This window comes from Coregonus lavaretus (genome assembly GCF_964263955.1).
Source record: "Coregonus lavaretus genome assembly, chromosome: 18".
Lineage (NCBI taxonomy): Eukaryota > Metazoa > Chordata > Actinopteri > Salmoniformes > Salmonidae > Coregonus > Coregonus lavaretus.
In genome coordinates, this window is record NC_140005.1 from 23,923,148 (window position 1) to 23,995,236 (window position 72,089).

At 45.8% G+C, this 72,089-nt stretch overlaps 1 protein-coding gene and 1 pseudogene across 2 annotated transcripts; one reads left to right on the forward strand and one right to left on the reverse strand.

Moving 5' to 3' along the window:
* Positions 1 to 18,409: 18,409 nt before the first annotated feature.
* Positions 18,410 to 21,025, reverse strand: LOC311145601 (AP-5 complex subunit mu-1-like; annotated as a pseudogene). The gene is made up of 5 exons: positions 20,648 to 21,025; positions 20,356 to 20,530; positions 20,111 to 20,246; positions 19,032 to 19,121; positions 18,410 to 18,500 (listed from the first exon to the last, which is right to left on the reverse strand). The product of its transcript is annotated as an AP-5 complex subunit mu-1-like (transcript).
* Positions 21,026 to 21,624: 599 nt separating this feature from the next.
* Positions 21,625 to 36,486, forward strand: LOC311145709 (exocyst complex component 5). The gene is made up of 18 exons (XM_084181977.1): positions 21,625 to 21,789; positions 22,773 to 22,867; positions 23,518 to 23,665; positions 23,911 to 24,105; positions 27,017 to 27,081; positions 28,930 to 28,958; positions 29,062 to 29,171; positions 29,380 to 29,424; positions 30,242 to 30,382; positions 30,496 to 30,578; positions 30,673 to 30,882; positions 31,127 to 31,274; positions 31,409 to 31,517; positions 31,672 to 31,792; positions 32,005 to 32,091; positions 32,636 to 32,744; positions 33,045 to 33,260; positions 33,950 to 36,486. Exons 1-18 carry the CDS (start codon positions 21,763 to 21,765, stop codon positions 34,136 to 34,138), a joined length of 2,127 nt encoding a protein of 708 aa, XP_084038103.1. The 5' UTR covers positions 21,625 to 21,762; the 3' UTR covers positions 34,139 to 36,486.
* Positions 36,487 to 72,089: the final 35,603 nt, after the last annotated feature.

Here is a 72,089-nt window from a genome sequence, read left to right on the forward strand (position 1 = left end):
GGCTGCTACTTAATATTAGCTTCATATTAACTTCTCCCGGTTTGATGCAGTCAAGACAGGTACTACGTAATCATATTAGATGATAAATAACCTAGCTATTGCAGCTATTAGTCTACTATAGCGCGAGTCGGCTTGATTGGTTGCTGTCTCTCGTCTCTCTCTCGCTCCTCCCTGTTCCTGTGTCGCTCGCTCACACTCACAGTAGCCTACACACACAGCACGGCGTTCGGAATGGGTCTCTATATTTTAAAAAAATATTTATTCATATCGGGTCCGGATGGGAAAGCCCCAAGTCCATTTCAGAATGGGTCCAACGTTTTGGACACATGAAGGCCTCTACTCTGAATGGCACACATACACCATCCATGTGTCTTCTTTAACCTATCTCCTCCCCTTAATCTACACTGCTTGAAGTGTATTTAACAGGTGACATCAATAAGGATCATAGCTTTCACCTGGATTCATCTGGTCAGCCTATGTCATGGAAAGAGCAGGTGTTCTTAATGTTTTGTACACTCAGTGCAGCCCATCTAGCTAAAATGTGGCCTAATGGTCTTCCAGGGTAGGTATATGAGTATGTCAAACAAACATACCTCCTCACAGTCCTCATCCATCATAGCATAGATAGCCTTTTTTACTAGATCTGTACCTGAAATGACAGGAGTGATGACATGTTAGAGGTAAACATGAAACAGTACAATAAATCCACAGTCATGGGGAGATCCTCCTACCTCCGGTACCTGGAGTCCACAGCCAGCATGGCAATGTAGCCAAGGTGAATCTTCTTGTGCATGTCCAGCTTGCACACAATGGTACCAACACAATCCTTTTCTACCATCGCCTGTGGCACTGAGAGGTAAAACATCTCATTATCTACAGGCTGGAAGGTGTGTAGGCTTTTGCTCCAGCCCTGCTCTAACACACAATTTTCAGCTCTGCGCATAGCCTGGTAGTGGCAAGCTACTGTACATGATCAGTTCATTAAATGCATAGCTCTCTATGTACCAGGAAGCAGAGTTGAGGCAAGTTATGAATGAAATACCTACTGTAAATGTATAAATCGAATAAGGCTTTGGTAGTTAGCCTTATGATGTCTGACATTTGCAGTTCAGATTCGTTTGGTATGTATTCAACATCAGTTTTAAAGTGAATTTCCTGCAGTTCTACACACTTTGTAATGACTTATGCCATGTTAATAAGATATCTGAGTGAGAATGACTAACAAAATCAATGAGGGGCCCCTGGAGTTCAAAACCGGGGCACGTGCCCTGCGTGCCCGGTCAGTATTTGGCCATGATTACTTCAAGTTTAGATAGCTGGCTAGACTAACTACCAATCTAAAAATTGATAGCTGACATGGCTAATTGAGTGGCTGTCAGTGACTGGAATAACAAGTGAAAAACTGCAGAATAATTGCACCTGGTGTATTCTACTATTCTTACTCTCAATAATAAGTTGAGACCCAACTGAGTTCCTAATTTCTTTCTGTGCGAAAAACGTATTCTTGTACTTCTTCTTCTTCTTCTTCTTCTTCTATGGTATTATGGCGGTTCGCAAACAAACGTTAGAGTGTGTAGTCAATCACCCCCCATCCTCATCCAACCTCAATAACTCTATACATCAATCTTTCCCGCTCTTTCACATACCGGTACTTACAACAACACATCAACACATGCTTCACTGTTTCATCAACCATACACTCCGTACACAAACCATTAAAATGTTTGCCAACCAGATGTAATGATGAGTTCAATGTACAATGTCCTAGGTGCAACCGCGCAAACACCATCTCTTCCTTCCTAATCTGACCTTTGAATCTTGGTCCACTGTCCTTTCTTTGGAGGGCATATAAATGCCGGCCCTTGGGCTCGCTGTCTCATGAAAAACAACTTTACGACACTCATAGAAGTCCATTTTCTGAGGAGTCACATACAAATCTTTGGAACAGTTTAATGTCAAGAAGTCTACACATTTTATGAAATAATTGAATGCAGAAATAAGACGACATATCTATAAATCCAAATCCAAAAGTTTTTGGTTTAGTGTGACAAACAGAGCTCAACAACATGGTCTCTATCCCTACCACTGGATGTCGTAGAAGGCTTGACAGTGTGAGGGAAAGGAGATTAAAGGTAGACTCAGCGATATGACGTAGATTAAGAAAGTAAACAGCATAGTGCGTAGAAGCTCAAGGCTCAACTTCTCCACTGTTTTCGTCCCGTTGCTCCCATGCTGTAAGAGCGTGAAGTGAAACCGTGCACATGCACAGATACTGTGTGTGACTGTGTGAGAGCGAAGTCTTGCATCTCACCATAGTTGCGGGAAGTACGGGTGCTGGAGGTGTTGCAGCACACCCTAGTGGTGAGATGAACAAGATGGTGCCGACAGACATGGTCGCCCTGTTCTTAGCTCCTAGCCAACTTAGCAGTATTTTTGTGTGTGTTATTTCTTACATTATTTGCTCAGAAAGTTTATTGCATTATTACCTACAGCCGAAAATAACTTTTGGATATTAGATCGGCGGTCACTCACCAGCATGTCGACCAGAAATTAGACTTTCCTGAATTGGATCCTTTGTTCGTACCACCCCAAGACATTTCCACTCATCCCATGGGCTGCTCTAAGATGCCACCGACGGAGAAGAGGAATACAAAGTGGGCTTTTAGTCTGACTCAGGAGGTGTGCCTACCATCCACCGCTTCCGAGTATATTACTCACTAATGTTCGGTCCCTAGACAATAACTTAGACAAGTTCAGGGTGAGGATCTCCTTCTAGAGAGACATCAGGGACTCTGTTTCACGGAATCAAGGCTTTCTCCGGATTTACTGTCCCCGTCCATACAGCCAGCAGGGTTGTCCGTACATCGCGCGGACAGGAATAAAAGAAGTCTCCAGGAAAAAGAAAGGTGGAGGTGTATGTTTCATGATTAACTTCTCATGGTGTGATTGTGGTAACGTACAGGAACTCAAGTCCTTTTGTTTTCCAGATCTGGGATACCTCACTATCAAATGCCGACCACATTACCTCCCGAGGGAATTCTCTTTGTTAATCGTCACAGCCGTGTATATTTACCCTCAAGCCGACACCGCGATGGCTCTCAAGGAACTACACTGGACTTCGTGCAAACTGGAAACCGCCTATCCTGAGGCTGCATTTATTGTAGCTGGGGACTTTAATAAAGTAAATCTGAGGAAAACGCTTCCGAAGTTTTATCAACACATCACCTGCGCTACTCGCTCATCAAGAATTCTTGACCATTGCTACTCCCCCTTCCGGGATGGCTACAAGGCCCTTCCTCGCCCTCCCTTCAGCAAATCAGATGACTCCTCTATTCCGCTCATCCCTTCCTATAGGTAGAAACTTCAACAGGAAGTACCTGTGGTAAGGATTGTTCAATGTTGGTCTGACCAATCGGAATCTATGCTTTAAGATTGCTTTGATAACGCGGACTGGGATATGTTCCGGGTTGCCCCTGAGAATAATATTGACTTAGACACTGACTCGGTGACTGAGTTCATCAGGAAGTGCATAGAGGATGTTGTTCCCACTGTGACAATTAGAACATTCGCGCAAAACTGAAAGCACGAAACACCACATTTAACCACGGCAAGTTGACTGGGAACATGGACGAGTACAAACAGTCCAGCTATACCCTCAGTAAGGCAATCAAACTGGCAAAATGTCAGTACAGAAACAAAGTGGAGTCGCAATTTAATGGCTCAAACAAGAGGCGTATGTGGCAGGGACTCCAGACAATTTCGGGTTATAAAGGGAAAACGAGCGAAGTCGCGGACACCGACCCCTTGCTCCGGACAAGCTAAATACCTTCTTCACCCGCTTCAAGGAAAACCCAGTGCTGCCGGCGCAGGCCACTGCCGCTCACGAGGACTGTGAGCTCTCGATCTCCGTGGCCGACATGAGTAAGACATTTAAGCATGTTAACCCTTGCAAGGCTGCCGGCCAGATGGTATCCCTAGCCACGTCCTCAGAGCATGTGCAGACCAGCTGGCAGGAGTGTTTACAGACATATTCAATCCCTCCCATCCCAGTATGTTGTCCCCACTTGCTTCAAGATGTCCACCATTGTTCCTGTACCGGAGAAAGCGAAGGTAACTGAACTAAATGACTTTCGCCACGTAGCACTCACTTCTGTCATCATGAAGTGCTTTGAGAGGCTATTTAAGGATCATATCACCTCCACCTTACCCGACACCCTAGACCCACTACAATTTGCATGCCGCCCCAACAGACCACGAATGATGCAATCGCCATCGCATCTGGACAAGAGGAATACCTAAGTAAGAATCCTGTTCATCGACTACAGATCAGCCTTCAATACCATAGTGCCCTCCAAGCTCATCACTAAGCTCGGGCCCTGGGTCTGAATCCCGCCCTGTGCAACTGGGTCCTGGACTTCCTTACGGGCCGACCCCAGGTGGTGAAGGTAGGCAACAACAGGAAAATAACCTCTCCCTCAACGTCAACAAAATGAAGGAGCTGATCGTGGATGTCAGGAGACTGCAGAAGGACCACGCCCCCATCCACATTGACGGGGCCGCAGTGGAGAGGGTGAAAAGTTTCAGATTTTTCGGCATGCACATCACTGAAAACCTGAAATTGTCCATCCACACAGACAGTGTGGTGAAGAAGGCGCAACAGCGCCTCTTTAACCTAAGGAGGCTGAAGAAATTTGGCTTGGCCCCTAAGATCCTCATGAACTTCTACAGATGCACCACTGAGAGTCATCCTGTCGGGCTTTGTCACCGCCTGGTACGGCAACTACACCATCCGCAACCGCACGGCTCTTTAGAAGGTGGTGCAGTCAGCCCAATGCATCACCGGGGCACATTGCCTGCTCTCCAGGACATCTACAGCACCCGTTGTCACAGGAAGGCCAATAAGATCATCAAGGACCTCAGTACCCAAGCCACAGTCTGTTCACCCCGCTATCAACTAGAAGGCGGAGACAGTACAGGTGCATCAAAGCTGACCCCAAGACTGAAAAACAGCCTCCACCTCCAGGCCGTCAGACTGTTAAACAGTCACCACTAGCCGGCCTCCTTCCAGTACCCTGCCCTGAAATGGAACAATATAAAATAAGGAACATGGCATTCTCTCAACCTTGGCTTGCAGGCCTGCTCCTGCCCATGTCAAACACGTAGGTGTCCTAGACCACTAGTTTAGCAAGCAACACAGTGCTGGGCATGGCCCAGCGAGTGGTGCTTTCCTCCTGCAGGTGCTGGATCAAGGTGAGCGTTTTTCTCAGTGATGGATGGATCACATAGCTGTCCATTTGTGCTCAATTTTACAACCCGCCTCTCATTATCTCTCTTTCTCACATACCCATTGTAATTATGCAATAGGCCTACAAAGAAATGTGCACCTAGGCAGTGCATGAGTTTCAAGGTTGTGAGTTTCAAGTTTGGGGAAGTTTACAATTTATCCTACCATTTCTACCGATCTGGGTGCCAGTTATGATTTTCATATGTGCATTTTCATGGAACAGTTTCATTTAAATAATAACGTTTTTGTTTCTCTAAATCATTGTCACGTGGTTAATAACACAAATCGGAATTAAAATAATAAAAATCTAAACGTTTAAGTTCCACTAATGCCAGAGCACCAGCCCCTGTGATTATGGACACATTGATTCACTGTGAGCCATTGGCGGCTAAAGAAATGAGCGCATGGAACTAAGAGATAGCCTAGGCCAATGTAGCAATAACTTCCTTTGTCAACTAAGTAAAAATACATAAAGCCGACAAATAAAAACAGAACATATCCTGATGAAAATGCAGGTTCATTCAATTGCATGCATCTCTCTACTCAGCCTGTCTGCCTCCCTTTCTATCTGTCTTGACTTGAGCTATTGCTAGTGAAGTGCAACATTGTATCAAATCAATTAACTGGGTGGGTCCGGCCCAATGATTGTATAGGCTATATGAAGTTGAAGCTGTAGCTATCGAACTTGCTGTAGCTATCGAACATTGTATCAACTAGCCTATTCTGGGCCCACAGAGACAAACATAGCTGTTTTTGTGCGAAGGGAAATGTGTTAATTAACATAAACAAGTTTAGCATCTCCAGGCCTCCAAGCATACAAACCACATACAAGCCGCTGATGCTCGCCTTTGGAACATCTACATTTTAAAAAGTCTAATAAATCAATTGAATATACACCATCACAATAAATATTTTATTTTATTTTAGGCAGGTCTAAAGAAACATTATCATATGAAGAAAATGTATTTCAGAAGAACAGAACATGAGTTGGCCTACTATATGTTATCTGGCTATGCGCCATGCCATAGGCTGTAGGTTTGTTCATTTAGCAGACAAGATATGCTTATAAGTCCCGTGCCATTATTTTATATTATATGATTTCATAGTAAGAAGAATATAATTGAACTTAGCTGAATAAAATATAAAGGATATTTTTCCCACTCGTGAACGAGAGTGCGCATATGAAGTGGCTATGTTGAGCCTAAAAGTGATCATTTGAAACAGGTCCTATAAACTACATTTAGAGTTATTTGGCAACTTTAGTTGTGAATGATACAAACCATAGAATGTCTTAGAAATCAACAAATAGGCCTATATGGGCTGCATGATGCGACTATAGGCTATTGACAATTTAAGAAAGTCACAAAAAAACCTTGAACTCTGTTCCTTGCTTCAGGCTCCAAATGCTGTTCTCTCATCAAGTGATCACATTTTCACCCATCAGACTATTCTCAATTTAATATTGTCTTTACTAATATGTAAAATTAGTTTCGATTTAGAATTGCCCATTATAAAATGGGCAGAAACAGAGGAAAAAGACATGTCATCTGTATGCACTCCAATAGCGAATGGAGGCCACTTTCCCTCTGGTTCATTTCACTCATGTCAGGTAGGCTACACCGGTTATTTCCCCACGCGACAGGTGACATTCCGCCCCAACTCTGTATGCCATTGGCTCTCCAACCCTCTTCCTGCAGCTACCCAGTGCTTAATTAGGGAAACCAAGTGAAATCTGTTTGGGAACATTGATAATAACATGTTTTCACAATGAAACATATTTCATTAAACTGATGACAGACACTCTCTCTGTGCACTGGAGAGAATGATGAAGGGGAGAGGGGAGGAGATGAACACGCATGGCGGTGAGATATTCTGTAGCTAAAGGTAATGTGTCAGCCTATTAATTATGAAAATATAACTAATGCCATATTACTAGGCTATCAAATACAAATTCACTATAATTGTAGGCTAACTCTGAATTTGTTTAATTTAGGCTAGACCAATTATGTACCAAAGATACAGTACCAGTCAAAAGTTTGGACACACCTACTCATTCAAGGGGTTTTCTTTATTTTTACTATTGTTTAAATTGTAGACATCAAAACTATGAAATAACACATATGGAATCATGTAGTAAACAAAAAAGTGTTAAACAAACCTAAATATATTTTATATTTGAGATTCTTCAAATAGACACCCTTTGCCTTGATGACAGCTTTGCACACTCTTGGCATTCACTCAACCAGCTTCATGAAGTAGTTGCCTGGAATGCATTTCAATTAACAGGTGTGCCTTGTTAAAAGTTAATTTGTGGAATAAGAAGAAGAGACCTGCTTGGGCCAAGAAACACGAGCAATGGACATTCGACCGGTGGAAATGTGGAGATTTTTAGTACCACCCGCTGTATCTTTGTGAGATGCGGTGTGGGTGAACAGATGATCTCTGCATGTGTATTTCCCACCGTAAAGCATGGAGGAGGAGGTGTTATGGTGTGGAGGTGCTTTGCTGGTGACACTGTCTGTGATTTATTTAGTATTCAAGGCACACTTAACCAGCATGGCTACCACAGCATTCTGCAGTGATACGCCATCCCATCTGGTTTGGACTTTGTTTTTCAACAGCACAATGACCCAACACACCTCCAGGCTGTGTAAGGGCTATTTTACCAAGAAGGAGAGTGATGGAGTGCTGCATCAGATGACCTGGCCTCCACAATCCCCCGACCTCAACCCAATTGAGATGGTTTGGGATGAGTCGGACAGCAGTGAAGGAAAAGCAGCCAACAAGTGCTCAGCATATGTGTCAACTCCTTCAAGACTGTTGGAAAAGCATTCCAGGTGAAGCTGGTTGAGAGAATGGCAAGAGTGTGCAAAGCTGTCATTAAGGCAAAGGGTGGCTATTTGAAGAATCTCAAATATATATATTTTGATTTGTTTATAAAATAAATAAAAACCCTTGAATGAGTAGGTGTGTCCAAACTTTTGACTGGTACTGTATCTTAAATCAGTATTTTTGTTGTGTTTTTCTGCAGTAGGCTATGTATTGTATAACTGAACAATCATTATTTTAATTCAGGGGTTTTTCGGGCTTGGGCTCATATATAGGCATATGCTATGCATAAGCTCTAATATGCATATGAGTGTTTTTAATTCATCATCACCTTAGAAAGCACTGTCCATTTCGTTGTGTTAGATTTTGAAACAACATCCACAATTACCATGTTTTCCACTCAGTTTCAACCTGTTGTTGAACTTCTTTCTTCAAATATATCAATCACAGTGAGGTGAGTTTTAAAAGCATGATACTGTTTTGATTGTAAGTGTTTCATGTGATTTTCAATTGCATTTGCATTGATGTCAGAGTGGTTAGAGGGACAATAGAGCCCTGAGTACCAGGCTATTAGCGACCGGATGATCGTTAGCGAGTTGGGTACTACTAACACATGTCCAGAGTGCATAAAAGGAGATTACCATGACTCAATGGCCACGTAGAATTTTACTGCAGTCATGACTCATGACTCGTCACGCAACAGCCCTAGCGGTGGTGAGTTAAGACAATCAGAAATCAGACATCCCCAAATGGGCACTTTCCTACATTTGTCCGCAGCAGGCCAGTAGTATTTCTCTGCATGCTCAGGCGCCCACGCTCCATCAACATTAAGAGGACAGCGAAACCAGACACATGCTCATTACTCACATGGAGCGCTCCAAACAAAATACAATGAACAAATTGACAAAACTCGTAAATGATGGTATGATAACCAAAACTTGTTTCTCACAAGTGGAGCAGGTTGTGAACTCTGCAAACAACGTTTCCACTGCGAGAATAAGAACGGTAAATGACTGTAGGCCTAATTAATCCATGCATTAATAAAAATGTATGTAACCAAATGAAGGGATTAACTGTAAATGTACTACTGGTGAATTTATAAAAATACACAATAAAAGGGCAAACAATTAACACGATAAAACAATGAATGCACAAGAATTAACGGGAGACTGCTCACCATATTCTGGAGAGCTGAGCACATTCTGGAGAGAGATGTGCCACATTTCTTTGCCACACACTCCTCCCCTTCTTCTTGTCTCAAAATTTCAAATTATCCTCAAGACACATTATTTTCACCCATATTTGAGATGCATTGCTTTTCATTGACAGCCGCATCTCAATAATCAGCTAGGCCTATTGCCACTCGCACTGTCCAAATTGTGGGTTCCCCAAATAGGCAGATAGGCCTATATGCTTGTGATTTGAAACAATCCACAGCTTTAAAAGAAGCTAATGGTCCTCTGTGGCTAAGTCATTCTCTCTGGTGAAGTATTTTGAATACTTTTATTTATTTATTTCTGTACAGACATGAATAGTTACAGTGGCTTGCGAAAGTATTCACCCCCCTTGGCATTTTTCCTGTTTTGTTGCCTTACAACCTGGAATTAAAATTGATTTTTTGGGGGTTTGTATCATTTGATTTACACAACATGCCTACCACTTTGAAGATGCAAAAAAAATGTTTATTGTGAAACAAACAAGAAATAAGACAAAAAAACTGGAAACTTGAGCATGCATAACTATTCACCCCCCCACCTGGGCTTTGACTAGGCCATTCCAAGACATTTAAATGTTTCCCCTTAAACCACATGAGTGTTGCTTTAGCAGTATGCTTAGGGTCATTGTCCTGCTGGAAGGTGAACCTCCGTCCCAGTCTCAAATCTCTGGAAGACTGAAACAGGTTTCCCTCAAGTATTTCCCTGTATTTATCGCCATCCATCATTCCTTCAATTCTGACCAGTTTCCCAGTCCCTGCAGATGAAAAACATCCCCACAGCATGATGCTGCCACCACCATGCTTCACTGTGGGGATGGTGTTCTCGGGGTGATGAGAGGTGTTGGGTTTGCGCCAAACCTAGCGTTTTAGTCTCATCTGACGAGAGTACCTTCTTCCATATGTTTGGGGAGTCTCCCACATGCCTTTTGGCGAACACCAAACGTGTTTGCTAATTCTTTTCTTTAAGCAATGGCTTTTTTCTGGCCACTCTTCCGTAAAACCCAGCTCTGTGGAGTGTACAGCTTAAAGTGGTCCTATGGACAGATACTCCAATCTCCACTGTGGAGCTTTGCAGCTCCTTCAGGGTTATCTTTGGTCTCTTTGTTGCCTCTCTGATTAATGCCCTCCTTGCCTGGTCCGTGAGTTTTGGTGGGCGGCCCTCTCTTGGCAGGTTTGTTGTGGTGCCATATTCTTTCAATTGTTTAATAATGGTTTTAGTGGTGCTCCGTGGGATGTTCAAAGTTTCAGATATTTTTTTATCACCCAACCCTGATCTGTACTTCTCCACAACGTTGTCCCTGACCTGTTTGGAGAGCTCCTTGGTCTTCATGGTGCCGCTTGCTTGGTGGTGCCCCTTGCTTAGTGGTGTTGCAGACTCTGGGGCCTTTCAGAACAGGTGTATATATACTGAGATCATGTGACAGATCATGTGACACTTAGATTGCACACAGGTGGACTTTATTTAACTAATTATGTGACTTTTGAAGGTAATTGGTTGCACCAGATCTTATTTAGGGGCTTCATAGCAAAGGGGGTGAATTCATATGCACGTACCACTTTTCGGTTATTTATTTTTTAGAATTTTTTGAAACAAGTTATTTTTTTCATTTCACTTCACCAATTTGGACAATTTTGTGTATGTCCATTACATGAAATCCAAATAAAAATCCATTTAAATTACAGGTTGTAAAGCAAAAAAAAAGGAAAAACGTCAAGGGGGATGAATACTTTTGCAAGGCACTGTATATCATTTTGGCAAATTTATTTCAATTAAATTTAGGCTGAAGTGACTACTGTTACCGAATGTTGTCCTATGCTTAGGCTACTCATCACATTAGGAGTTGTGTTTTACTGTTAGCCTGCAAATACTTTATTATAAAGGTGATAATTGTTTTGCTGCTCGTGGCAATGTCATTTTGCTGAGTCTACCTTTACATTCTGTAGATCAGTCTAGGTGCCTGGCCAATGATTATGCTGTCACGGATTCAGCCGAGGCTGCCCCTCCTCCTTGCTCGGGCAGGCTTCGGCATTCGTCGTCACCGGAGTACTAGCTGCTACCGACCTATGTTTCTGTGTTCGACTTGTTCTGTCTTGATTGTGTACACCGGTTTACCATTATGTTGTATTGTCTTCCCTATTTAACCCTCTGTCTTACACTGTGTGTTGTGTGTGATTGTTATCGTTATCGGCAGTCGTTAGTGTGCAGGTTATTTCCTCCCTGTGTGGAGATTGTGTATTCTCAGTTTACTTTCTAGTAAAGTACGTTTTCTGATCAGCTCTGTGTCCTGCGTTTGACTTCGCCCACCGCATTTCACTGACGCCTTTGACAGAATCACACACCTACGACATGGAGTCAGCAGGAGCAGCGGTGCCAGCCGGATCGATGGAAGAACGCGTACAACAAGCGGCCATGATCCAGGCTCTCGGCGCTGCCATGGAACGTGTGGTGAACACAATGGAGCGATGGGAGAGGAGGTCTTCCTATACCTCCTCCGATTACACCACCACCATCATCAATACCCATCGCTTCACCTCCGGGGTCCAGTGGGATTCGGCTCTCGCTCCCGAGGGCTTATGACGGCACAGATGCCGGGTGTCAGGGTTTTCTGCTCCAGGTAGAACTCTACCTGGCAACCATCCACCCGGCCCCCTCGGGATACGAGAGCGTGTCCGCCCTCATCTCCTGTCTGTCCGGTAAAGTGCTGGAGTGGGCCAACGCCGAGTGGGGGGGGGAATAGACGCCGCAACTGTCAGCTATGCGGAGTTCACCCGCCGCTTTAGGGCGGTATTCGATCATCCACCAGAGGGAAAAGCGGCGGGTGAGCGTCTATTCCACCTCAGACAGGGGAAGAGGAGCGCGCAGGAATTCGCACTGGACTTTCGGACTCTGGCTGCCAACGTGGGATGGAATGAGAGGGCCCTCATCGACCACTACCGATGTAGCTTGAGGGAGGACGTGCGTCGGGAATTGGCCTGCAGGGACACCAACCTCAGCCTGGACCAACTGGTGGACATGTCGATTCGACTGGATACCCTGTTGGCTACCCGTGGACGTCCGGATCCGGGGCCGTCCATTCCATCCGCAGTACCTCCGAGCCTACCCCTATGGAGCTCGGAGATGCTGCTATGAGGGAGACCAGTAGAGGGGCCGTCCCCTGCATCAACTGTGGCCGCAGAGGACACACTGCTGGTCGGTGCTGGGGAGGGCCTCCTAGGAGTCGAGGCAGTAGGCAGCGCACTGATGAGCCATTCCAGGTGAGTAGGCACCCAACTCACCCAGAGCTCCCTGTTGCGCATATGTGTATAAATGTTGTGTTTCCCGAGTTTTCTCCTCAGTCCCAGCATAAGGCGCTAGTAGATTCATGCGCAGCTGGGAACTTTATTGATCGTCAGTTTACCCATAAGTTAGGAATTCCTATTGTGCCAGTCGATGTGCCCTTCCCTATCCATGCCCTAGATAGCCGCCCTTTAGGGTCAGGGTTGATTAGGGAGGTCACAGCGCCTCTCAGGATGAAAACACAGGAGGGGCATGAGGAAATAATTAGTTTGTATCTGATTGATTCCCGTGGTGTTGGGGCTTCCCTGGTTAGCTTCTCATGACCCCACTATTTCATGGCAACAGAGGGCTCTCAAGGGATGGTCTGATCAGTGCTTGGGGAGGTGTGTAGGTGTTTCCGTAGGGGCAACCACGGTGGAAAGTCCGAACCAGGTTCCCACCATGCACATTCCGCCTGAATATGCCGATTTGGCTCTCGCCTTCTGTAAAAAGAAGGCGACTCAATTACCACCCCATCGACAGGGGGATTGTGCGATAAACCTCCAGGTAGGCGCTGCGCTTCCCCGGAGTCACGTGTATCCTCTGTCACAGGAGAAGACGGCGGCTATGGAGACATATGTCACCGAATCTCTGAGACAGGGATACATACGGCCGTCCACTTCCCCTGCGTCATCGAGTTTCTTTTTTGTGAAGAAGAAGGATGGTGGTTTACGCCCGTGCATTGACTACCGTGGTCTAAATCAGATCACAATAAAATACAGCTATCCACTACCTCTGATTGAGTCTTTGCACGGGGCGCGCTTCTTCACTAAATTGGATCTCAGGAGCGCGTACAACCTGGTGCGTATTCGGGAGGGAGATGAGTGGAAGACAGCATTTAGTACCACCTCGGGGCACTATGAGTACCTCGTCATGCCATACGGTCTGATGAATGCTCCTTCAGTCTTCCAATCGTTTGTGGATGAGATTTTCCGGGACCTGCATGGACAAGGTGTAGTGGTGTATATCGATGACATTCTAATATACTCCGCTACACGAGCCGAGCATGTGTCCCTGGTTCGTCGGGTGCTTGGTAGACTGTTGGAGCATGACCTGTATGTGAAGGCGGAGAAATGTCTGTTCTTCCAAGAGTCCATCTCCTTCCTGGGACACCGCTTGTCCGCGTCAGGTGTGGAGATGGAGATTGACCGCGTTTCGGCCGTGCGTAATTGGCAGACTCCAACCACGGTGAAGGAGGTGCAGCGGTTCTTGGGTTTAGCCAATTACTACCAGAGGTTTATCCGGGGCTTTGGGCAGGTAGCGGCTCCCATTACCTCCTTGCTAAAGGGAGGGCCGGTGCTTCTGCAGTGGTCGGCTGAGGCGGACAGGGCTTTTAGGCATCTGAAGGACCTGGTTACTTCGGCTCCAGTGCTGGCTCATCCGGATCCTTCCTTGGCATTCCAAGTTGAGGTGGATGCGTCCGAGGCTGGGATCGGTGCTGTACTGTCTCAGCGCTCGGGTACGCCACCAAAACTCTGCCCCTGTGCTTTCTTTTCTAAGAAGCTCAGTCCGGCGGAGCGCAATTATGATGTGGGGGACAGGGAGCTGTTAGCTGTGATTCAAGCCCTGAAGGTGTGAAGGCATTGGCTTGAGGGGGCTAAACACCCTTTTCTCATTTTCACTGACCATCGTAACCGTACATCCGGGCGGAGAGTAGGTTGAACCCTCGTCAGGCAAGATGGGCTATGTTTTTCACTCGATTTGTGTTTACGCTCACTTACAGACCAGGTTCCCAGAACGCTAAGGCAGACGCCCTGTCCCGACTATTTGACATAGAGGAGAGGTCCATTGAGCCCACTCCCATACTCCCGGCGTCGTGTCTGGTGGCACCGGTGGTGTGGGAGGTTGATGCAGACATTGAGCGGGCGTTACGTACCGAGCCTACTCCCCCCCAGTGTCCGGAGGGTCGGATGTACGTGCCGCTCGAGGTTCGTGATCGATTGATCTATTGGGCTCACACGTCACCCTCCTCTGGTCATCCTGGTATCGGTCGGACAGTGCACGGTCTTAGTGGGAAGTACTGGTGGCGCACTTTAGCCAACGACGTGAGGGTTTATGTTTCCTCCTGCTCGGTGTGCGCCCAGTGTAAGGCACCTAGACACCTGCCCAGAGGGAAATTACAACCCCTACACGTTCCACAACGGCCGTGGTCTCATCTATCGGTGGACTTTGTCACAGACCTTCCTCCCTCACAGGGGAACACCACGATCTTGGTCGTTGTGGATCGGTTTTCGAAGGCCTGCCGTCTCATTCCTATGCCAGGTCTCCCTACAGCCCTACAAACTGCTGACGCCCTGTTTACTCACGTCTTCCGGCACTACGGGGTACCTGAGGATATAGTATCAGATCGGGGTCCCCAGTTCACCTCTAGAGTCGGGGGGCGTTCATGGAAAGTCTGGGGGTCTCAATTAGTCTTACCTCAGGTTTTCACCCCGAGAGTAATGGGCAGGTGGAGAGAGTGAACCAGGATGTGGGTAGGTTTCTGAGGTCCTATTGCCAGGACCAGCAGGGGGAGTGGTCGGGATATATCCCCTGGGCAGAGATGGCCCAAAACTCACTTCGCCACTCCTCTACTAACCTTACGCCTTTTCAGTGTGTGTTAGGTTATCAGCCGGTCCTGGCACCTTGGCATCAGAGCCAGATCGAAGCTCCTGCGGTGGCCGAGTGGTTTCGGCGCTCGGAAGAGACCTGGAACGCTGCGCTTGTACACCTGCAGAGGGCTATCAGTCGACAAAAGGCAAGCGCCGATCGCCACCGCAGTGAGGCTCCGGTGTATGCACCGGGAGATCGGGTCTGGCGCTCGACCCGAAACCTGCCCCTTCGCCTGCCCTGCCGGAAGCTGGGTCGGCGGTTTGTGGGGCCATTTAAAGTCCTGAGGAGATTGAACGAGGTTTGTTATAGGTTACAACTTCCTATTAATTACCGTATTAACCCCTCGTTCCATGTGTCTCTCCTCAGGCCGGTAGTAGCTGGTCCACTCCAGGAGTCTGAGGTACGAGAGGTTCCTCCGCCCCCACTGGACATCGAGGGGGCTCCGGCGTACTCAGTCCGTTCCATCTTGGATTCGAGGCGTCGGGTGGGGGGCCTGCAGTATCTTGTGGAGTGGGAGGGGTACAGTCCAGAGGAACGGTGCTGGGTCCCTAGGAGGGACATCCTAGATCCCTCCATGTTTGAGGGATTTCCACCAGAGTCATCTGACTCGCCATGCTCCGCGTCCTCCTGGCCGTCCCCGAGGCCGGGGTCGGCGCACGGCTGGAGCCGCGCATCAAGGGGGGGTACTGTCACGGATTCAGCCGAGGCTGCCCCTCCTCCTTGCTCGGGCAGGCTTCGGCGTCACCGAAGTACTAGCTGCTACCGATCTATGTTTCTGTGTTCGACTTGTTCTGTCTTGATTATGTACACCTGTTTCCCATTATGTTGTATTGTCTTCCCTATTTAACCCTCTGTCTTACACTGTGTGTTGTGTGTGATTGTTATCGTTATCGGCAGTCGTTAGTGTGCAGGTTATTTCCTCCCTGTGTGGAGATTGTGTATTCTCAGTTTACTTTCTAGTAAAGTACGTCTTCTGATCAGCTCTGTGTCCTGCGTTTGACTTCGCCCACCGCATTTCACTGACGCCTTTGACAATGCATGCATATATTGGTCGTTAATTAACTTGATAACAAATTACGCGTTGTCCTACAACTGAGCAAATCAATGTGGTGCCCCCTTTTTGTTTTGTATAATATCATGTGGGTTCCACAGGTGAGCACAAAGATGATGGAAAGAGAAAGACCATGGGTATTCATACAACTTTATTACCACTAGGTCAAGGTGACAAAACTAAGTCAATGAATCAAAATAAATTGCTTCAAAAAATCCCCCAGAATGCAGCATCTCAATTTAGTTGTATGCCTATGGTGTGGGCTCAAGCCATTCTAGCAGAGGCTTGTTAAAATGAGCCCATTAATGTAGCAAGCCTTATTTAACCAACAATGCCATGTCTGCCAGTGGGAACCCAGTAACTGCACAGACTCCAGGAGCCAGGCTGACAACAGGATGGGATGCTCAAGAGCTTTAGAGCAGTCTGCACCTTCAAAAAACGTATCCTTGTCCAGTTCAGTACAAACACACACTGGGTCTTAAAGCCAAATCAATGTGGAGAGAAGGAAGGCTCAGAGGTCCTGGTGTCTGCCATACCATACTGCTACATAAAAAGGTGAAGGATGCCATGTTAGCAATTGGTTCCAATTGACAGAGGATTGGTCATGGTCAGTCTCCTGGATGGAAACCTCGTGAGAATATGGCGATTACACCAGCAAGGGGGCCAGTGTTGAACAATAGAGCACAGAGGAATCTGGCTGCAGTGGAACACACTCACAGTGGATCACAATCTCCCCCTGCTTTAACCCTTCAACTACCAGATGTTCATATACTTAGCAGTGTCTATATTTACATTTTAGTCATTTAGCAGATACTCTTATCCAGAGCGACTTACAGTTAGTGAGTGCATACATTTTTCATACTGGCCCCCCGTGGGAATCAAACCCACAACCCTGGCGTTGCAAGCACCATGCTCTAACAACTGAGCTACAGGAGGCTATATGACCATTATATATACACTGAACAAAAATATAAACGCAACATGTAAAGTGTTGGTCCCATGTTTCATGAGCTGAAATAAAAGTTCCCAGAAATGTTCCATATGCACAAAAAGCTTATTTCTCTCAGATTTTGTGCACAAATTTGTTTACATCCCTGTTAGTGAGCATTTCTCCTTTGCCAAGATAATCCATCCACCTGACAGGTGTGGCATATCAAGAAGCTGATTAAACAGCATGATCATTACACAGGTGCTCCGTGTGCTGGGGACAATAGAAGGCCACTCTAAAATGTGCAGTTTTGTCACAATACAATGCCACAGGTGTCGAAAGTTTTGAGGGAGCGTGTAATTGGCATGCTGACTGCAGGAATGTCCACCAGAGCTGTTGCCAGAGAATTGAATGTTAATTTCTCTACCAATCATCGTTTTAGAGAATTTGGCAGTATGTCCAACCGGCCTCACAAGCACAGACCACGTGTAACCACGCCAGCCCAGGACTTCCACATCCTGCTTCTTCACCTGCGTGATCGTCTGAGACCAGCTACCCGGACAGCTGATGAAACGGATTAGCATTTCTGTCTGTAATAAAGCCCTTTTGTGGGGAAAATGCCCTCCCAGGCCCACCCATGGCTGTGCCCCTGCCCAGTCATGTGAAATCCATAGATTAGGGCCTAATGAATTTATTTCAATATGAACTGTAACTCAGTAAATTAGTTGAAATTGTTGCGTTTATATTTTTGTTCAGTGTGCCTTCCTTACTAAAGACAGGGTCTACATACAGTATGTCTTGGGAAACAGCTTTGTTCCCTTTTTTGTTACATTTTGTAGACATGGCTATGCATTTTCTTTTAATTGACAGCATTTTCTTTTATTTGATCTTATCATGGTCATGCATGGATGAGCTCTACTCTAATCAAATTGCAATTATGACCTGAATCCAGGCCCCTATGCTGAAACCATTTTTTTCATGCAATATTTAATGCCACCACACCCAGTTTCTCCAATTTGCGAGTCATCTGGCCAGCTGGGGCCTCAACTTTTTAGAGGGCGGTTCACTGGAGAGGCTGGGTATTTGAAGAGGCCACTGGCTGACAGGCAGGGCAGTCAGAGGGAGGGACCAGTGAGTCCTGCCAGTTCTCCAGAGGGGCCCTTTGTGGCACAGATTCTGCCCAGATCAGCCTTTCACAGCCCAAGCAAGCCTCGTCTACCACAGGCCCTCAGCTCCAGCTGACAACAAGGCCCCGGCTGCTGGAGGGGTGGGACTGAAGTGGAACTGTCAGAGCCAAGGGTGGCCACTCTCACTAAAGAGTTCTGAAGTGGGATGGCCAAACAAGTTCCAAAATATAGAAACTGGCAGCATAAAACTTACAAAAATGCAGACATTATTGTATAAATATCAATATTTAATTGCAATAATTCAATATTTCTTCATCTCTATCCAGTACTACTACTCTTTACTAGAATTCAGTTGAATAACCATTATCTCTACTTAATAACGCACATTCTTTCACAGAAAAGGGATTGGTCTGTGTTCAGGACAGATGAGAAACAGCATTTTGCATCTTAGATGAGACCAAGATTGTAAGAACAACAGCAGAAACAACCCATTCAGTTACAGTACTTTGACCATTGGGTTCATAATGTTGGATGCTGTCCGTTTCACAGATTCAAACCTGGTCACCAGAATCCTGTTGTCCAGTGTCTGTTGTCCTGCAGTAATCTTGTGCTGTGGAGATTCATCACGTTTGGCCTATCCCAGATATGGATGAAGCAGTAATTTCTTTGATGCTGGTCTATACTGTACAATTCCATTCTACAGCATCGTGTCCAGAGGACACTGGTGCAGTGCCAGTTGAGTTCCAGATGTAGTATTCTGAGGATAACAGCTCCAGTGCTGCAGAGAGAAGAGAGACAGAGCGTGCATTCAGAATTTACACAATGTTGTTGTTCTTACTGTGGAATGCAGAGTTTGGTTTTCGCCAGGCATTACTGGAACCATGTTGTCCAAAAAGTTCTACTTTTGAATCATCTGTCCATAGAACGTTCTTCCAAGAGTCTTGATGATCATCCAGGTGCTTTTTGGCAAACTTGAGTATAAGTATAACTTTTTGGACGAGATGGGTCCCATTGTGCCTGGTGAAAACCAAACACTGCATTCCACAGTAAGAACATCATACCAAAGGTCAAGCATGGTGGTGGTGGTGGTGTGATGGTTTGGGGATGCTTTGCTGCCTCAGGACCTGGACGACTTGCCTTAATAGAAGGAACCATGAATTCTGCTCTGTATCAGAGAATTCTACAGGAGAATGTCAGACCATCCGTCTGTGAGCTGAAGCTGAAGCGCAGCTGGGTCATGCAGCAAGACAATGATCCAAAACACACAATCAAGTCTACATGAAAATAGCTAAAAAGCAACAAATTGGAAGTTTTGGAATGGCCTAGTCAAAGTCCAGACCTAATCCCAATTGAGATGTTGTGGCAGGACTTGAAACGAGCAGTTCATGCTTGAAAACCCACACGTCACTGAGTTAAAGCAGTTCTGCATGGAAGAGTGGGCCAAAATTCCTCCACAGCGACGTGAGAGACTGATCAACAACTACAGGAAGCATTTGGTTGGAGTCATTGCAGCTAAAGGTGGCACAACCAGTTATTGAGTGTAAGGGGGCAATTACTTTTTCACACAGGGGAATTGGGTGTTGCATAACTTTGTTTATGAAATAAATATGTAATTGTTGTGTTATTTTTTCACTTATGTTACCTTTATCTAATATTAGGTTTTGGTTGAAGATCTGATAACATTCAGTATCACAAATATGCAAAAGTAGAGAAAATTAGAAAGGGGGCAAATACTTTTTCATAGCACTGTATATGTCAATAGGTTACCTGTTAAAGAATGGCAGATGTGCCTCACAGTACTCAAAGCTGTTCCTCCTACTCTCGTGAAGTTTGAGACTCACAGTCAAATGCAGCTGGTTGTCATCCTCCTTCAGCTGATAGGGAGGATGGGTGGCACAGGGACCTGAGAAAAGACAGCATTCAATTTGACATGAGATGACACAGCAATGTATGACGTTTTTGGATGTATGAAGGAGTGTTTAGCTATGTTTAGAAGCTGTGGACCTGTGGACCTGCCACGTGTAACTGCAGAGCCTGAAAGACTCGAGGGGAGAAGGGGAACTTGTAGGGGCCAGAGGCATCCAGTGAAGACACACAAGGGTGGACCAGGACATCCAGCAGTGGTGAGCCATTGGGTGGCTGGGTGAGAGTGACTGTCACATTGGGAAGAACCCCTTCCACGTCACACAGATTACACAAAGGGAAAAAGCACAAATGGGTTTGAGAAAATTAGGAGCAGAAGGCAAAAATAAGCTTTAGCATTACATTTACTGTACCATACATAAACGGTATTACTGTGCTCACCTTGCAATTCACTGTGCTGTAGACCTTCCAGAGGTCCTGCCTGTTTTGGTTTCCATACTGCATGGAGCGCACCATCTCCATTAGAGCTACATTCACTACAGCCCCACCACAGTGCAGCCCTGTTTTCCAGGCTGGCTGTTTCTGGGTCCCTGCAGGAGAGGGCATTGCTGATGTCAATGAGGCCCCTAGCTGAGGGATGTCCAGGGGGGTCCCGAAGGGGCAGACATTCAGGAAGATAGAGGGTATCATGTCCAGGCGAGAGGCCAGCCGCTCACTGTCAGGCTTACTCCCAGACCCACAGAGGAAAGCCTGCAGGCCCACCAACAGTGTGAAGTCCTGGGAGACAGAGAACAGCCTGGCCAGAGGAGGACGGGGCATCCACCAGGGGCAGATGGCTAACACTGGTCAGAGGACCCCTCCACTGGGAACCTCCACATGCAGCTTCATAGGTGGTGAGCGCTGCTGGTGGAGACAGTCATCTCATAGAGCCATGTATGGTTTGTCAGGGTTTGTGAGTAGTAGGAGCTGTGAGTAGGAGCTGGGGCACAGTAACATCCTCTGGGACAGACACACACAGGGAGCCGGCCAGACACTTAGCACGCTTCTCCACTGTTGGGTATCTTATGTGTTTGAGAAGAAGCCCAAATCCTGCACAATCACAAAGATGACATAGCCTGCGGACAGTGTCGAAAGTAGAATAATAAAAGTGAGTACATGCATAGTACAATCAGAGAATTTTAAAAAAGCATTACAAACCTGGAATAACGCACAACTACAGATTCTCCCCTCTCGTAAAACACTGTATAATCCACAATATATATAATATGGATTAGAGCGTCTGCTAAATGCCTAAAATGTAAATGTTAATAATCATGTGACTGCCTGGACCAATCAAGAGACAGTTGGCGCATGCGTTTTACGCAATGTACTCTCGCAACAACCCGTCCCAGCCCTTTTTTTCCTTCAGCACGGGATTTGTATTGAGCTGGATACAGGAAGTAGAGCTGTGAAACTGTTGTCAATAAAGGGCAAAATATAAATCCAGCTGATCAATCAGTCGTCTGTCATACCCGACTGTTAGTTTGCCATTTCTACATTGCAGATCGAAGTAGAACATGTCAACGACTGCTCAACTATTCGAGGTAAATTGAACTGTATGTTCTAACGTTAGTCTTGTTTGGATAGCTGTCTGCTAGTGCTAGGTAGCTAGCTAACGTTAGCTAGGTGGAGAATGGAGAAGTCAGAGCTAGCTATCCATCCATAGGACGAGAAGTCCGAGCTAGCTAGCTAGCCGATAGGACGCCGCGCATCCGTGTTAGCCAACCCCCTGTTACCGCTATAGCTAGCTGGGTAACGTCGTTAGCTATAGCTAACTAGCCAGATAACTACAATGACTGGAAATCGCGTCTTTGAAAGGAAGCTGCCAGCATCTAGCTAGCTACCACTCGCTATACAGCTGACAGTGCTGTGTTTATCCAGGGAGATGTTGATGTGATATTGTCAAACATGTAGCTACCTACATATGTTGACCAACAGAGTCTTTCCAGCAGTGAATGTCAATTCTAGCTACTATGTTTTTTGTTATTGTCTGCTGGTGTACAGTTGCATTGGCTAGCTTGTTACGCCCAGTGTTGTCCCAAGAATGTACTACCGTCTATGAATGGATTAGCCCAGTGTTAATATGGACACTGAGTGTCGGGCTATAACCTCTCACATGTAGCGTAATATAAAATTAACTCCTGCAGAATTATTCATTTCTTGCAGTGAAATTATGCAACACATTTTTATTTTGTCTCAGGAACAGGAGTGGAGAAATATGATTTATTTATTTCAGCATCTCTTGCGAGTGTGCGTGTAATGTCTTATCTTTGATACTGTTATGCAAGCAGACAGTATTTCAACCACATCAAATCTTTACACTGTTTTGTCCCCGGTCCCTAAACGAAACAATTTTACCAGTGTAAGACATTATTCTGGTGAGCACTACTTTATTTAGTATTATGGGGCAACACGTTAAGACAGAAGAGAAGCTGAATGTATCAAACTATAGTTGACAAACAAATGGCCAACCAAATGTCAGAAATTATAAGCAGTATTTACAGTGTGTGCGTGATATGATCCACAGGAGCCCTTTGATGCAGACGAGTACATAGAGAGATTGGCCTGGAGAACCCCTGGAGGAGGGTCCAAAGGAGGAGCAGAGGCATTCGACCCCAAAAGGTAGTCTTGTACTAAAGACATGGCTTTATTGAGAGTTACTGCAATCATGGCTCTAGTCCCAACCATACAGCAAGCTCTATTTAAATCTCCAGTGAAGATAACTCGGAGGCAGTGCATTATGGGAGGCCACCAAGCTCTGAGTCATGCAGTAACTGACAGAGAGGGAATGAATGTGCGTTGGGAAGAGATGGGCAACATCCCTAAGCTGTAGCCACCGCCTAAGGAATTAGCCAAGAGATTATATACTCATCATTTTGGGATGTTTCCTACTCTGTTAAATATGGTGCTGACTTAGAACATTTGCGCCACAGTCCTCACTTTAAATGCAGCTGACGAAGCTCCCAATTTGTAGAGATTCTGAAATCTGGGGACCCAAGAATTAAGCCCCCAATACTATTTATAAATATTAACTGAGAGAGTGTAAGGTTAGTAAGACAAATCTAACCCCACATTACTCAATCACTCATGCTAGTAATATAGTAAAGCATTTTCCCCTACCCTTTGTTTGCTGTGAACTCATGACTGTAGATCAATGAAGACTATGTTGAAGGCCAGCTTGTACTGTAAGTGGATTCATGGCTATAGAGTGTCTAGACCAATGTGAGGTAGGCTTGCAGTATGTTAAAGCCCTTGTCCTGCTTCCCTTCCAGGCTGCTGGAGGAGTTTGAGAACCACATAGAGGAGCTGAAGCATCTGGATGAGAAGATCCAGCGGCGGGTGGAGAAGCTGGAGCACCAGTGTCACAAAGAAGCCAAGGAGTTTGCCCACAAAGTGCAGGACTTACAGAGGAGCAACCAGGTCAGCTTCACGGCCCACCGGACCCTTAACCACCCACCAACCCCAAATCCCCAGGAGTTTCTCCTGTAGACAGGCACTTTTCTGAAGAGAATTTCATAATGTCAGAATCCAGTGTAATATAAAAGTATTACACCTTTGCTACTTTTGAAAGCACTACCATCATGCAAAGATTGTTTTATCCACATTCATCAATCATGTCACTAAACATGTGACTTCTTTTTGCACAACTCTTTGTCTCTATACAGGTAGCCTTCCAACACTTCCAGGAGTTGGACGAGCACATCAGCTATGTGGCTACCAAGGTGTGTCACCTTGGTGACCAGCTGGAGGGCGTGAACACGCCCAGGCAAAGGGCTGTGGAGGCACAGCGTCTCATGACCTACTTTAATGAGTTCCTGGATGGGGAGCTGCGCAGTGACGTCTTCAACAACCCAGAAAAGGTCAGGATACATACACTACCGTGTAGTACATGTAGTCTTAAAGAGATTGACATTCTTATGTTTTTAGAAAACAAAAGAGATTGACCATTGAAAAGAAAAACCCCACTACAGCTGTGAAAGATATTAAGAACTGCCATTAGTTAATGAACAGGACTATGAAGTAACCATCAATTTTAATTTGTGGAATTGTTCCCTTTAGTTGGATCCCTTAGCTAATTTTGATTAATATACGCGCATTTACTTCTTGACAATAGCTAGCGGATTGACTGGAACGGATGTCACATGCTCATGTATGGCTTAATTGCATTAAGATGCAAGGTTGACAGTTTTTTGTTGTTGTTGCAACCGATGCATGTGCAACTATGGGGCAAAACAGATGGGGTTGGCTTAGATTGTTGACAACATGTAAACTACATTTAGTCTCCAATGTTTATTGAAAACAAATTAATTTGCAGAATGAGCATTTGTAGTCTCTCAAATACATTGCTACAGTTGTTGGTTAGCTAGCTAGCGAATTTTAGCCATATTAGCATAGACGTGACATCAGTCAAAACACCCCCAAAAAAAGAGACGGTATCAATAACAATATACTTTTGGTCATGTAGTGTATGTGGTCACCTGCTTGTCGAACATCTCATTCCAAAATCATGGGCATTAATATGGAGTTAGTCCCCCCTTTGCTGTTATAACAGCCTCCACACTTCTGGGAAGGCTTTCCACTAGGTGGTGGAACATTGCTTCAGGGACTCCATTCAGCCACGAGCATTAGTGAGGTCGGGCACTGATGTTGGGCGATTAGGCCTGGCTCGCAGTCGGCGTTCCAATTCATCCCAAAGGTGTTTGATGGGGTTGTGGTCAGGGCTCTGTGCAGGCCAGTCAAGTTCTTCCACACCAATCTCGACTAACCATTTCTGTATGGACCTCGCTTTGTGCACGGGGGCATTGTCATACTGAAACAGGAAAGGGCCTTCCCCAAACTGTTGGTACAAAGATGGAAGCACAGAATCGTCTAGAATGTTATTGTATGCTGTAGCGTTAAGATTTCCCTTCACTGGAACTAAGGGGCCTAGCCCGAACCATAAACTGCACCAGACCATTATTCCTGTTCCTCCAAACTTTACAGTTTGCACTATGAATTGGGGCAGGTAGCATTCTCCTGGCATCCGCCAAACCCAGATTAGTCTGTCGGACTGCCAGATGGTGAAGCGTGATTCATCACTCCAGAGAACGTGTTTCCACTGCTCCAGAGTCCAATGGCGGTGAGCTTTACACCACTCCAGCCGATGCTTGACATTGCTCATGGTGATCTTAGGCTTGTGTGCGGCTGCTCGGCCATGGAAACCCATTTCATGAAGCTCCCTACAAACAGTTCTTGTGCTGACTTTGCTTCCAGATGCAGTTTAGAACTCGGTAGTGAGTGTTGCAACCAAGGACAGATGAATTTTACGCGCCACACGCTTCAGCACTCGGCGGTCCCGTTTTGTGAGCTTGTTTGGCCTACCACTTCGCGGCTGAGCCGTTGTTGCTCCTAGACGTTTCTACTTCACAATAACAGCAGTTACAGTTGAACGGGGCAGCTCTAGCAGGGCAGGAATTTGACGAACTGACTTGTTGGAAAGGTGGCATCCTATGACGGTGCCATGTTGAAAGTCACAGAGCTTTTCAGTAAGGCCATTCTACTGCCAGTTTGTCTATGGAAAATGCATGGCTGTGTGCTCGATTCTATACACCTGTCAGAAACGGGTGTGGCTGAAATAGCCAAATCCACTCATTTGAAGGGGTGTCCACATACTTTTGTATATATAGTGTACAATGAGCTGAAATGAGCCACCTACATTTCCCCACATGACAGTTTCTTGTCCTTGTTGTTAGCTATCTGGCCATCCAGAATCACAGCAACACACCACGGCTTTCTGCCCCATTGAAGCGTGCGCATTGTTTTCGTGACGTTGTTAGCTAACCCGTCTATAGGGGTCAAAACCATCTGAGCGACCTCACTATCAACCCTCAAAAGTTTGATAGTGTATTGTCAGAATATCATAGCTGTTTTTGAAGAGTTTGAGATTCTCTCAATTAATTCCTTTTAATGGCAAGTGGGGAAACACTAATCAATCTCAGAGACGGGAGCTGGAGATGGGATGGCAATGCTTCCGGAGAGGCATGAAGTGTGAATATCGGACAGATCCCTTTTCCTGAGTATACCTCCAGACGAGGGAGAAGGAGGAAAGCTGCGAGTGAATAGCTGAAGGGGGAAGGCTCTGCTAATCCTTCTGAAAGGGAGGGTTGGGCCGCCAGCGTGGAGACAAGTGCTGCTAAACCCTGACTGCAGAGAGACTGCTACATTACTTACATGGGATTTAGCTAATCTTAGCTGGGGGACAGATACTTAGAAAAACCCCACCGAGCAGAAAGGCTAGATCCTCCTCACGGGAGCGGAGTAATAATGTTAGCTGAGGCAGGCATCTGCAGGAACAGAGGAGTTGCGGACGGCGGGCCTGTCCTAGGTCTGGGGTTTTCAGCCAGCTTGTATGTCAGGGGAGGGGAGTGGGCGGTTCTCGACAGGGCTCCTCTTTAGAGAGATATCCCTGGCCGGACAGATTATTGAAGGCGATTTAGGCTCCTGTGGGATTACAGCCCATTCAGAGGAGGCATGCCAATAAAGAGTTGGATATGCTGCTAACTCAGGGCTGCTGTGGATGCTGTTAGCCAGGTGAGCGGCGGCTACTTGTTATCATCTCCGTGGTGTACAGAGAGGAGGTGGAGGAGGGCTGGTTTAAAATGATCCCCTAAAAGGAGATGCTGCTACTGCTGGTCTGCTCTCTGTTTGGATGTCCATTTCTTATGTCCCTCTCTCTCCCTATTTCTCCCTCCCCTCCCCCACACCTCCCCCCCCTATTTCTTCCTCTCCCAGATTAAGGAAGCTGCTGATATCATTCAGAAGTTACATCTCATAGCCCAGGAGCTGCCGTTCGACAGGTGAGTAGTCCTGGGGGCAGTTTTACACAAGCTCTGTGGTACAATGTAAACAGTATAGGTGCTGCTACTCTGTGGTACAATGTAAACAGTATAGGTGCTGCTACTCTGTGCCTCTAGCCCATCTCTTAGAGATATCAGAAGTATTTTTGTAAATGTTAGGTTGCATTAACTGTTGTTTCTGAGGGAGAGAATATACACAGCTCAAAAAAATAAAGGGAACACTTCTTCAAACTGTCCACTTAGGAAGCAACACTGATTGACAATACATTTCACATGCTGTTGTGCAAATGGAATAGACAACAGGTGGAAATTATAGGCAATTAGCAAGACACCCCCAATAAAGGACTGGTTTTGCAGGTGGTGACCACAGACCACTTCTCAGTTCCTATGCTTCCTGGCTGATGTTTTGGTCACTTTTGAATGCTGGCGGTGCTTTCACTCTAGTGGTAGCATGAGACGGAGTCTACAACCCACACAAGTGGCTCAGGTAGTGCAGCTCATCCAGGATGGCACATCAATGCGAGCTGTGGCAAGAAGGTTTGCTGTGTCTGTCAGCGTAGTGTCCAGAGCATGGAGGCGCTACCAGGAGACAGGCCAGTACATCAGGAGACGTGGAGGAGGCCGTAGGAGGGCAACAACCCAGCAGCAGGACTGCTACCTCCGCCTTTGTGCAAGGAGGAGCAGGAGGAGCACTGCCAGAGCCCTGCAAAATGACCTCCAGCAGGCCACAAATGTGCATGTGTCTGCTCAAACGGTCAGAAACAGACTCCATGAGGGTGGTATGAGGGCCCGACGTCCACAGGTGGGGGTTGTGCTTACAGCCCAACACCGTGCAGGACGTTTGGCATTTGCCAGAGAACACCAAGATTGGTAAATTCGCCACTGGCGCCCTGTGCTCTTCACAGATGAAAGCAGGTTCACACTGAGCACATGTGACAGAGTCTGGAGACGCCGTGGAGAACGTTCTGCTGCCTGCAACATCCTCCAGCATGACCGGTTTGGCGGTGGTTCAGTCATGGTGTGGGGTGGCATTTCTTTGGGGGGCCGCACAGCCCTCCATGTGCTCGCCAGAGGTAGCCTGACTGCCATTAGGTACCGAGATGAGATCCTCAGACCCCTTGTGAGACCATATGCTGGTGCGGTTGGCCCTGGGTTCCTCCTAATGCAAGACAGTGCTAGACCTCATGTGGCTGGAGTGTGTCAGCAGTTCCTGCAAGAGGAAGGCATTGATGCTATGGACTGGCCCGCCCGTTCCCCAGACCTGAATCCAATTGAGCACATCTGGGACATCATGTCTCGCTCCATCCACCAACGCCACGTTGCACCACAGACTGCCCAGGAGTTGGCGGATGCTTTAGTCCAGGTCTGGGAGGAGATCCCTCAGGACACCATCCGCCACCTCATCAGGAGCATGCCCAGGCGTTGTAGGGAGGTCATACAGGCACGTGGAGGCCACACACACTACTGAGCCTCATTTTGACTTGTTTTAAGGACATTACATCAAAGTTGGATCAGCCTGTAGTGTGGTTTTCCACTTTAATTTTGAGGGTGACTCCAAATCCAGACCTCCATGGGTTGATACATTTGATTTCCATTGATCATTTTTGTGTGATTTTGTTGTCAGCACATTCAACTATGTAAAGAAAAATGTATTTAATAAGATTATTTCATTAATTCAGATCTAGGATGTGTTATTTTAGTGTTCCCTTAATTTTTTTGAGCAGTGTATTTAACTCACTTCAAATCAGAGGGACTACACATTATACAAGATTACATTTAGATTTAATAAGATTATTTCATTCATGTCCGATATCTCTCTGAACGCCTCTATCCTTGTCCTCTTAACAGGTTTGCAGACGTTAAGGCCAAGATTGCAAGTGAGTGTTTACGTTCAAATTGGTCTTTGTTGCTGATTTGAAGAACAAACGATAACACAGCCATGCTAAGAAAGGCAACTAAATCTGTTGAGTGTGTGTCTAGGTAAATACCACGACCTGGAGCGCCAGCTGATCCAGGAGTTCACAGCGGCCCAGCGTAGGGGCGAGATTGGACGCATGCGGGAAGTCGCTGCGGTCCTCTTACACTTCAAGGTGACCCACAAACACTGGATACACTTTGATATGTCTCCATTTTAAAGGAAGATTTGTGTTATTGTTTGAGTAGTGTAACTTGCAAATATGCACTTGTATCTCATTTAGCGTCTATGCAACCATGCATACAGTTTGTTGTCATTCTTTGGAGATGTTGGATTGTGGAAGTGATGCAGGTGTGATTGTGACATGTCTTTGTTTCCTACAGGGCTATGCACACTGTGTGGATGTATATATCAAGCAATGTCAGGAGGTGAGTGTGCAGTGTTCAGTTGAACATGAACCCTTTATAACAGCTCAGTATAGAGTACCTGAGTGCTTCTGTAATCTGACCACAGGTTAGTCCTGAGGTCTGGGTTAAACATAGATATCATATTAAATGACTAGAGGGGCTATGTCATAAACCCTCAAAGTTCCAGAATGGGATAAAAATGGCAGTCATTGTGGGAGAAATACAAACCAGTCTAATTGGAATGAATGGCAGTAGAGGCATTAGTAGAGAAGTGATGCATTTCCTGCTTTTACTTAGGCAGAAAAATACAAGTAAGGTGTTATATATCAGAATTTGTGTAATATAATTATTGTTAACCTAAAATAATAAAATTGTCATATAATTATAAATACAGTTTATACAGGTTTTATACAAATGTTATGTATAAATAGCCAAAAAATATTTATGTAAACAGACCATAAATGTCTCAATGTTTTGTTTTTTTGGAAAGCTGTGTGTTATAATGTAATACAATATCAGTATTGTTGCATTTACAACTTGTCTAAGTCCAATCATCAACTGATTTCAGCCAGCTGTGGATTGACTACATTGTTTGTATGCAATATTGGCAGTTAAATTGAAAATATATGGAATCTGGCTAGCTAGCTAGTAAACATACTGTGCAGATAATCTTCAAATTCATTGTTTTACACTATCTTATCACAGCACACTGGCTGACTAACTCTCTGACCAAAATGGCTGACCTTATATACTCGCATAAGACTTTTCATGTCCATTCTAGTATTCTAATTCCTAATTCTATGGGGTTAACCCTCTCGCTGTCTCTGTCTGTGTTCAGGGGGCGTACATGCGTAGTGATGTGTTTGAAGACACGGCACTCCTCTGCCAGAGAGTAAACAAGCAGGTGGGAGAGGTTTTCCAGAGCCCAGAGACCGTCATGGCTAAACTCATCCAGAACATCTTTGAGAACAAACTACAGGTACAGTGGACAGTCTCTCCTATCGACCAAATCTTCAGCTGCCACAAGGTTTAACAATGTCTTAGTTCTCTGACCCAGTTCTGATGGACTGACTCAGGAGCTTTGTGTTCCAGGCCCACGTAAAAGAAAAACTGGATGAAACCCGCCACTCTGATGTAGAACAATACCTCAAAAACCTCTATGACCTTTATACCAGGTAATACTGCTGTTCACATTTTGACCTCTCACTCTAAGCACCTCATACCCTCTATTCTGAATTTTGTAAAAGCGTGGCAACCCTGTGTCTCCAGGACAACGGCCTTGGCTGCCAAGCTGACAGAGTTCAACCTGGGCTCAGACAAACACACCTTCCTGTCCAAGCTCATTAAAAACATCTTCTCCACCTATCTGGAGAGCTACATTGAAATGGAGAAAGATTATCTCCGCACGCGCAGCGCCATGATCCTGCAGCGCTACTACGACTCCAAGAACCACCAGAAACGCCCACTGGGTGGGGGCAGGTAGGAAGTGGCTGACCACCTCTACCCCAGTACCCCTTGACCCTCTCTTCAGTCTCTTCTCCCTTTACCCATAACTTCCTGTTCATCCTTGGTGTCAGATCTCAGTTGGATTAAATAGTTAAATGGATTTAAATAGTACGTTCCTCATCATATCATAGCAAGGTCCTGTCTTTGAGTTCAGACTCTTTCCTTTTCCTTAAGGGTGTAATAATGCAATCCCCCCCCCCCCCCCCCCATCCTTCAGTATCCAGGAACTGAAGGAGCGGATCAGGCAGCGCACCAACCTGCCCCTGGGGCCCAGCATCGACACCCATGGGGAGACCTTCCTCTCCCAGGAGGTGGTAGTCAACCTGCTGCAGGAGACGCGCCACGCCTTCGAGAGGTGCAACAGGGTGAGGCTGCTACTCTGCCACCTACAGGAGAGACAATGACACTGCATGCAGTGCTCATGAATGGGGCCTTTGCAGTAAATCCCTGAAGAGCGCTGAGAGTAAATCAGGTTCTGTGTGTGTGTGTTGTGAACCAGCTCTCAGATCCCTCGGACCTGCCCAAGAACGCCTTCTCCATCTTCCTGCTGCTGGTGGAGCACCTGTGTGTGGACCACATTGACTACGCACTGGAGATCGGCCTCTCCGGTACATCCAACTCTCACTAACACAGTAAAGGCTGTAAAACCTTGAGCAGATGCTTTTTATTTGTAGGTGTTGTATATTCATCTTCCTATAGTTCTGTTGTTCTCTTGTACCTTTTTAAAGGAAAGTGGTGTGTGTTTCTCTCTTCCCTCTACAGCCATTCCTTCAGCTGATGCCAAGAATGCCAACCTGTACTTCCTGGATGTGGTCCAGCAGGCCAACACTATCTTCCACCTGTTTGATAAGCAGTTCAACGACCACCTAATGCCTCTTATCAGGTTAGCATGGGGCCTGAACTGTCAATCACACCCCCCCCCCTCCCCTCCCCATACTGTACTGTACACTATTTTTGCCTCATTCTGATAGCCTCCAGTTACTACTGTTATCCATTATCATAACTCTCTAGCTAGCTTCATGTTTTCTAGATGGAGTTGTTCTGTGTTTAGTTTTTATTACCTTTGACCTTTCATGGACCTTCTGTCTCCACCAGCTCTTCTCCCAAACTGACAGAGTGCCTGCACAAGAAGAAGGAGGTGATTGAACAGATGGAGGTGAAACTGGACACAGGCATAGACAGGTCAGTAAACCACAAAGTGTTGTAAATGTTATCAACAACATCATGGGGGGGGCTTCCCGAGTGGCGCAGCGGTCTCAGATCTGGGTTCAATCCCGGGCTGTGTCGCAGCCGGCCGCGACTGGGAGACCCATGAGGCGACACACAATTGGCCTAGCGTCGTCCGGGTTAGGGGAGGGTTTGGCCGACTGGGATGTCCTTGTCCCATCGCGCTATAGCGACTCCTGTGGGGGGCTGGGCGCATGCACGCTGACATGGTCGCCAGTGGTACGGGGTTTTCTCCGACAAATTGGTGCTGCTGGCTTCCGGGTTAAGCAAGCAGTGTGTCAAGAAGCAGTGCGGCTTGGCAGGGTCGTGTTTCGGATGACGCATGGCTCTCGACCTTCGCCTCTCCCGAGTCCGTACGGGAGTTGCAGTGATGGGACAAGACTGTAACTACCGATTGGATATCACAGAGGAAAAAAACAAAATACATCATGGGAAATTAGTGAATGTATTCTATTAGTGTGTTAGGGCTGGTTGTCATGGTGTTGTCCTCTCTCTGCAGGACGCTGAACTGCATGGTGGGACAGATGAAGCACATCCTGGCTACGGAACAGAAGAAGACAGACTTCAGGCCTGAAGACGAGAACAACGTCATGATCCAGTGCACAACAGTAAGGCGTGCACTGCACCCAGCCTCCACCCCTGGTCTCATATGAAAAGCAAAGAGAGAATCAAAACCATGTAAAACACACCGCTCCTGGCAGTTCAGAATTTGTTGTAGAATTTCACTGTGTATTTCTTTAAAACTGTATTTAACTTTAAAGTCAAATCTGTTTTATGCGAGTACCAGAGTATTCTTTATAGTTGGAGAAGTTTTTTTAAATGTATTTTTAAGGTTACACATTGTTTCACTTGACCTTTGACACCAAACCTACACGGTCTGACTGCCCCTTCCTCCCTGTGCTCCTCAGGCCTGCTCCAAGGTTTGTGTGTATGTGAGTCGGCAGGTAGAGCGTGTGCGGAAGTCCATGGACGGTAAGAACGTGGACACAGTGCTGACGGAGCTGGGCGTGCGTTTCCACCGCCTCATCCACGAGCACCTTCAGCAGTACAGCTACAGCTCCATGGGAGGCATGCTGGCCATCTGCGACGTGGCAGAGTACCGCAAAAGTGCCAAGGACTTCCGGGTGAGGGGTCACACATAGGTCACACCAGAGTTAGCATCATTACGCCTGTAGCAACAGTTTACATCATATGTAGAGCTAGCAGTGATACTGAATAAATGCCACTTTGCCTAGTTAAAAGTTGGGTTTATTCTTCCTAGCAGAACGCTAATGGTTTACTGTCTGTCCCACAGGTTCCTCTGGTTCCTAATGATTAACTGTCCGTCTATCTCCCAGGTTCCTAATGGTTAACTGTCCGTCTGTCCCCCAGGTTCCTAATGGTTGACTGTCTGTCTGTCTCCTAGGTTCCTAATGGTTGACTGTCCGTCTGTCCCCCAGGTTCCTAATGGTTGACTGTCCGTCTGTCCCCCAGGTTCCTAATGGTTAACTGTCCGTCTATCTCCCAGGTTCCTAATGGTTAACTGTCCGTCTATCTCCCAGGTTCCTAATGGTTAACTGTCCGTCTATCTCCCAGGTTCCTAATGGTTAACTGTCCGTCTATCTCCCAGGTTCCTAATGGTTAACTGTCCGTCTATCTCCCAGGTTCCTAATGGTTAACTGTCCGTCTATCTCCCAGGTTCCTAATGGTTAACTGTCCGTCTATCTCCCAGGTTCCTAATGGTTAACTGTCCGTCTATCTCCCAGGTTCCTAATGGTTAACTGTCCGTCTATCTCTCAGGTTCCTAATGGTTAACTGTCTGTCTGTCCCCCAGGTTCCTCTTGTGCTACAGCTCTTTGACACACTCCATGCTCTGTGTAACCTCCTGGTGGTTGCCCCCGACAACCTCAAACAGGTCTGCTCTGGCGAGCAGCTCACCAACCTGGACCGGAACCTTCTGCACGCCTTCGTACAGCTGAGAGTGGACTACCGCCAGGCCAGACTGGGACGACACTTCAGCTAATGGCCCTGGCCAACGCGTCACTATCCAGCCCTCGGTCCGTCCAATCACCACGGCCTATGATTTCACAAAACTCATCATGGAAACGGAATTCAGCCAACCTGGATGGAGTCTTCTCTGAGTTAGTCTTTCATTCTCATCTGCAGTAGCACCTTTTGCTTTGTCCATCGTAGAGGCCAAGAAAAACCACTGCCATTCACAGTTGGTCTGCAGGTAGCCTAGCGGTTAATACTCGAGCCGACAAGGTGAAAAATCTGTTTATGTGCCCTTGAGCAAGGCACTTAACCCTAGTTTGCTCCAGGGGTGCAGTACTACTATGGCTGACCCTGTAAAACAGGGCTGTCCAACTCATTCCATGGAGGGCCTTGTCTGCTGGTTTTTGTTTTTTCCTTTCAATTAAGACCTAGAAAACCAGGTGAGGGAAGTTCCTTACTAATCAGTTACATTAATTCATCAATCAAGTACAAGGGAGGAAGGAAAACCTGCAGACACTCAGCCCTCCGTGGAATGAGTTTGACGTGCTGTAAAACAACATTTTCACTGCACCTGTCACCTAAATGTACCTGCATTTTGCCCTTGATTTCTGCAACGCAAAGAAGTTTAAACGTATATGACGGAGCTCTCTTGTTTTTAAATACTAATCCTAATATTACTGGTAATATGGCCAAGCTTTCAACTGTAACATAAAGAGACATTTGGTTTTTGTTTTGATTGTGCCAAATGTATATTCTGTGGCTGCACTTGTGAACAGGAACAGACGCCTAAGCTGCTGCAAAGAGAAAGTTGAGCTCTGCATAGCTCAGGCCTGTCATGGCACTGACTGACTGCATACTGGAAACAGCCACCCCTCATACAGAACTCCCAGAGGAATCTACTCTCACCACCATCCTCTCTCTCTCTCCTCCCCAACCAAGCCTGCTAAAGAGCTCTGCTGTACCTGACAGAGAGTCACATGACCACCTCTCACCGACCTCTGACCTCAGGGGAGAGGTGAGGGGTCAACACACTGGCTGTGAACCCAGCCGTAATCAGGTCTGAGAACCACTCTGGGGGTCCTGGGTGGTCTGTCTGTGGCTGAGATGACGGGTGCGAGAGGTCAGTGAATATGTGTCATTGTAATTGCATAGACCAACACCTGCATAGATCAACACGGTGCTTACCATCCATGCTCTCCATTGTGGACTTCTCTTCACTGCTTAAGGAGATAATGAGTGAAAGTTAAGTGGACTTCACAGAGCCTACAGGAGGCCAGGGAGGGTCAAGATCACTGTGCCTCTGCGTTCTCTGTGGTGGTAATTGTCTGTCTGTCAGTGTCAGTGAGACCAAACCTGAAGTTATGTATAATTCTAAGCTATTTCCAGTGTACTGCTGTTTACCTTAATCAATGAGTCCATAAAAAATAAGTTGTTTAATTAGTGTCTCATTTTCATTAACAATAACAGTGAAGAAAGAGTTTGAAATGTAAGTACTCCGTGAGAGAGTAGGCTTGGTGCTGGAAGTGATAGAAAAATACTTCTATAACTCATTAGGTATTCTTAACATGCCAGATTTAGTCATTTCTCCCTAAAAGAGTAAAGTTATCCTCTAGACTCCAGGAACAGAATCTGTTCGAGGGATTAGACATCTAGCGGTTCATGAAATGTGTGCAGTCGTCATGGACTGGAGAGACAGGGCAAGATAGAGATGGCTGAGCGCTCAGCCACAGCTCCGGCTGGCTAGTGTTGTGTAGAAGGTACACAGGGTGCTGAGCAAAGTCAAACAACATCATTAATTAGGCTAATATTATTATCAATGCCACGGAAATTAAATTCTCCCAGCCCTAATCACAACTGGATAGCTTGTAAAAAATATTTTTTTAGGCCCTGGCGCAAACACTGGGCCTTTACCAAACATTTGAAAACTATTTGTTTTTGCGCCGATTAATACATGCTGCCTGGGTAGGGGTGGGGGGAATGGGCCCCGGTCAGAGACGATAACTGGAGAGGAGGCTAAGGCACAGCCTGGCCCCAGGGATGCCCTGCCTGGGTGGGTGTTTGAGCAGTTGGAGGGGATTAGTAACACTGTCAATACTGGAGAGCTGGATAAGACTGGTCGCTCTTACTCGTCAGCCGCCACAGGTTAAGCAGCTCCTGCATAGACACACGTTTACACACACATAAACACGTGCAGGGGTGTCTGTCTGTCTGTGGAGACAACCTGGTTGAACTGACCACTGTTGTTCTACATTCATATATATTTCCTGATGCTTTTTTCTGTGCCTATTGCAAGGCAGTTCTGCAAGAATGCAAGCATCTGGATGTAGCCAAATAACCTTATTCAACTTCTTGTATAAATACCAAATATGTACTGTCCATGTTTTTATCTATCAATCATTTCTTAACTTCCTACACAAGGAAATGCAGAACATGCATCCAAACTCATTAATTCACTTTCCCTCCTCTCTATCCCCCTCTTTCACTCCTCTATCTCCCTCTCTTTCCCTCTTCTCTCTCTTCCTCCACGCCCCCTGAGCCTTATCCTCACCCAGCAGGCTCAGGTAGAGCTCAGCCAGCAATTACACCTGTATTAGTGGCCTGATACGGAGTGCCCCACTCTTAAGCTACCAAACCTGCCAACCTGCAGTGTCACCAGGCTAATTCTCTGTCACTCACACCCTCAGGAAGGAAGATGTCTCTTCGTCATGATCCCCATTAGGCAATATGAAAAGAGGATCATTCGTAAATTTGTTCTTGCTGTGTGTTATTGTACTCAAATGAAAGACATTCTGTTTCAAACACTAGCCTCTTGAGTGCTCCACTTAAGCTACATATTCAACAGCAACAACTCTTGAAACTCCATTTATTATCTGTTCTGTTAAGAGGAAGTCTGATTCCTCCAGTCCTCTGCTCTGTCCGTCAATATCTTTGTTCTGTCTGCAGGTCAAATTCTCCCCCATCATCCACACTCAACACCAGTCTTCCAGCAACCCCCTCTTCCACACTAAGATGTCATAGCACTTTCAGTTTGTCCACTGTCTACGCTACAAGCCCAGCTAGTCCTTCAGCATCCCACAAATCCCTGCTTTCGGCATCTCCCTCCCATACACGCCGGTCCTCCCTCTGCCTCCTGGAGCACTGACAATAAAGCATTACAGCAGTCAATCCATGTCAACAACAGCTTTGCTTAATTCCTGCTAAACACGTTTAAGCTAAATCTTCACCTAATGATGCATAGTGATTAGCACTTGCTTTTTAGTCTGCTGGCGGCTTGTATCAATTTCACTTATGTATTTGATTTTCCTGCCATCATCAGAGATGACTCAGGTGTGGGAACTGTAGCAGCCAGGGTGGGAGGGTGTTAAGGATCCCCCTTCAAATTAGACACCAAGCAATTAACACTTGTATTATGGGCAGCTTTGTATTCATACAACACCCCTCTACAGCCTCTTTGATGTGGGAATCAGATTAATGATGCCAGAGACAGCAATAACTGGTGCTATTCAACTGCCTGTTGCCCCCATCTACATTTCATATCAGACATTTGTCACTTGACATCTATGGCTTGGAAAGAGGGAGTCAAGAGATGCAAAAGGAGTCACAGTGCATAATCAAAAGGCAGGTTGGATACAGCTATGATAGGGGTTGTAAATAGGATGCTTTCCAATTGAAAGATAGAATGGGTTGTTGTTCATTTGCTGCCCCTTCCAAAAGCCATTCTCCTGGATGTCACTACGTGAGAGGAACAGGAGTCAGGAGGTGGGCATCATGCCAGAAACGTACCCTGCCAGGCTCTCTTAATGTGCTGTAGATGTTGCCCCGGCCTTGACCCTCTGCCCAGAGTGTGCCAGCTAGGCCCAACATGGCACAGGTGTCATGCCACTTTTAGTCTTGGGCAGCCTGGAGAATCACTATGCAGGATGAGACTGGTGACAATGCTTTCCTCCTTCGCTTCACTCTTGTCATACTGAAGGCCTAGTCCACTGTGGCCCAATTGAGCCCTCCCTTGAATAATTTAATCATACACCACCATCCTTTTGATAATATTAAACCAAAGTGCGGTGGTGTGCTTTGTTCTCGCCCACTCCTTCCCCCATGCCATAAAAACTCTATTTATAATTTTCCGGAGCTGTTTCCTGGCTCGATGCCTGTGCTGTGCACGCTCTTGGCTGGGCTCGTCTGTTTGACTGCTCCACAGGAACAGACTGGCACTCTGACTGAGGGCTCCGGGCTTTGGGGCCTGCACACACAATCAGCTAAGCATGGATCTTTGTCTGTAATAAATAGGGTTGACTTTTCACAAGAAATTCCTATATAAATTGTCTCAATGCTACTTTTAGTTGCTAATCTGCATCCCTTACCCACACACGCAATGCGTGCAAGCACACACGCAAACGCACACACACACACACACACACACACATACATATATACATACACACAAAGCAACAGCTAGGTTCAATAGCACTCACCCAACCCTGGGATGTGAGCAGTTAGGTGTCTTGATCATGGGTTTGGGTTGTTTTCAAATAGAAACATCTGCAGCATCTGTATGGCCTGTGCCTTGCCTACCCCACTGAGCCAGCACACTTGGCAGAGAGAAACTGAGCTCCCCCTCTCTCCTTGACTAAAGATGAAACACTACGTCAACACAACAACACATGCTTTTGTTTCATCAAGCATTTGCCTCGAGGGTAGATCAAATGTAAATGAATATGTGTTCTGTGCTCTCCTCAGAGTATTTTCCTATGTGGAATGAGTAGCCGTGCCGCAGTAGTAGAAATTGTTCAGTACCTCTGTGAAGCCAGCAGGGGGCAGTAGTGCTCTAGTATTGCTCTCCTCCCCTGAAGAACTCTCTCTTCCTCAGAGCTGCTCACAATGGGGATCTGCCTGAGGGGAGAAATGTTGCTTTTTTAGGTCTGTAAGCCCATATCCCTTAATCCCCAGCCATGATTGACAATCATGATTTAGGGTATATGGTGTCCCATTCTAATCCATGAGCAATGATTTCATTTGCATACCTTCCGTGCATGGCCTCATTTTGGAGGAGGAAACCGCTGCCTTTGTAAGTGATACAGAGAGAGAAAGAGAGAGCTGAGGAGAGTGGAAGGCAGATAGAGAAAAGGAAGAAGAAGAGCGAATGAAGGAAGGAATGTTTGTGATTTTTGCCAGAGGGGAGATGATGGCAGTCTCCATGCCTAACCAAACCTTCCCTTTGTCCGTCTTCTTCTCCAGCAACACTTTCCTCTGACACAGACACACACAACACACAGATACGCAACACAGAGATGCAACACACAGAGAAATGCAAACACACAAAGAGACACAGAGACAGCCAACAAACATAACACACAGATACCAGAGCATATACAGACATAGAGACACAAGGGGACACAGAGGAAACACACAGAGATGCTCCCTCACACGTTGCAAAACTAAATTGTTATTTGCTCATTTTATATCCAAGTCAGGCTTAATTATAATCATGGGAGTTTGGGAGTTACCGTATAATCTCTGGAAGGTATTAAGAATTACCCAGAACACACCACAGCAAAAGAAACAAATACAAATACTTACAATTATTTTCCAGTCATAATACCCGAGGGACTCAACATCAAATAACGCTGTTTGGCATACCTTCAGAGAGCAGTCATCCACACTGTATCAATGAGAGTATTGTACAGAGGGGGATCGCCTGATCGAGGGGTTTTAGGGTCAATATCTGGCCTTACTGTACTACATGTACATCCAAAATCATTTGCACAACCATTACTTTGTTTTGCTAAATATCCTGTGAATGTATAGGATGCAATTAGGCCTTTATTTTGAATATTAAAATGTGAATATCTCACTGTCTCACATGTAACACTGACTGTTGTTACATGTTTATGACTAATGGATAAATATAGATAGATACATTTTATATTTTATATATATAATTCATAATCTAATTGTGTAATTACAGTGTTTTAAGGCTAGTTTAATATTATTGTAATTGTAGATAGCAATATTTGTTTGAGATTTCAATACTACACCTGCAACAACTTACACATAACACACAATTAGACATGGGGAAATTACAATAGAAATATACATTCTAAAATACTTATTCATGTTATTATCATATTGTATTAGTAGATGTGTAATAGTGCATATGAGGAAAATGTTTTCTTATCCAGGGGAGATTGTCCACTGCGATTTAAACACATTTTTCAGCACATGCCACTCATATTACAGTAATGTACATTTCTGTTGAAAAGCAACCTGTAAAGTGACCTTGAACATATCATTCTCACACATTCATAATGGTTTATTATTCTTTCACTCAATCTCTGAGACCAAAGTTATCAAGGTCATCAAGGTTATCAAGTCTATAAAAGAGTGAATAGATGTTCAGGTATCTCTTCCCCCCCACTGAATCTACCTTTACGAGACCACCACATTTTGCAATTAACCTCCTGACACTCTTGACTGACTGAGCCTGGCCAAGCCTTTGTGACAGACCACTTCCCTTTGAGATGGTAACTGTGTGATAATCTGCTTTTATCTACGGAAGTATATTGTCTGTCTGGTTAACAGGCTGTCTGTTGACAGGTGTGGATGTTTCCACACTGTAGTGTCAGTGTAAGTACTAGCCTGGAGAAGACAACATTGGTACACACTGACTACAGCAGATAACCTGGACACCTCAGTTCACACAAATAATGTTATTTTTTTAAGGTAAAAAAGAGAAAATAAAAAAGAGAAGTAACATAAAAACACATTGTATCTCTTTTCAGACTTGATGTTATAGGCATAGTTATCAGTGGTTTAAAAAATGTTTTTTTAAATGTAAAAAAATAACATCAAAATAAATGCAGTAACATACAGTAAAATACAATATTCCATATTAAATTCACAACTATAATTATATTTTATTTTTCATGAAATGTCATACACTTCCCTTCCATAGACTCGGTGCTGGTACATATAGCCAATGTATTGTTACTCATTGTGTATTTATTATTACTTTTATTATTACGTGTTTTACTTTTCTATTATTTCTCTATTTTCTTTTTCTCTACATTGGGGTCCGTAAGTAAGCATTTCACTGTTAGTCTACACCTGTTGTTTACGAAGCATGTGACAAATACAATTTCATTTGATTTGACTGGCTTATAGCAGTGAACAGTAGCAAACATGGACAGGCTTGGTCAGTCCTACATACTGTATTCACCATGGGCAACCATCCTGAGTGAATGCTGGCTCCCCAGCCCCAGCCACAACCTCAGCCTAGCCCTGACCTGGCCTGTCAATGTGGGAGGTGCAGTGTGATTAGTGTGCCTGTGGCAGGACTTTAACACAGTGCCCCTCATCCCACTGCCATGTGCCATCCTACCGTCCCACCCCCTCTGCAATCAGCACTGTTTACTGGCTCAATTGATTCCTTCTCTTTATCTCTCTAACTCCTTCATTTTGAGTGAGCGAGGGGAAACGCTCATCTTTTTCCCATTTTGAGAAATTATACTCTTGTACTTGATCCAGCTAACAGGATTTTCTTAAATTACTTTATAAAATACCATCTTTTAACTTTCCTCTTTCTCCTCTATCCATTCATTAGCAGGTCTGCCTCAAGGCCTGCTCACATCAATTGGTTGGGTTAAAGTTACAAAGTTAGGCAGCTCAGCTCAACGCTCACGGTGGTTTGTGGACGAGAGGGGGTGGTTGGGGTGGGTGTGGGGGCAGAATTATTAATTTCTGAAGTATTAGAAAAAATAAAGAGATTGAATTAAGAGTATTGGCCCTCTGTTATCCAGCACGGGTAGCCTCAGGGACTTACTGTGGAGGAGGACATTATGCTAATGCTCTCTCCCTTTCCCCACTATCTCTCTCTCTCTCTTTCCCTCTCTCTATTCTCTCCCACTCCCTCTCTCAGTCAATCTCTTGTCCCTCTCTCTATAATCTCTTCCTCTGCCCCCCTCTCCTCTTTTCATCTCTCCCATCTCTCTCTCTCTCTCTCTCTCTCTCTCTATAATCTTCATCAGTCTGCAGAGGCAGAGAGCAGCCTGGGAAAAAGACAGCTGTCAGAGTCTACTGTCAGTACACTTCCGTCTCGTTGTCGCTCTCTCTATTTCGCTCTCTCGCTTCATCTCTCTCATTAAGAGCAAACCAGAGGGAAGGGAGGAGGATTTCTCTCTCTCTCCCTCTGTGTGTCCCTGGCTCTTGTTCTCTCTCTCTCTCTCTCTCTCTCTCTCTCTCTCTCTCTCTCTCTCTCTCTCTCTCTCTCTCTCTCTCTCTCTCTGTGTTTCTCTCTCTCTACCTTGTGACAGAGAAGGGAATATATTTTTCTCTTCATTCCCTCACTCTGATGTGACATGTATGATAGTGCAGTCAAATGATGTAGATCTTTATTCAAGGGATGTGTAGTCAAATTATGATCTTTATTCAAGGGGATGTGTAGTCAAATGATGGAGATCTTTAATCAAGGGGATGTGTAGTCAAATGATGGGGATCTTTATTCAAGGGGATGTGCAGTAAAATTATGGAGATCTTTATTCAAGGGGATGTGCAGTCAAATGATGGAGATCTTTATTCAAGGGAATCTTCATTCATTCACAGTGACTGTTGGCACACCTGTGATCCTCTTGTCCTGGTCATTCTGCCTCGCATATACTGTAACTGCAAAAGCTATCCAAAAACAACCCAGTTAGTCCCAAGCCTTCAGTCTCCTTTTCAGTGGTCAAACTTTGATAAATTGAAGAGTTTAATTCCAAAACGCTATATCCATTTTCAGAAATGTTGGTAAATTATGAAAGAGATTGGTGTTTTTTTACTATCTAATCATGGCATGGGGTTGTTCCATGACAGACATGTATTTGTTTAAAATCTATCACTTTTATTTCAAAGGGACAAATAATGTGGGGTTTTTGCAAAATGCTATATATCCGCCTCACTCAGAGAAATAAGTAGTACTGCTAGGTTTTACACAGTCAAATGTAACAAATAACTACATTTTTAATTAAGAAATGTACAAATTATACATTTGTGACATGAACATTTTTATATATATTTTGTAGTATTCAATACCGTAATATAAGATCTGTATGTAAAATATTTAGATTTGACATTTTCGGAATTTAGCAGATGCTCTTATCCATTCATCTTTAGATAGCTAGGTGAGACAACCACATTTCACAGTCAAATGTACATGATACGAACATTCCATTCCAGCTACACAATGGATACAGTCAGTATATAGCGTTTTGCAAAAAAACACATTTTCATACACATCGAAAATCTATTAATAAAAAATCTGAGAAGAGTAATATTTGACACACACGAAGGTACCCATAAGCAATCATTTCTGGAAAAAAAAAAGAAATGTTGATATAGCGTTTTCATTTTGAAAGGCAAGCGTTCCACAGTAATTACCACACTGATGAGCCCTGGTCCAGTTAATTAAGACTCCATTAGAAAATGATGGACCAGCATGGGTGATAAGGGGAGGATGGCCAATGGGGAAGAGAGGAAGAGGAGGAGGAGGATGAAGAATAGGAGGGCAGCGAGGTGAGGAGTCAGTAACAGAGCCAGTAATCTTACAGCAGGAGGGGGAGAGACTCCCAGCAGCACCGGCAACATCCCGCTCAAGCCCAGCAGACAGGTTTGATGTTCACAAATATTAGCTTTGTGCAGGATGTAGGGTTTTCTTTTCCTTGACAAACTCATTGCATATTCAGAGGCAGATGTTGCAGTGGCAGTAGAGACGATGAGGAGGAGGAGGGCAGGCAGCCGAATGAAAGGCTGGGATGGCAGAGTTGCTGTCGGAGGTGCAAGTAATTGGCCCCTTGACGATGGCGGTGGCAGAGAGGCACTCGCAAACCCCCCCTCTGCTCTCTCATCTCTTTTCCCTCGCTCCACCCTCCCCAGATCTGATAAAGGTAAACGTGGAGCAAATTTGTCATTTGATGAGGGAGGATTGCCACAAACAGAGCTGACATGATGAGCCTGTGATCTGCCTGTATGAGTGTCAGCAGGGGCCCAGGCAGAGATCTCAATCCTCCCTCTCCCTCCCTATCTTTCTCTCTCTCTCTCCTTCTCACACACACAGCTCTGTGCGCATGGAGCCTCAGTAATTGCTGCCTGCCATCCATATCTTGCTCTCTCTCTCTCTCTCTCTCTCTCTCTCTCTCTCTCTCTCTCTCTCTCTCTCTCTCTCTCTCTCTCTCTCTCTCTCTCTCTGTGTTCCTGGCTCTTGTTCTCTCTATCTCTCCTCCTCAGAGATTTCCTCTCCTTTTCCACTCCTCTTTTCCCATCAAATAAAAACCTTCACTACTGCACATCATTCAATGTCTGACTCTCACACTAATCTCTAGTCTCCATGTCTTGAGCAGAGCACTGTCTGTGAAATCTGTATTATGCACCTTGCTCACATGTTCCAGGCCCTCAAGACCACAGACACACAGAACAGACCACAGAGATAAAGTTACAACAAATGCAGGGAAATAAAAAGGATAAATACCAACTTTAAAGAACAACATGGGTGTGAATCTGAAGGCCAGGGCCAGAATGATCCAAGACTGGCTAAAGTGCATGATAACAACCTTTCCTATGGATACTATAGCAACATTTCCCAACCTGGGATTTAAACATGCACCTCTCTGGTCACCAGTTAATTTATCCCACCACCAAGTCCAAAAGAGATCATCTTCTAAAGCATTCATCAATGAAAATTGATAATGAGACGCTCAGACCATCAGAAAGAAACCCAACTTCCTCATAACGCTCCACTTACAGTAATTGTGCAGCACTTATCTGTTCGACTGCTGCAGACTTCATTCTATCAGGCAGTCATTTCCTCTCCATCTGAGTGAGAGGGAGTCATTGGGTTTGAGCTCCTTTACTCAGGGGTAATGGTTGCCCGAGGACTCACCCTGAATTTAATTCCGTTGCTCTAGCAATCGCTACATACATTCAGTCTGAAACAGCCATCCTACAAGTCGTTTGTGTGACTTCAAAATGAGGTGTGTTGTACAAAACAAATTCATCAGTGATTGGATCATCTCTAACAAATCTAACCAATCAAAGTATCAAAGTTGATAATGACATTATGTAGGCCGGCTCTGGCCCAACCCATCGGTTTCTGGGACCAATCAGAACGGTCAGAATGTGTTTGCGTTCTAGAACTCGTTGGGGAGGGAGGCAAATCCAGACTCATGGTGGAGAAGAAATGTCAGTTGGCCGGTGCGATGTGGATGGGTAGCCAGGCAAGGGTAATGGTCCTGCCTGGTCCCATGACTCTCTAATCCAGGGACTCAATGGCCGAGCTACTGCTCTGTGCTCTGTGCTGTTCAGAACCCCTCTGTCTCTGTGTATGGCCAATGATCTCTGTCCTTCTTTAAACCTATAATCAACCCCTGGGGCTATGTTTTTTATTGCAACCCCCCCCCGTAGTCATCATAATCAGGACTGTAACTCCGGCCCTCTATTCACCACACTCAGATCCTGAGGTCCCCAGCCTATATATTAAAGCACAGCTCCCTGGAACATCATTAGAAAGAGTTGGGCTGCTGCTTATGAGAAGGCTGGTGAGGAGGGAGAGAAGAGGAGGGGAGAGGAGAGGAGGGGGAGGGGGGAACTTAGGAAAGGAGAGGAGGGTGGCACTGAGGAGAGGAGAGGATGGGGCTGGTGTGGAGGGAGAGGAGAGGAGGGGGCTGTAAGGAAGGAGGAGGGAGGGGGGCACTGAGGAGAGGTGAACTTTGTTAATGGAAGGTTTCTGTGTGAGAGTCACCCAGCTTTGAAAGCCAAGCCCCCTGGGTGTGGGCTCTGAGGCGCCGGAATCCGACATGAACAATCAGTTCCACTCCTTAAATCTCCTTTAGAAGCATATCTATTTGAACAGCCTTTCCTTAATTTGTTTCTCGATCAGTTAGTGGGTTGCGATCTGGCGGAGTGCTTCGGCAATATGAGGCACAGCTGAATGGTGAAATGGAGATGGTTCTCTCTTCCTCTCTCTTTCCTGGTCTCTCGCTCTGATTCCCTCTGTTACATATAAACTCACTCTCCCTTCCCCCCCTCTGCCCTTACCATCCATTTAGGCAGCACTTCTGACTAATTTGCCCATCACGCTTCCTGTCTGCTCGTCTTTACGGTTGGAAATGTTTTGACATGTCTCTCGGCTGGCGCTGTCTCCATGGTGATTAGGAATATTTTAATAAAAAGCAAATGCAGAGAGTCACCAAACGGCTGACAGGGAAGGATGCTAATATGTGTAGTATTAAGTGTGTGTGTGTGTGTGTGTGTGTGTGCGTGCGTGTGTGCCTAGCCTTTTCGAGACCATGAATCAAGAAAGCAGGATGGCCATTGCAAGACATATGACTAGTTTGTCCAACCCAGAGCCATTTGTCACTAGGTGGAAAAGCTGAGAGGTACTTCTAGAATGTATTCCCAGACACACCTGTGGCATCCAGTAAACATTAGGCTTCCTGTGGACTAGGCCCCTGGGATAACAAACTAAGCTTGGCCCTGGGGCCATGGAGTGTGCCTTGGTCTGGCTAGGGCTAGCATGGCTGTGAGTTTGTGTGTGTCTCGTGCATGCATCCACGTGGCCTAGCTGGAAGCGGAACAGGAGCATTTAGTCGACAGCTCCGGCCATCCAATGGCCCACTCCGGAGGTCACCCTGTTTGACTTTTCCCACAATCCCCTGGAACAAAGGCATCATTGACATGAGGAATGTGCCAGGCCACCACGGCAGCCCACCGTACCCCTCCATCACCCCCCAAAACCTCCACCCACACTGGACTCACCAAGTGATTAGTTAGGGATTAAAATATTTGCTGTGCAAATATCTGTCTGATCCAACACTGTAGTTCAAAGACATGGGCTTAACCATCCCTTCTCCTAAATTTACAAACATCACAGACAACCCTAGACAGCACCCTTAACATCTTCAAACTCACTCTCCTTATTAGCAGACAGAGTTGACTTGCTTGAAAGCCCAGGGGAGAAAAGATGATGGTAACAGTCTAAGGACAATATTGTGAGCAAATGAACGTCAGAGTTTATATGTGCAGTAGTGAGAAGGCTTGTTTGAAGTGCATCATGTGAGGTGCTGACATGCTGCACCTGCTGATGAAGCACTGATGGGTTAGCTATGTGGCCCACTGACACTAGGGTTAGACATGGAAATCAGGGCCTCTTCAGGGTCAATGGCAAAAATGGCCAAACATGGAGGAATATCGACTGACCAATGAAAAAGAGGACTCATGGAGGATCCATACTCACTATTAGAGGTCCATTCTGTCTCCAGCGCTCTAATCTGTTTTTGTTTTTTTAATGTCCAATGCAGCTGTTTTCATCTCAATATCAAATCATTTCTGGGTAACAATTAAGCACCTTACTGTGATTGTTTTCAATTGAAATGGGCAACAACAAAAAAATACAGTAGCTTCTTAGCAAAGAGCAATTTCTCAATAAATTATTTTGCTAGGAATGTCTGGGAGTGATCTGAGTGAGCGGTCTAATTGGATGAGTCTAAAGAAAATAGCTGTTTGTCATTGGTCTATAAACTTATACCGCCTGGTGATGTCGCCAGGCAGGCCAAAACTCCATCCCACCAAAACAGGTTGACATTTCAGGTGACCTTTTCAAACAGCTCTTACACGAAAAGGGCATTTTCACAATGTCACAGTATTATTCCAACCTCAGTGTGGAAATGTATATAAAACACAGAAAAATCACGTTTTTGGAATGCACTGGGCCTTTAAGGCTGGCTAATTTGCCACCAAATCTGATTTCTCGGGTTAGATTCTATCAGATCCGTGCTAGCTGACATCCGCATAGTGGTGTTTTTGCCGGTGTTGGAGGTGGAACAGCATTAGAGCTGTCAAATCCACAAGCAGGTAAAACCAAGTATATGTTCTTCTCCAAATCACGTAAAAGTGCATCTGATGATTTACAGTGCCCTCCACTATTATTGGCACCCCTGTTTAAGATGTGGTCGAGGACTTCCAAAAATTCTCATTTTTTTTAAACAACATAGAACCCAAATGCAAAAAAATAGAAAAATCCAACCTTTTATTTAAGTACATTACTTTGGTGGTAAAAAAAAAATCACACATTTAAAAAAAAAAAAACTTGAAATCATGTGTCCCACAATTATTGGCACCCCTAACAATTCCGCTGAACATTTTAATTGATTTTTTTTTAAATATATTTTTCTGTAGTTGCTAAAGTTGGTCAGGGTATCTAGGAACTTTTAATTAGTAATTCATGACTTCCTGTTTCCCTGGGGTATAAATATGACGTGACACAGAGGCCTAATTCTCTTACCCATTTGTCAACATGGCAAAGACAAGAGAACACACCATTCAAGTAAGGCAGATTTGTGTCGACCTTCATAAGTCAGGCAATGGCTACAAGAAAATAGCCACTCGCCTTAACTTGCCCGTATCTACAGTCAGAGGAATCATTAAGAAGTTTAAAACAACTGGAACAGTGACAAACAAGGCTGGAAGAGGTCCCAAGTTTATCTTGCCACAACGCACAGTGAGGAGGATGGTAAGAGAAGTAAAAAAAAGTCCTAAGCTCACTGTCACAGAATTGCATCAAAGAGTGGCATCTTGGGGTCACAAAGTCTCCAAAACAACCATCAGACGCTCTCTACATGCCAACAAGCTGTTTGGGAGGCATGCAAGGAAAAAGCCTTTTCTCACTAACACTCACAAACGTAAACGTCTGGAGTTTGCTAAGCGGCACTGGGACTTCAACTGGGATCGTGTGCTTTGGTCAGATGAGACTAAGATTGAGCTTTTTGGCAACAAACACTCTAAGTGGGTCTGGCGTAAAACAAAAGATGAGTATGCCGAAAAGCACCTCATGCCCACCGTGAAGTATGGTGGAGGATCTGTGATGCTGTGGGCCTGTTTCTCTTCCAAAGGCCCTGGGAACCTTGTTAGGGTGCATGGCATTATGAACGCTTTGAACTACCAGGACATTTTAAATAAAAACCTGATGGCCTCTGCCAGAAAGCTGAAGATGGGTCGTCATTTGGTCTTTCAGCAGGATAACTTCTGCTGATATAGCAGGATAACTTCTGCAGCAGGATGTGGTCCTCTGTAGCTCAGCTGGTAGAGCACGGCGCTTGTAACGCCAAGGTAGTGGGTTCGATCCCCGGGACCACCCATACACAAAAAAAATGTATGCACGCATGACTGTAAGTCGCTTTGGATAAAAGCGTCTGCTAAATGGCATATTATTATTATTATAATGATCCAAAACATGTGGCAAAATCTACACAAAAATGGTTCAGCAGTCACAAACTCAAGGTCCTCCCATGGCCATCTCAGTCCCCAGACCTCAACCCAATCGAAAACCTGTGGGGCGAGCTAAAGAGGAGAGTGCATAAGAGAGGACCCAGGACACTGGATGATCTAGAAAGATTGTGCAAAGAAGAATGGTCAAAGATCCCTCTCTCTGTGTTCTCCAATCTTGTGAAATGTTATAGGAGGAGATTAAGTGCTGTCTTGTTGGCGAAAGGGGGTTGTACAAAGTATTAACATCAGGGGTGCCAATAATTGTGGGACACATGATTTCAAGTTTTTTTTTTTCTAAATGTGTGATTTTTTTTTTTTACACCAAAGTAATGTACTTAAATAAAAGGTTGGATTTTTCTCTTTTTTTGCATTTGGGTTCTATGTTGTTTAAAAAAAAAGGAGACTTTTTGGAAGTCCTCGACCACATCTTAAACAGGGGTGCCAATAATTGTGGAGGGCACTGTATGAGCGTGTCCCCTCTTATATCTGAGCATCTGGATTAACGAAAAGCTATCTTTCAAAAAGCATGTTAATGAGATAGTTAAGAAATTTTATTTTATAAGAATAGGTCATTCCTTTCATTAAATAGCAGAAAACAAATAATTCAGTCAACATTCATTTCGGTTATAGACTATGGGGATATTGTCTATATGAATGCAGTTTCCACTGTATCTAAGCCATTGGTTGCAGTTTATCATCATAGCTCACTACTCTTTATTACGGACGATAGGTTCAGTAGTACACATTACTGCATTCTGTATCAGAAAGTAGGCTGGCCCTCTGAAGTCTCGTAGATCGATGCATTGCACTCTTTTTGTTTATAAAACCCTCCTACATAAACTTCCTCCGTACCTTACTTCATTGTTAACTTATAGACGTACGAGATACCGTCGATCTCCACTGAGTTAGGTAAATTTGCCTTTAGTTTTTTTGCACCTTACTTGTGGAATAATCTCCAAGGCTCTCTAAAATCGAATGAATTGGTGCATCTAGGACAATTCAAAAGGCTGATTGAGGACCTTTTTACTGAAGAATGTTTTTTCTATGATTGTGTTTTGCTTTTAGTGTATTGATGTGAATATTGATGTGTATATTGGTGTGTATTATTGATGTGTATTGGTGTGTATTATTGATGTGTATTGATGTGCATGCAGGGCTCATCTGTGAAAGAGACCTTGGTCTCAGCATGACTCCTTGTTGGAATAAAGGTTCAATAAAGGTGTCCACATACAGTGCATTTGGAAAGTATTCAGACCCCTTTACTTTTTCCACATTTTGTTACGTTACAGCTTTATTCTAAAATTGACTCAATGGTTTTTTTCCCTCATCAATCTACACACAATATCCCATAATGACAAAGCAAAAACAGGTTTTTAGAAATGTTTGCAAATGTATTAAAAATAAAAAACAGATATCACATTTCCATAAGTATTCAGACCCTTTACTCAGTACTTTGTTGAAGCACCTTTCGCAGCGATTACAGCCTTGAGTCTTCTTGGGTATGATGCTATAAGCTTGGCACACCTGTATTTGGGGAGTTTCTCCCATTCTTCTCTGCAGATCCTCTCAAGCTCTGTCAGGTTGGATGGGGAGCGTCGCTGCACAGCTATTTTCAGGTCTCTCCAGAGATGTTTGATCAAGCTCAAGTCCAGGTTCTGGCTAGGCCACTCAAGGACATTCAGAGACTTGTCCCGAAGCCACTCCTGCGTTGTCCTGGCTGTGTGCTTAGGGTCGTTGTCCTGTTGGAAGGTGAACCTTCGCCCCAGTCTGAGGTCCTGAGCGCTCTGGAGCAGGGTTTCATCAAGGATCTCTCTGTACTTTGCTCCGTTCATCTTTCCCTCGATCCTGACTAGTCTCCCAGTCCCTACCGCTGAAAAACATCCCCACAGCATGATGCTGCCACCACCATGCTTCACCGTAGGGATGGTGCAAGGTTTCCTCCAGATGTGACGCTTGGCATTCAGGCCAAAGAGTTCAATCTTGGTTTCATCAGACCAGAGAATCTTGTTTCTCATGGTCTGAGAGTCCTTCAGGTGCCTTTTGGCCAACTCCAAGCGGGCTGTCATGTACCTTTTACTGAGGAGTGGCTTCTGTCTGGCGTTCTCCCATCTCCACAGTTCCTCTGGAGCTCTGTCAGAGTGACCATCGGGTTCTTGGTCACCTCCCTGACCAAGGCCCTTCGCCCCCGATTGCTCAATCCTGTCTCGGAGCTCTACGGATATTTCCTTCGACCTCATGACTTGGTTTTTGCTCTGACATGCACTGTCAATTGTGGGACCTTATATAGACAGGTGTGTGCCTTTCCAAATCATGTCCAATCAATTGTATTTACCACAGGTGGACTCCAATCAAGTTGTAGAAACATCTCAAGGATGATCAATGGAAACAGGATGCACCTGAGCTCAACTTCGAGTCTCAAAGCAAAGGGTCTGAATACTTATGTAAATAAGGTATTTCTGTTTTTGTTTTTTTAAGACATTTGCAAAAATTTATAAAAACCAGTTTTCGCTTTGTCATTATGGGGTATTGTGTGTAGATTGATGAGGATTTTTTAAAAATCCATTTCAGAATATGGCTGTAACATAACAAAATGTGGAAAACATTAAGGGGTCTGAATATTTTCCGAATGCACGGTTCGGTTTGCTCCTAGCAGAATTTGGCTAGGCGAAATGAACTTCTGTGCTCCCATTTCCATTAAAATACCTTTGCTCGAAAAAGTGGCAATATTACTGTTTGGCCCTCTTGAGATGCCATAAGCCAGTACACTTCCTCAAAATAGTCTGAATGAATCTAAATCAATAAATATGTTATTCATTTGGACAATTTTGTAGAGGAGGACTTAGTTGCACATTTTTACATCTAACTAAGATGTTTGATGCAGTACTTCTCAAGTGAAAATATTTGCATTAATACTAGTCCTCTGTTGTTGAATGACAACAAACACTTAACTAAAGAATCCCTGCTGTTGACTAAGCACCCACGAATGGGCGTAGATTTCGGCTACCGAACTTCAACTAGCCTCAAGGAAAAATGTGTGCGCTTGAGCAGCCGGAAAAAAAACTGACGAACACCAAAACGAACCAAAACGTCACAAAGATCTCGTCATAATACAATATATGCACACACTGTTTTGACTGGGAAGCATACGGTAAACTTCAAGCTTCTCCTTGAGTTACCTTATTGTGGACACTGCCATTGGACGCAACGAAATCACCCGACTTTTTATCCTTCAAATTCCAATGCAGCCTGTTAGAAGTTCGTGCAGCTGCGTTACAAGTTCAAATACTCGAATGCGTGATGTTCTATTGTCTGCACCTCGATTAGACTGATTGTTCCCATCCAAATTAACATGAAAACATGCATAAGCCTTTCAGTATTTCTATCATCGATAGAGCCTACACTTGTTTTGAACTTCTAACGCGGATAATAAGAAGGGAGTGTTATTTGACACACAATTTTGGCAGCTCATATTGCAGTTCCACCTCCAACACCGCCAAAACATCTGCTATGCGGGTGTCGGCCACTGCGGGTAAATGCTCGATCTGATTAAACCAAGGCCTTATTTCCTTGGGGAATGGCATGCTTCTGTTGAACGAAAAACAATAACAGGTTTTTAAAGGGGACATTTCACCGCTGCTCTTTCACTGTATATGTCCATTAATATGTTATTAACATATAATATGTCCTCACTAAATCAAATCAAATTTTATTGGTCACATACACATATTTAGCAGATGTTATTGCGGGTGTAGTTAAATGCTTGTGTTCCTAGCTCCAACAGTTCAGTAGTATCTAACAATTCACAACAATACAATTCACAACAATACACACAAATCTAAAAGTAAAAGACTGGAATTAAGAAATATATAAATATTAGGACGAGCAATGTCGGAGTGACATTGACAAAAATACAGTAGAATAGAATACAGTATATAGTTATATGAAATGAGTAAAGCAGTATGTAAACATTATTAAAGTGACTAGTGTTCCATTATTAAAGTGACCAGTTATTCCATGTCTATGTACATAGGGTAGCAGTCTCTAACGTGCAGGGTTGAGTAACCGGGTGTTAGCCGGCTAGTGAAGGCTATTTTAAAGTCTGGTGGCCTTGAGATAGAAGCTGTTTTTCAGTCTCTCGGTCGCAACTTTGATGCACCTGTTCTGACCTCACCTTCTGGATGGTAGCGGGGTGAACAGGCCGTGGCTCGGGTGGTTGATGTCCTTGATTATCTTTTTGGCCTTCATGTGACATCGGGTACTGTAGCTGTCATGGAGGGCAGGCAGTGTGCCCCCGGTGATGTGTTGGGCAGACCCACATTTCTTCAGCCTCCTGAGGTTGAAGAGGCTCTGTTGTGCCTTCTTCACCACACTGTCTGTGTGGGTGGACCATTTCAGATTGTCAGTGATGTGTAAGCCGAGGAACTTAAAGCTTTTCACCTTCTCCACTGCGGTCCCATCGATGTGGATAGGGGCGTGCTCCCTCTGCTGTTTCCTGAAGTCCACGATCAGCTCCTTCGTTTTGTTGACGTTGAGGGAGAGGTTATTTTCCTGGCACCACTCCGCCAGGGCCATCACCTCCTCCCTGTAGGCTGTCTCATCATTGTTGGTAATCAGGCCTACTACTGTTGTGTCCTCTGCAAACTTGAGGATTGAGTTGGAGGTGTGCGTGTCCACGCAGTCATGGGTGAACAGGGAGTGAACTACACGCAAATACAAGCGTTTCTGCATCTCACCGGTAGAAATGGGCCATCTACATTTCCTGGTTGTAAGCAAACCACAATATCCAGAATAGATAGCGATTTCAGGACGTGGATCCGTTTGAGAATGAGTGTCAACAGGTAGCTAACATTACTCACTGGATCAGCCACTCATTCATAGAACATCGGCTTGCGAATAACTATTTATTTTTGTGTCGACAGCAATTGTTTAGTCATGGTGTGGTGCTCAGTACTTAGATGTGCAAACTACAAGCAAGCACAGGCTGCTGGGGGTAATATTTAATCTGTTACCAAAACTAAGAAGTGAAGCAGAGCTAACTAGCTAGTGAACTACATTTGTTTATCTAAACAAAATCTAGCTAGCTATAATGTAATTGCAGGGTACAGTGAAATTCTTATGCTCCGAGCTCCAACAGTGCAGGTCAAAAAAAGAGAAGTGAGTGAGACAATAATAATAAAATAAAAAATATATACACATTTACAACTGTAGCAATGATAAATGTCCATTGGGGGGTGGGGTTGGGGGCAGGGTAAGTGTCCATAGGGGGAGTAGCAGGGTAGAATGTCCATAGGGGGGAAGCGGCAGTGGAGTTGCCATACAAGGCCGTGATGCAGCCCGACAGTATGCTCTCGATGGTGCTCCTGTAGAACACTGGAAGGGCCCTCGGGGACAGGCCGAATTTCTTCAGCCTCCTGAGGTTGAAGAGTCACTGCCGTGCCTTCTTCACCAATGTATCCATGTGGTTTGACCATTTCAGCTTATCGGAGATAAGGAACTTGACGTTTTTCATTGTGTCCACCGAGGCCCCGTTGATGAGGATGGGGGCATTCCCAACCTGGTTCCTCCTGAAGTCCACAATCAGCTCCTTTGTTTTGCTGACGTTGAGGGAGAGGTTGTTTACCTAGCACCACGCCGTCAGAGTGCCTACCTCCTCTCTGTAGGCCATCCCGTCATTGTTGGTAATCAGGCCTACTACTGTTGTGTCATCAGCGAACTTGATGATGGAGTTGGAACTGTGTGAGGCCACGCAGTCGTGGGTATACAGGGAGTACAGGAGGGGACTGAGGACGCACCCTTGTGGTGCCCCCGTGTTGTGGATCAGTGTGGAGGAGGTAATGTTGCCTATCTCACCTTCACATTCAGGATCCTGCTTGGAACATTTAGCCAACACAACATTAATATTCAGTTAGGCTGATGTTGTAGTAGTAGTATGCTCACAACTTCATTGTGGTATAGATATTGCTAGCTCTTGTACATATGTATATATGTAGTCCCATGTAGCTCAGTTGGTAGAGCATGGCGCTTGCAACGCCAGGATTGTGGGTTCGTTTCCCACAGGGGGACAGTATGAAAAAATTAAAAATGTATGCACTCACTAACTGTAAGTCGCTCTGGATAAATGACTAAAATGTAAATATGTACTGACAAGTGACTAAATGATTCCAGCTGCATTATAAACCAATAAAGTGTTGACTTCAACTTCTGGATCAATTCATTGTGATATTCATGAAATGTATTTACTGCTAAAACAAATGATGCAGGGAGTTGGTGTACCATTTCAACTTTCATTTGTTCGTCATCAACATCAAAACATTTCTCCAGTTTGCTCCTAGTCTTAATGAAATGCACTGAGGCTAAGTAGGCTAGCTAGCTAATGTTAGCTAGCTAGCTATAACATTAGGTTACAATACATTTTGGGTATAGCAAACAAAGTTAGCTAGCTCAACTTGGCTAGCTTAGCTTGTAGTGGTAATAGCGAGCCCTGTTATGTCTGAATCTACCACTAAATTATACTGTACAGAATTACACTGCCTTGTGTGAGAAGAGAGCTTAGCTATATTGCTAGCTAGCTACCGACAGCAAAACAACTTACTCGTTTGTCATTTGCCCTCCTGGTCCAGCTGGTCTAGGCTGCCGCTGCCAGTTGATCTTGGAGGTTCTGAAGAACGTCTCCAGCACACCTCTATCCAAATGTGCATTAAAACGTTGATGGTCTGTCACACACACACACATTCCATGGGGTCTGCAGTGACCATATTGTCAAGATCGTCTAAGGAGGAGGACCAAGGCGCAGCGTTGAGGGTGAACATATTTATTTAGAGAATGATCACACGATCAAAACAACAGACGATAACGTGACGTCTACGGTTTAACACAAACCAAATAAGAACAAGAAACCACAAAGAAAGAATGCCTAACGGCTACCTAAGTATGACTCCCAATCAGAGACAACGAGCTACAGCCGTCTCTGATTGGGAGCCACCCTGGCCAACATAGAAATGCAAAACATAGAAACTAACACCCTGGCTCAACATACGAGAGTCCCCCGAGCCAGGGTGTGACAGTACCCCCCCCTAAAGGCGCGGACTCCGACCGCGCCAACCAAACACAACAGGGGAGGGACCGGGTGGGCACTCCGCCTTGGCGGCGGATCCGGCTCCGGGCATGATCCCCACTCGCTCTCTAACCCCCCAAAGTACCCCTGGTCCGGTCTGGCCCTGCTGACCGGAGCTGGACTGCACACTGGTGGAGCGGATTGCTCTAGCTCCGGCGTGAAGCAGCTGACCCGTGCTGAACCAGGCACCAGTGGAACAGGCACTGGCTGTGCCGGACTGACGACGCACACCACTGGCTTGGTGTGGGGAGCAGGGACGGCCCGAGCCGGGCTGACGAAACGCACCCCTGACTTGGTGCAGGGAGCAGGAGCGGGCCAAACCGGGCTGACGAAACGCACCACTGACTTGGTGCGGGGAGCAGGAGCGGGCCGAGCCGGGCTAACGAAGCGCACCACTGACTTGGTGCGGGGAGCAGGAACGGGCCGAGCCGGGCTGACGACGCGCACCACTGACTTGGTGCGGGGAGCAGGAGCGGGCCGGACCGGGCTGACGAAGCGCACCACTGACTTGGTGCGGGGAGCAGGAACGGGCCGTGCCGGGCTGACGAAGCGCACCACTGACTTGGTGCGAGTGGCAGGAACAGGCCGGACCGTACTGGGAACACACACCACTGGCCCTACGTGGGGATCAGGAACAGGCCGGCCCGGACTGGCAACACACGCCAGTACCTCTCGCCGTGCCTCTACATCCTCCTTCCCCCTGGTGACCAGTGACTCCCGTAACCTGGCGGCCTCCTGCTGCCCCGTCGTCCACGGCGTTAGCCCCCCCCTAAAAATTGATGGGCTTCACTCCTACCCGTGGCCAAGGCCTCCATCCCTCTTGCCAGACTCGCACTCATCTCCTCTCAAGTCCATCCTCTCTCCTCGTCACGCTGCTTGATCCAGTCGAGGTGGTTTCTTCTGTCAAGATCGTCTAAGGAGGAGGACCAAGGCGCAGCGTTGAGGGTGAACATATTTATTTAGAGAATGATCACACGATCAAAACAACAGACGATAACGTGACGTCTACGGTTTAACACAAACCAAATAACAAGAAACCACAAAGAAAGAATGCCTAACGGCTACCTAAGTATGACTCCCAATCAGAGACAACGAGCTACAGCCGTCTCTGATTGGGAGCCACCCTGGCCAACATAGAAATGCAAAACATAGAAACTAACACCCTGGCTCAACATACGAGAGTCCCCCGAGCCAGGGTGTGACACATATCCAGTAAGAACTCAAATGAATAGGGCAGTATGTCCCTATGTTAGTATGTAAAAGAACATCAAAAACTGTTTCGTCGTCCAGCTCTTCTTGGAAAGAGAAATCACTAGAAGCAGCCATTGTAATTATTTAGCTAGCCATCTCAGAAAGACAGTGCACGGTAACATAGCTCATTTGAACCTGTACAAACTAGTACCGCCCCTGTTTTGAAAAGCCTGTTTTCCAGGGTGGGAACACAATTGGACAAGGAAGTAGGGCTCCCATCAGGCTGTAGCCAGATAAAATGAGTAAACCTAGATATCCTGCAATGTCATGGCAGATAGGAACATCATTGAGACAAGTCCAAAGTTTCTATTGAACAAGGCAAACCAAATCTACTCGCTGCTAGAATGATCGTGCAATCGACAAAACACAAAGGCCACAATAATTGTTACAAAACATGACTCATTCATTTTTAGATCAGAAAGCAGGCTCAATCAACCAATTACGTCATTGGTTGAACTTTCCCGGCGTGGAAATGATGTCTGAAACATCTCTCATCACTCATAATTATGTAGGGAGACTGGAAGAACAGCCCAAATAGTGTCTAGCGGTGACGTTTCCCTTTAAGAGTACTGTATATTGTGAAAGAGAAGAAAATACCTTTTTCTAAGTTTCCACAAAAGCTCCAAAGTGCTGACCAAAAACTGGAGGAGAGGAGATGCTGCCAAGTGCATTACTGCCCCTCCGGCCAAAACAACATGCACCCCTGAGGTCTTACACCACTCAGCAAATTAAGAGCTGGGCTTGTGGCTGGGGCCTTCCACCTTAACAGCCTCTACCTCGCCACAGAACAATGAGCCGTTGGCCGCCACAGTGCATTCATCTCAGCTCTCTGCCTGGTCTTGTTATTCCTTTATTATGAGCCCTGGCCCTTTGACTCAGGGGGCTTATATTGTTTTGCTTCCGACAGTCATTTGGCACAGTGTTCTTAATTTCTCGCGCCTGCCTCTCCATCATACCTTTCCTTTGTGGTGCGTGGGGGTGGGGGCAGACAAGGCACGTCGGTGGAAAGCAAAGGTTTAATTACTTTCTGTTGAATTAATTAAGGAGGAAAACTTGTGGGTCCCAGGAACAAAAGTGGCTGGCTGGAGGTGGAGGCGGTGGTCTGGGATGGGTGCAGGGCGCGGGGAAAGCATCATAGCTGGCTGCCAGATTCTGGGGATTTAAATTAAAGTGGGTGCCCCGGTGGGCCCATCTCCCAGGGCCCAGGGGCCTATATGGACCTCTATATGGACCTTTCAGAGGGCCTTATTGGTACCAGGCTCACAGCCATCCATCACTGTCACGCCACCCTGCTTTTCCCAGCCAACAGGGCCACACTGGGGCTGGATACCTGACCTGGAGCTGGGGTGGACTGTACCAACACCAGTGGGTTATGAAAATGATATGAACATCACAGTATCTTGTTTCAGGAGACCAGCACCACTGCCTCTCTTGACTAATGAGGGAAGGCGCCTCATGGTCCTTCTTAAATTCTGTATTTGTCTGAAAGGATGGAGTGGAAAACAATGTTGCTAGTGGTAATAGGAAGAGGGGGCTGGAGTGGAGGTTGGGGGGACAGGGTAGTTGAGTCAGCGGCAGCACCTGAAATGGGTCCGCTGCTTAATGCCTATTTCTGGTCCTGGTCCAAACCTTTCAGGACTGCTATTTCCCTCTCTCTCTAATCTGGATCAATCAGTGCTCTGTTATGCTGCTTCACTGTGTCACTCCTCATTCTAATTCATTCTGGGAGCTGCTATCTCTTTGTTTGCTGGTTTTGTTGTGGCCTGGTTTAGTCTACCTGGTCTCATTGGCTGCTTTTACACAGGCAGCCCAATTCTGATATTGTTTGGACCAATCAGATTAGTTCTGAAAAAGATCTGATGTGAAAAGATCTGATGTGATTGGGCAAAAGACCAATTAGTGGAAAAAATATTAGAATTGGGCTGCCTCTCTAAATGCAGCCTTTGTCCCTCAACATGTCATCATCACATATGATAGGTCTGTGTGTTAGTACTGGGGACCAGAACTGCTCTTGGCTCTTCCGAACACATGCAGAATATGGTCAGGGCGGCATTCAGGTTCACTAGTAGAGTGCTGTGTGTGTTTTTGTGCGATTGTGTTTGTGTGTGCTGTGACAGAGGGGGAGGGGAATGTTGGTTGAATACAACATCTAAAGTGTGCATGACGGTGATATCACCAAATTAGATGTCTCTAATCCCCCAGGAATTTGAATTAGATTGGAATGAATCAGTGCTGAAATGAGTAGGTGTTTTCAGAGGGGAAACATTGTTGTGATGTGCACTCTAGCCAGTAAAATATTGTTTAAAATGAAAACACAAACATGAAGGAAGGTACTTAAGTAAGCCAAGACTAAAAGCCAACATGATCTGAGAGACATTACATTGGAGTGTGACAAACTTTTCTCATTTATGCTTACCTGTGGGTTTGTGTGAGAAACATTCTTACTTGCATGTGAACTGAAAAACATCATACTCACAATGCCTCTCCCCCATGTGACCTACTTGTTGTGTGTATGTACTGACATGTATGTGTAACTGATAGATGCACACACACACACACACACACAACATGTTACTGTTTTTAAATGTACACTACCGTTCAAAAGTTTGGGGTCACTTAGAAATGTCCTTGTTTTCGAAAGAAAAGCTAATTTTTTGTCCATTAAAATAACATCAAATTGATCAGAAATATAGTGTAGACATTGTTAATGTTGTAAATGGCTATTGTAGCTGGAAACGGCTGATTTTTAATGGAATATCTACATAGGCGTACAGAGGCCCATTATCAGCAACCATCAGTCCTGTGTTCCAATGGCACTTTGTGTTTGCTAATCCAAGTTTATCATTAGAAAACCCTTTTGCAATTATGTTAGCACAGCTGAAAACTGTTGTGCTGATTAAATAATCAATAAAACTGGCCTTCTTGAGACTATTTGAGTATCTGGAGCATCAGCAATTGTGGGTTCGATTACAGGCTCAAAATGGCCAGAAACAAATAACTTTCTTCTGAAACTCATCAGTCTATTCTTGTTCTGAGAAATGAAGGCTATTCCATGCGAGAAATTGCCAAGAAACTGAAGATCTCGTACAACGCTGTGTACTACTCCCTTCACAGAACAGCGCAAACTGTTTCTAACCAGAATAGAAAGAGGAGTGGGAGGCCCCGGTGCACAACTGAGCAAGAGGACAAGTACATTAGAGTGTCTAGTTTGAGAAACAGGCGCCTCACAGGTCCTCAACTGGCAGCTTAATTAAATAGTACCCGCAAAATACCAGTCTCAACGTCAACAGTGAAGAGGCGACTTCAGGATGCTGACCTTCTAGGCAGAGTTGCAAAGAAAAAGCCATATCTCAGACTGCCCATCTTAATCTTTTATTTTTATTGGCCAGTCTGAGATATGGCTTTTTCTTTGCAACTCTGCCTAGAAGGTCAGCATCCCGGAGTCACCTCTTCACTCCTCTACTGCTCTGCCTCTGCCTCATGCCCACTCCCGGTACAGAGGTGTTCAAAACATCATTGGGAGGAATTCTGCATCTCTCTGCCCCACGGCACACATACACATACTGTACACTCCGCTCCGATTCACTTCTCCATCACTACGCCTGCTAACAATGGTGGTAGCGGGCAGCGCTACCTCTACAGATGATCCTTTTCAAGAGCAATGAGACGTTTCTTGAGAAAACACAACACAGAGAGGCTTACCATACACACAGGCACAGACACACAGGCACAGACACACAGGCACAGACACACAGGCACAGACACACACAGCATCAAAACACAGAGTGGTAGGTATCTGTGCTGAGGAGCAGAGCGGGACTCCCTGCCAAGACACTGCAGCCACGCTAATGGATTCCCAATTAAAATCAGTGTAGCGTGGTCTGTAATCTATAAGTGTGCACTGTTTTAGAGGCACTGTCTCTCCCCCTTAATCACACTATCAAGTTGTGAGATCAATAAAGCTTAGTGGTTAAGCTGTGTTATATTTTCGGGGAGGAAAATGGAGGCAGTGTACTCTGTAAATGTTCTTACTGGCACATGTGAATTTCTTTGCACTCAAATTAAGCAGGATTAAGACTTGGGAGTGGGGGGGGCAGTGGCCTCTCCAGGCTCCAGCTCATGTGACAATAGCTGAGTGGGGCTCAGTGTGTCCAGATCCAGGAGCAGATCCAGGAGCAGATCCAGGGGCAGCCAGGCCTGAGAGAGAGCCTGCCGAGCCTTCTGTCAGCATGTTGTGCTCCCCTCTCACTCCACTAGGTGTTTCACATGGTCTTCAATACCTTTCCTATTGGGGGATTCTCCATTTTCTTGATAACCACCATTTATTTGAGTTGAGATGATTATCCGTCCTTTCTTTTTGGGGATTCTCAGTTTTCTGATAACCTTTTTGAATGCTAATGTTATTGTATAGAAGGTACTCTGATGAGGGAACATCATGTACAAGCCTCCTTATGCCATTGTGATGATAAAACCAGGCTTTAGTTCAAAGTGATTGATGGATGCTGAGGCATTGTCAGGGGAGGGCTGGAAGATGACCTGGAGCAAGACAGAGGCTGAGCAGCCATCGGACATCGCTGCATGGGCGTATAAGCTGCAGGGAAAACATTACAGCACTGATCAATGCACACACGTTCAGTATGTACACATTAGCTGAGATAAATTGTGACAGTCTGTCTAGTACAGTTCATACACTCAAGTCGACATATCTGACATGGCTTTGTATGGGGCCCATGGTACAGTGTGTGTGTGTGTGTGTGTGTGTGTGTGTGTGTGTGTGTGTGTGTGTGTGTGTGTGTGTGTGTGTGTGTGTGTGTGTGTGTGTGTGTGTGTGTGTGTGCGTGCGTGCGTGCGTGCGTGCGTGCGTGCGTGCGTGCGTGCGTGCGTGCGTGCGTGCGTGCGTGCGTGCGTGCGTGCGTGCGTGCGTGCGTGCGTGCGTGCGTGTGCGCGCGTGCGTGCGTGCGTGCGTGTAGGCCTGTGGGTGGTTGTTAGGCCAGGCAGTCTAATCTGTTGTGCCTGACTTCACCCCAAAAAGGGATTATAGTCCACAACCATGCCTCATGATCACCTCTGTTGCAGTACACCTGCACACACACACACACACACACACACACACACACACACACACACACACACGCTCACACACACACTTTCCTTGATCACGTTAACTGAAGGCAAATGAAAGCAGTGAGGCCCAGAGAATAGATGAGGCCAAGGCCATCCTTAGTGTGAGGAGGGAGAGGGCCCCAGCAAGCTGAAATAGCTTAGGCTCCCAAAGAAATGAAATGTAGGCACTTATTTGTCAGGGTGTCTGCCTGCTCTTTCCCCGTCTCTGCACTGTGTGAATATGCATGAGGATTTGAGAGGTATAAATAGCAGAGGTGTCCATATTGCCACTGCCTTTTCCATCAGCACAGAGAAAGCCTTTAATGGGCTTATTATGAACTGCATTACATCACCAATGGCCTATTAAAAATAGTGAGAAAGACAAGGGGAAAGCTTACACTTGGGCAAAGTTTATACAGCTGACAAGTCACATGCCCCTCCGTCTGAGGGTGAGAATAATGCACTGGTTTATAGGGCGATACTCATTCCCTGGATCTGAGGCAGGAAGTCATCAGAATTGTTACTTCAACGTGCTATTGGTGAATAGGATGCCACAGTGTATTTCTGAGTAGCGTTTTTGCTTTCAGTGTCTATATCGCTATAGCAGCATGCACCCTGTCCCAGTTCCTCCCATGGTCCCCAGTGGGACCTCTTCCTCCCAGTCAGTGTTCTGTTCCAGTTTCTCCTCCTCACAGCTCCAGGTTTGACCTAGTTTGATTCACTTCACAACACTGGCACACTCTGAGATTCCCTTAAAGATTCTAGGGTCATTGTCTAAATGGGAAATTAAAGATGGAACACTTATGGAAATATAGAAACCGATGGGTAACACTGTACAATGTCTATACTGGGTCAAATCACATCATAAGAGGACGGCAGCCAAGGGGTTAATAGGCAGGGCATGATTAGGGGGCACTCAGGGAGAGTGAAGAGGGGAACAACAGGGGTACCCCTTGTATGGCTAGAGAGAATGACTACAGCTGTGGGAGATTGACAAGGTAGATAAGACCAGGGCGACTGACTGTATGAGAGAGGGAGAGCAAGAGGGGGAGACAGAGAGATAGAGCAGGAGGGAGAAGGGAGGGAGGGAGGGAGGGAGGGAGGGAGGGAGGGAGGGAGGGAGGGAGGGAGGGAGGGGAGGGAGGATGGACAAGGGAGGAGGGAGGGAGGGAGCTGAAGCAGTGATCTCATGATAAGCCTGATAGAGAGAGAGAGGGGGCTCAGAGCACTCACGGAGAGCAGTAGACAGAGGGAAGCAGAGACAGCAGGCAGCACACTGGACACCCCCGCCATCAGCAGAATCCGCTCTAACAGGGGCCCGTGGCCGGGTGGGTGCCAGTGCAGATGCAGACAGGCAGAGGAGAGGAGATAAACAATTGTGGGCAGGGCAGCAGGCTGGGTGTAAGGGGAGGGAGATAGATAGAGAGAGGGAGAGAGAACCATCCCTGCCGCTCTTTATCGCAGCCATTGATCGTGGCGTGTGTGTGCATTGATCCAAGTCGACCATCTGCTAGAGTTAGATAAGCGTGCGAGGGCCTGGGCATTGTGCTGTCACTCACAGAGTGTGCACTGAGAGAAGAGAGAGAGAGAAGGAGAGAGAGAGAGAGAGAGAAGAGAGGAGAGAGAGAAGGAGAGAGAGGAGAGAGAGAGAGAGAGAGAGAAGTGAGAGAGAGAGTGAGAGAGGAGGAGGGAGGAGTGAGAGAGTGAGTGAGAGAGAGGAGAGGAGAGAGTGAGAGAGGAGAGAGTGAGAGAGTGAGAGAGAGAGAGAGGAGAGAGAGAGAGAGAGAGTGAGAGAGAGAGAGAGAGAGAGAGAGAGAGAGAGTGAGAGAGTGAGAGAGAGAGAGAGAGAGAGAGAGAGAGAGAGAGTGAGACAGAGATGGGGGAGTGGTGATGTTGAGGAAGGAGGGGTGCGTTTGGCTGCAGAGAATTATGGGGGCAGGATTAGCCTCTTCACTTGCAGGAAACAAATTTTTAAACAGCTGTCTCCTGGCTCCCTCTCACACAGACACACACCACCCCCTCTAACACAGACACACACCACCCCCTCCCCATGTCTCCTCTACACCCTATACCCTTCCTTACCCCTAACCCCCTAAACCTATCCTACCCCACCATACCCAACCCAACATACCCCAACCCTACCCTACCCTACCCTAACCCTAACCCCAACCCTACCTTACCCTACCACACCATACCAACCCTACCCTACCCTACCCAAACCGTACTACACCCAAACCTACCCTACCCAATCCTACCCCCCACCCCTACCCTCACCCTATCCAACCCTTCCTACCCTACACCCACCCTACCCTACCTAACCTACCCCCCAATCCTACCTACCCTACCCTACCCTACCTACCCCAACCCAACCCTACCACACCCAAACCTACCCTAACCAACCCTACCCTACCCTACCCTACCCCTACCCTACCCATCCTACCCTACCCTACCCAACCCAACATACCCTACCTACCCTACCCCAACCCTACTTACCCCACCAACCCATACCAACCTACCCTACCCTACCCCACCCACTCCTAACCAACCCTACCCTACCCAACCCTACCCAACCCTACCACACTCAAACCTACCCTACCCAACCCTACCCCCATCCTACCTCCACCCTATCCAACCCTTCCCTACCCTACACCACCCTACCTACCTAACCCTACCCCAATCCTACCCTACCCTACCCTACCCTACCCCAACCCAACCCTACCACACCCAAACCTACCCTAACCAACCCTAACCCCACCTACCCATCCCTACCCTACCCCCACCCACCCCACCCTACCCCCACCCTACCCCCACCCTACACTATCAACCCTACCCCACCCCACCCTACCCTACCCCCACCCTACCCTACCCCCACCCAACTCCACCCTACCCTCACCCTCACCCTACCCACCCTACCCACTCTACCCTACCCCACCCTTGTCGTCTGTACCCAGTAGGTAATTGGCTGAAACTGCATTCCAGCCATGTGTATATCAGATAATATACCAGAGGATATTTGCGTTGTGCATAAGAACAGCCTTAGGAGTGATATATTAGCCAATATACCCCACCTCCTCTGGCTTTATTGCTTACTCATTCTCACTCTCTGTTGGGCTTGGAATCATCATCATTATCGTCATTGTCATTATCATTGTCATTGTCATTATCATTGTCATTGTCATTGTCGTTGCCGTCATTGTCATCATGTATTCTAAGCATACTCCAAAATTCCTTCATTTTTGCCCCATTTAGTTCTAATTTATCCAAGCACTTCATAAAATGATAAATGGGACCTCACGTTTCGGCTTGCGTACATTACATGATGGATAAAGTATGTATCCTCAATTAGACATGGAGCTCTGATAGATGATCCACTCTCTGAAATGAGAAAGAAAAAAACAAGCAGCCGTGTAACAGTCATCTGTTAATAATAGTGCGAGATGATGGCTTCCCGACGTTTGTGTCCAGTTTGAGAGGGCAGTGGTAAGCCGATGTGGAGTCGGCAGAGGTACCCGTCCCCTTTCCCCTGTTTTGGGGTTTAATTCAGGAACATAGATACAGAGGACCCATGAACATTTTGGTTACCAGGGAGGCCACAAAAGAGCAACAGCAGCAGGGGCTTGACCTGAGGGGGTGAGTGGCAGGAGAGAGAGGGTGTGTTGAGGGGCCAGAGAACCTGCCATGCCCCCATCCTACCCCACCCCTCACCCCAAAGCGCTCCCTATCTTCTAAACAACTGTCTTTATGTCCATTCTACTCTGTTGTTGCAACTTTTCTTTGCTCCATTTTCCTTTTTAGAATGTGCACATGAGGTCCAAGTCTGGGGCCTGCTTCATTGTGGGATGGTGGGGTGTTTTTGATGTGGCGGCGAGTGGGTATGGGGGATTAGTGGGGCCGGTTGGATCACTTTACACCCCCCCACCCCCCCCCACCCCCCGACTCCTGGACAATGGGGATTAAACTTCTCTTATTCTTCACCCTGAAACGGCAGGATGACAAACACAGTATTCCTCTGGGTCTTTTAACACCGGGCTGCACAGCTGAAGATGTGGACAGGGTGGGGGGTGGGGCATGAGCAGGCCTCTTACACAAAATGTATCCCATGGAATTTTCTCCTCATTGCAAACTGAGATATGTAGCTTTTGCCTTGCTATGTTTGTTTTTACATCTGAGGAACCCAGGGGCTGCCTGGAAGGCAGTGTTCATTCAGAGAGCTAATACTGATCTACATAGCAGTGATGCGGCTGCCTGCATCAAAGGCAAGGTGTCAGTAGCTCATTTGGAATTGATGTGATAGATTAATTATATTTCATTTACACCGGCCTCCCGCTGTACATCCTCTCTGCCAATTACAAGGCCCAGGCAGCCAACAGCATCACTTCCCCACAATTTCACCTAACAGTGGAGGGTAATTGTTAGATAAAAAAAAAAAATGAGTGGGTCTTTTCATCAGAAATGGACTGTGCATTGCTGTGATCATTTCAGTACACATACAATTTTTCCTATTTATGACTATGTGTTTTTGTATTCCTCTTAGAAGGGGACATACATATTCAATCATTTCATAATCCTCATTTTAGAATACTTTGAACACAATGGTTTACTTATTCATACAGACACTCACTACTCTATATGCATGCTTTCCTCCTAATCTCAAAGAATATTGTTTAAACCATCAGAGAATTTCCCTGGTTTCCATTGCAGTATAGTATACCACTGGATAGGAGTGCATGGTGATAATGCAGGCCAAACCCTCTAAATGAGGCTGCATGGTTTTTGTGTAGCAGTTATTGTTATTTGTAGCCTTATCGAGCAGGTGGACTATCCGTCTAACTATCTAATTATTATTATTGATCAGGTACCTCAGAAAAAAAACATTGTATTGTTGTCGCATTATTGAGAGAGAACCTGCAAGTCATGTAATGTACTGTGTACACCATGTGTTTCCTGAGCATATGACAAAAAAACTTGACTTGACTTAAGTGTAACAACTTCAGTAATGACCCTTCTCACAACCTCACACCTTTACCCCATCACATCATCACAAAAAGTATAGAAACTCCATAGAGAGGCCGGAGCCAGGTTGCTGCAACCTGCCATTACTCCAGCATATACTACTGCTCTCAGCAGATAGAGTTTGTCTTTAGACACTGTTATTGGGTTTCTAAGTCATCACTCTGTGTTGTGTAATTGTTGTTGTCGTTGTTGGTTTTATCCCACCAGAGGAACCTCACAATGTCATTCCGTTCTCTTTCAGATATGAAAGAAATGACAAATACAATGTTGTCTTTGGGGGTTGGCGCTGAGATATCTCCAACAACAAATGCCCCCCCCCCCCCCCCCCCCCCCACCCCCCCCCCCCCCCCCCCCCCCCCACCACCCTCCTCCTGAGTGTAGCTAAATAATTTCCCTAACAAAAATGCATCTTTTGATTGGGAGGGTGGGGATATTTATATAAATATATGCATATTATCTTTCTCTCGTTCACCCTACCCTCGCTCAACCCTTCCCCCTCTCTCCTATCGCTCTTCCTACTTCTCCATCACATGCTCCCTCTTTTCCTCTCTGTCTTTTGCGCTTCCTCTCTCTCTCTCTGCAGTAAATAAAAGATTAAAAGAGTGTTCTAAAAACACAGACTGGTCACCAGAAGATAATTGTTTTAGCTTTGTTTACTGTGCGTGACTGTTTTCTCTCTTTTTAGGCCTTTTTTCTTTTTCATTGTGTCCATAATTAAAATTCCTTTATTTTCAAAGTAGTTCTAAAAGAGAGAGCTAAATTGCCTTTCCGTGTTTATATGTTGTCATTAGCCCACTGTTGTATTTCAGGAAGAGGAGAGGAGGGGGAGGGAGGGTGGCAGCACCAATGTCCTTGGGCTGGATGGGAAGATCAACTTAATAGTGTGTGTGTGTGTGTGTGTGTGTGTGTGTGTGTGTGTGTGTGTGTGTGTGTGTGTGTGTGTGTGTGTGTGTGTGTGTGTGTGTGTGTGTGTGTGTTGCATGTGTTCCCTTCAATGTGATGAAAACAAAATCAAAAAGTAATATTCTCCATGGAATAAATCAAGTTTGTAAATAGAAATTGGCTGTTGGACTAATCCAATATGTCCAAATTGATCATTATTTACAATTGAGGTGTTGATGTATTCAAACAACACAAAATATGTAAATGTAAATTAAAATTAAAATACCTATTCTAACACCTTATAATGAACACCACATCTTTTCAGAACACAACCACACAGAACTGAAACATGCTTATCTGGCAGCACAGTAGAAACACATTTCCGGGGAGCCTGGTTTTTCACGCACATTGATGAAGTCAGCCCACATTGATACCCACATTGCAACCCCCACCACCTTCCCACTCAAGCCCAAAGTCTACACCTCCTCTTGGGGCAATATCAGAACTGAGAACACAGCTGACGATCAGGGACCTCATTAGAAAAAGGTGACAATGAGGTTTTGCAACTCTACCAGCCAATCTTCCACATCTCCCTTTGCTACTCAGGGCACGACCATGGAGGCTGACGTGGGTGGGTTCTGAATTGACACTAGGACTCAGGGAAACAGAGTGTGGAGAGCCTTTTACCCCCTCTCCCTGCCGCTGGGATTCTGGGGCCTATGGCCATCCCGTAAGCCTTCATTTAACATTTTGTGGACTGAGCCCATCTCATGTCCAGCTATGGTCATATTCACATGCACACACACACAAACGCACACACACACACAAGCGTGCACACACACACTCCTCTCTCCACTGCATACAATGCTATCCCCCTTCTGCTTAGTCAGACACCATAATTGAATCTAAGGTTGGGATTAATTCTAGGAGCTGCACTTGACTCGGTCAAAAACAACTATTACAGGGAAGCAATGTTTTTTTTACACTGCAATTCACATTGATTAGGCAATGTGCAGCGATGAGAAATGCATTGGATTCTAGATGACTGTCATTTGCATTAAATGAGGAGTTTGCCACTTCCATGGGAGGAACACCGCCTGCCTGACAGCCATCAAGTGGAACGGACCAAATAGCACTTTTTATATTGTACTGAGAGAATGAACACACACACACAATACAAGCATGCACAAATAAAACACAGAAGAAATGTATGATGACTACTCACAAGATGTTGCTGTGTTCAAATCAAAGTCGGGAACTGTCTATCAATGTCAAAATGGGCAACAGCGGCCATTACTACACACAGTAAATATGTAAACAATCCTTTGAAGATAGACCAATGTTCTACAACATAATAATCACTCAAGGTCAAGGAGAGGATCATCCAGGACTCAATCACATGATATGGGCTCTGTAGATGGAGAGGGATGGGAAGAGAGAGAGAGACATGGTCACAAAGACTTCAGGTTTGGTGCTTTAGTGGAATGATATCAAGAGCATTTAACCTACTGGCTGCTCATGGATGGGAGACCCAACTTAAATGGGGATATTATTTTAGGAGACAGTAAGGATGGAGGGGAAGTTGAGCTGAGACAGATAGAGAGAGAACGACAGATAGACTGACAGAGAATAATGTTGAGAGATGTAGAGTTGTGAAAGAGCAGGAGAAAGCGAGAGGGAGAGGAGAGAAAAGGTCCTTTGCCCCAGTCTGGTCTCAGGGGAGCTGGTCCAGGGAAAGCCTGGGCCTATTTCATTTCGGGGTGAAAAGAAGAGGGGCAGGGTGAAGAAGGAGGGGGCTGAAAAAGGCTCTCTTTCGGTTTTGAATGAAAGAAAGAAAACGTTTTCCTTGCCTCCTCCCGACAAGCTGTCAAACTCAATCAGGGATGAGGGCCAGTGACGCTGCTCGCCTCCGAGACTCCCCCTCTGCACAATGGACCCACCATGCATTTCACATTCAATTTATTCCCCGGGACATAGCTGTCAGGGTCAGCACCGGCTGGATGAGACTGGGCCAAGGGGATGGAGGGCAATGTCCTGGACTGGTTCTAGGTGGGGATATTGTTGACGGGTTTGGGCACACAGGCCGGAAAGGGGGTGCTGCTGGTTTGGTGAGGTGGGGGGTTCAGTGGGGACTGAGATTCGGGGAGAATGGACAGAAGATTTGGGGTGAAAACAGGGGTGATGGAGGGTGGCCTCTTCCCCATAATAAAATAAAAAAGGTTGCACTGAAAGGTCTGGCTGGAACCTTTCTTCCACAGGGCTTATGCTGCTTTCCATGGGGTCCTCAATAGGAGCCTGAAGACCATTATGCCACTGAAGCCCATTAGCCAGCATTAGGAGCGTCCACACACACCCGCACAAGAAGATTTGAGACAAACCCCAAAACAGACCACAATAACCGCGAGGTGCCAGACTTGAGCCTTAAGACCTCGGCTCGCCCCAAAAGGGCCTTGAATAGACGCGCCCCAAATCATGTTGTTGAACAAATCAGGTATTAAGGAGAGAGGAGTTTGTCCGAATTTACTTTCCCTAAAGACTTTACTTAAGCTAGTTACTGCGGGGCTTTAGTTAGGCATGGACCACTTGTGTGTGTGAGCATGTTTGAGTCTGTGTATGAGTGTGTGTTGAAAGGGCCATCATTTTCCAGACATCTACACTGTGCCCCCCTCGAACATAACCCATCCGTCCCTAACCCCCCTCATACGCACACACCCAGCCTGAAGCCTGTGTTTACCCCCTCCAAACAATAGGCTGCTATTGGCAATTAAATGGCATTTGACGATCCGGGTGAAAGTTAATGGTATTACTGTTGCAATTCATCTCCTGAATGGTGGAAGGATTTCGCTCCTCAACAATAAAACACTAGTCACCGTCTTACCAGCATTACATAGCTTACCTTGGGCTTATGATTCATGGCTCGCCGATTACCATTTGAATATTTATTTTTCACGCAGTAGACGATGCGGATGTACACTGAACAAAAATATAAACACAACATGCAACAATTTCAGATTTTACTGAGTTACAGTTCATATAAGGAAATCAGTCAATTGAAATAAATAAATTAGGCCTAATCTATGGATTTCACATGACTAGAAATAGAGATATGCATCTGTTGGTCACAGACACCTTAAAAAATAAGTAGGGGCGTGGATCAGAAAACCAGTCAGTATCTTGTGTGATCACCATTTGCCTCATGCAGTGCGACACATCTCCTTCGCATAGAGTTGATCAGGCTGTTAATTGTTGTCTGTGGAATGTTGTCCCACTCCTCGTCAATGGCTGTGCGAAGTTGCTGGTTATTGGCGGGAACTGGATGTCGTAC

Excerpts from the sequence above, each read along its gene's own strand:
- LOC311145709 (XM_084181977.1), top strand. The coding sequence starts at position 21,763 with ATGTCAACGACTGCTCAACTATTCGAG. Across the intron at positions 30,383-30,495 it reads TCTTTGAGAACAAACTACAG|GCCCACGTAAAAGAAAAACT; the intron begins GTACAGTGGACA and ends TTTGTGTTCCAG. Across the intron at positions 30,579-30,672 it reads CTCTATGACCTTTATACCAG|GACAACGGCCTTGGCTGCCA; the intron begins GTAATACTGCTG and ends CTGTGTCTCCAG.